Source organism: Thamnophis elegans, chromosome 2 (genome assembly GCF_009769535.1).
Source record: "Thamnophis elegans isolate rThaEle1 chromosome 2, rThaEle1.pri, whole genome shotgun sequence".
NCBI classification, from domain to species: Eukaryota; Metazoa; Chordata; class Lepidosauria; order Squamata; family Colubridae; genus Thamnophis; species Thamnophis elegans.
This window is the reverse complement of record NC_045542.1, coordinates 66340589-66408379: the sequence shown is the minus strand read 5'-3', so window position 1 is coordinate 66408379 and position 67791 is coordinate 66340589. Positions and strand designations below refer to the sequence as shown.

The 67791-nt window shown below is 39.4% G+C and overlaps 1 protein-coding gene across 1 annotated transcript; it reads right to left on the bottom strand.

Moving 5' to 3' along the window:
* Window positions 1-26067: 26067 nt before the first annotated feature.
* Window positions 26068-65756, bottom strand: MAP2K7 (mitogen-activated protein kinase kinase 7). The gene is given in 16 exon segments (XM_032209507.1): window positions 26068-32981; window positions 33458-33503; window positions 34344-34395; window positions 34398-34485; window positions 35059-35123; window positions 35126-35138; window positions 35530-35709; window positions 36454-36507; window positions 36509-36562; window positions 36661-36780; window positions 37098-37211; window positions 37664-37730; window positions 38937-39084; window positions 58487-58534; window positions 65582-65645; window positions 65647-65756. Coding segments are annotated over 16 exon segments (1311 nt in total). The 5' UTR covers window positions 65707-65756; the 3' UTR covers window positions 26068-32843.
* Between the last annotated feature and the right edge of the window lie 2035 nt (window positions 65757-67791).

Below are 67791 nucleotides of genomic sequence, written 5' to 3'. Positions count from 1 at the left end.
GGAGCCGCTCCAGCCATATCGCAGGGAAATGGGCGGCCGTGCCTGCGGGTGGCAGCTGCTGCTCCCGGCTCTGCTGCTCCTCGGCGGCACCCAGGGTCAGCTCCGAGGTTAGCGCTCCATTCCGACGAGGGTACGGGGAATCCCGAAGGGTTGAACCCCGGGCCTCTGCCCAACCGCCGTGTCCAGAGTGGCGCCGGTCGAGCCCTTTGCCCTGGTCGCCTAATCCGTGAGGATGGGTCCGCGTCTTGAGGACTGCAGTCTGGGAATTCCTCTCCTCGATCCCCCCTCCCGGGCCCTTAAGTCAGAGACTCGCATGCCTGGTTCATCCGGACGTGCAAGGCGAGGGTGCAGGGAAACGGAGCTAAAGGGGAGGGAGGTCAGCAGGCCCGGGTCAGCGGGGTGCGATGCTCCGGCGGCGGAGGAGAAACACCTTCGATTTCTTCGTGTGGTTTCCCCCCCCAGCTGAGTCGGGGAAGGTGGAAAAGCTCCCCGGAGTCCTTGCTCCGCCGGTAGCACATGTAGGGTTGCAATTGTGGATTTCCACGCGTCTTTCTCCGTAGAAAGTCAGACACTGACTTTCAGTGGCCCGAGTCTTTTGGAAAGTCCTGCGGCAGGGACGGAGGAGGCTGGGGGGGGCAAGGCAGCAGAGTGCAGCAGCAGCGAGAAGCAACACCCCCGCCACTGTGTCCGACAGGCGTCTCGCGTTTATGTCCGCCATAAACGCGAGACGTCTGTCGGACACAGCGGCGGGGACGTTGCTTCTCACCGCTGCTGCACTCTTGCCTCACCAACGGTAACCCTCACCGCACGTCACTGTCTTTCTCTATCTCTTTCTGGTCATCTCGGTGCTGTAAGATAGAGTTGCACCAGTCTTTTTGCAGAAAGAATTAAAAACAGAATGCAGAAGCTATTGCAAGATGAATTTCCAGAATAGAAGTCTAACAATGCCCCTGTCCCTCATGACCACTGCTGATATGTTTCCAAACTATTTGGTGAATGAGGGGCCCTTCGTGCTCTCTGACCTTGCTTGTTTTCTTGCAGAAGTTTCATTACCCAAATAAAGGTAACATCAACAGTGCTAGTAAGGAGTGCAATTTGCTGTGCCGCACTCCTTAGTAGCACTGATGGTGTTACCTAGTTTGGATAATGAAACGTCCGCAAGAAAACAGGCAAGCTCAGAGAGCACCAAGGACCCCTCATTATAATCCTGGGCTTCAAATATTCCCCTTTATTGGTCTTTGGTAAGTACTTTTTCCACCTCAGCCCTTTCAACAACTACCTACCATTCAGTCCAACAATCAGAAGAAACCTGTTCACCCGCTCAGCTTCGGTGTAAGAGGTGAATGCCGGTAGCTTCTGCTCTGCTACATATTGTAAAGGATCTCTAGCATTAGCCAGCTCAGGAGATGTCTGCTGAATCACAGTGAGAGGCTCCTTCTTTTCTGGGTTGCTGATGGTGACTTTGTGTGAAGCCTGGAATGAAAACAGGCCAGATGGATACATTGAGAACATTGAAGAGCAACAGCCAACTCAAAGGGGAGGCGGGCCAGGGAAATCAAACAGAACACTGGTGCTTAGAAAGGCTCCTAGATAGAAAAGCATCTTCTCCCTTTCACCAATAAGGAATAACGTGGAGTGACATCCAGCCAAAGAAATAATGCTTGATGTCAGGGAGAACAATGGTACAGACCAGCATACAGAAAAAGATGGGTGAGACTGCCTAATTCTGCAAATATTTGTATTTCCATTTGCAGATGAGGAGACAGGTACCGTATCTACCAATAGCATTTTTTGCTGAGAAGAGAGCACCAAGAAGCCCAAAGTGTGCCATACGAGATCCTGCCCGTACCAGTACATGTAGCTGTCCAGTGAAACAGTGGATACGAACTATCCATTGGGCAGCTCCTTCACTCTTCAGGATCAAGAGGAGGCCCTGGAGTGGAGATCTTCCAACCGCATGAAGCTCCACAGTCAGATGGGCCAGGCTGGGCCTAGAAGAAAGCAGACTGCCACCTCCACCTTTAGTATCAGCCCATTAAGATAAAAATTATGGAATCAGGTCTGTGCTTTCACAAATTGCTAGGATTCCTTGAATATCACACACACACACACACACACACACACACCATTTTCACAACATCCAAAGTGAATTACATTTGCAAGCCAGTTCCCAATATTTGTGCTTTTTATTTCATTTTTAGGTACTTTGAGATAAGGTATTTTGATGCAGTTTATCATAGGCCTGTTTATTCCGCATCCTTTTCCATTCCCCATCCAACTCCAAAGAACAACGTCAGCTTTCCATAAGAGTCCAGCCTCTTCTAAATATAAATGGCTTTGCTGCGTTATTTCCAGACACCCATCAATGTTAGACCCTCTGGGCAAGGTGCGAGTGTGTACCTGGGGGCAACACCTTTGGAAAGGACAATGTGAACTTCAAGATCTTGAGGAGGGTCAGGATTCTGGCAGATTCTTAGGGGCTGCAGCCGGCGCTCAGAGGCAAAGTGCTTGGGCGTTAGGAAGTTCCTACGCAATTTGCAAGTTGCCTGGGCAGTCCCACCTATTGAGGGGTGAAGCAAGAAGAGAATTAAGAATGCGTATAACCACCGAGATAGGGTCTTACTAAGGAAAAAACATTTGGCTGTTTCCACTGATTTAACATCAAAGACCCTTTCAGTCAACTCTTTTAGTTGGCAATGGGTTTTCACTTGACATTGTTGAATTCACAAGGTCCCTGACTTTATTTCACTGACATTCAATCTTGTATAGGCCTGATAGGATCCACCTAAATACAAACCAAATTCTAACCCGTATATTTTTAGCATAATTATTCATTTAATAATAATTTAATTTAATAATAGATTATTCTTTTAACACAATTATGGATTCATACTTGTATTTGATTCAGGTTAGAAGCCTGATTTTCCTCCTTCCTGAAGCCCTTCTTTTTAGCTCTAAACTCAAAGGCTCCTTTCTACCTCCCCCTCTGTACACACACAACATACTCACACCCGTTTCACTGCTACTCTTATTACACTGCTAAACCCCACAATTTCTACCGCCTGCATTAAGGCCTTCCAGAATGCATCCCATCCACCCATAGAAAGAGCAGGTAATTCTGAAGCCAGCTCGGCTTCCGTGTGGCCCATACCAGACCCCAGGCGTGTGTAGATTGTATTAACTCCACGATACTCAGCCAATGAAGTGACCCCTCCATGTTTCCTACGTGCCCACTTAAGCAGGCCTTTCGCAGTATTTGGAAAGTTGGTCTCTGCAGATGCCACCAACTGAGAGGCTGAGAGGCTGGAGCCCAGAGAGACCTGGAGACAAGGGAAAGATAAGGCAAAAGATTTTTGGTCTTAAATTACTTTGATTCCATCAAGCATATGTCAGATTTATTTTAATCTGGAAGAGAGTGACAAGAACTACACCTCAGCCATAGACTTACAGGCCCACTCAAACCTAGAGTATCTGAACAGGCAAAGGAGGGTACAGACAATTGGAAAGGACAAAAGGGGGACACACTCTTCAATTTTTTTGACATTTGTGACAAATTTTACAGTGAAAAATCACAAAAGAAAAAGAAAAAAATGTACCCAGGTCTACAAGCATATGAAATTATTTTTTCCAGCTTCAGAAAGAATTCTGATTTTTCAGCTGCAGGAATGTGCTAAAGGTGGTTGGGAGGGTCAAGAAGTATCTTGTAGATCAGGCATGTCCAGCCTGTAGCCAACAGGCCCCTCAAAAAGCTGGACTATATTTGAATTTAAAGCTATGTCTGCCTGCCAAATGGAAGATAGCAGGACAGGTCCTCCTGTTGCTACATGTCTGAAAGTTCTATTGAAACCTCACTAACTCAATTCTCCCATATACTGTATATGGTGAAACAATAAAAAAAGTTGTACTTTCTGTGAAGAATGATTTCCAGAGCTTGGGGTATGAACTTAGTAGTGTAGGTTGTCGGCTTATCTTTTCAAAGATTTTATCAGTAAATAAGGAACAAAAAGGGAAGGGCCAGCGTTTAGCAGAGTTTAATGTGTGGATTAAGGAGTGGTGTAAAAAGGAAGGCTTTGGTTTTATTAGTCATGATGTCTGCAGCTGGTCCAATGAAAAACTGTACAAAAGAGATGGTTTGCACCCATCCAAGAAATGGACTGAGTTACTTGGCATTAAATTCACAGATTTTCTGGATAAACATTTAAACTGAACAGTGGGGACAGAGAATTAATTGATACAGAACATTTCTGTCCCCAGCAATCTAAAACTCATAGGGTTATCAGTGCATGTAACATAGATGTTTGTGTGGGTAAGATTATCACGCCTGCTGTCAAGCAAAACCAAGCATTTAATAGTGAGACCATACCATGTGCATGAATCATGCAAGTGGCAAGAAAATAGGGGCAGTCAGGCATAACACAGGTTATGTAGACAGTAAACACAGGGTCAATTAAAATTGACTCAAATGTCTATACACCAATGCACAGAGTATGAGGAATAAACAGGGTGAATTAGAAATTCAAGTAAATGAGGGCGGATACGATATTGTTGCCATTACAGAAACTTGGTGGGATGAAACCCACAAATGGAACATATAGCTAGAAGGATTTAAATTATTTAAAAGAAATAGACCAAATAAAAAAGGAGGTGGAGTTGCAGTATATATAAGAAATAACTACATCTCTACAGAAATAGAGCACAACAATGATGAGAACTATCTTGAATGTATTTGGGTCAATATTAAAGGTTTGGGGGGAAATGACATTGCCATAGGTCTATACTACAGGCCACCCAACCAAGCAGAGGAAGTAGATGAACTTTTTGCTAGTCAGTTAACTAAGGTATGTAGGAAGCACACCACAATAGTAATGGGGGATTTTAACTACTCTGACATCAACTGGGAAACAAACTCTGCACCAAGTGAAAGATCCAACAGGTTCCTAATGAACCTAGCAGACAACTTTGTTTTCCAAAAATTAGAGAAGGGAACAAGGGGGTCAGCCATATTAGACTTAATTCTCACTAACAGAGAGGAAATGATAGAAGGTGTTGAAGCCACAGGAACCCTGGGAGCAAGTGACCATGCAATATTGGAATTCAACATTATGCAAACCCAAGTAGTAGAACAAAGTCAAACTAGAGTCTTGGATTTTAAGAGAGCTAATTTTAATAAACTTAGAGAGAGCTTGGGAAGAATTGCATGGATGAGAATCCTCAAGGGGAAAACAACTCAAGAAGCTTGGGAAATTTTGAAAAATGAGATTACAAAAGCTCAGTCTAGCACAATACCAATGAAGAAGAAAAATAACAGCTCCCAAAAGAAACTAACATGACTGCATAAAGAATTCTGACAAATTGAAAGACAAAAAAGTTAAGTATAAAAAGTGGAAAGAGGGGGACATAACTAATGCAGAATATCAGCAAATAGCCCAAGCCTGCAAAGATGAAGTAAGGAAAGCTAAGGCTCACAATGAAGAAAGGCTTGCCACAAAAGTAAAAAATAACAAAAAAAAGCTTCTTCCAACATGTTAAAAACAAGAAAAGGGTTAAGGAAACAATTGGTCCATTGCTGGGAGAAAGTGGCAAGAAGGTGACAAGCAACAGGGAGCAAGCAGAACTATTTAACTCATTTTTTGCATCTGTCTTTACACAAAGGGATAAAACAGTCCAACCTATCAAAAACAGCACCCCAAAATCAGTTTAGGAACGCAAATTGAAATAGGGAAGAAAATGGTAAGTGAACCCCTGTCTACACTAGACGAGTTCAAATCATAAGGACCGGACAGATTACAGCCCAGGGTTCTGAAGAAACTGTCAGATGAGATCTCAGAACCACTGAACTATATCTTTCAGAGATCCTGGAGCACCGGGGAACTGCCAGAGGACTGGAAAAGAGCTGATGTGGTTCCCATCTTCAAAAAAGAAAAAAAAATAGATCCAGGAAACTATAGACCTATCAGCCTGACCTCAATACCAGGAAAGATTCTGGAAAAGATAATCAAGCAATGAATTAGTGAGCACCTAGAAGTAAACAAAGTAATAGCCAAAAGCCAACATGGGTTTGTCAAAAACAGATCATGCCAGACAAATCTTATTGCATTCTTTGACAAAGTGACAAAATTAGTGGACCAGAGGAATGCCGTGGATATAGTTTACTTGAACTTTAATAAGGCATTTGATTAAGGTAGACCATAACCTACTACTAGATAAAGTAGAAGAATGTGGGTTGGACAGCATCATCACCAGATGGATTTGTAACTGGCTGACCAACCGCACTCAATGTGTAGTCCTCAATGGAACTGCATCTTCATGGAGGGAAGTATGCAATGGACTACCCCAAGGTTCTGTTTTGGGCCCAGTACTCTTCAACATCTTCATCAATGATTTGGATGAGGGAATAAATGGGGAACTCATAAAATTTGCAGATGACACCAAGCTGGCAGGAATAGCCAACACTCCAGAAGATAGGCTTAAGATACAGAAGGATCTTGACAAACTTGAACATTGAGCACCATTTAATAAAATGAAATTCAATGGTGAAAACAGTAAGGTTCTACATTTAGGCAAGAAAAACAAAATGCACAGGTACAGTATAGGTGGTACCTTGCTCAATAGTAGTAACTGTGAGAGGGATCTTGGAGTCCTAGTGGACAACCATTTAAATACGAGCCAGCACTGTGCAGCAGCTGCCAAAAAAGCCAACACAGTTCTAGGCTACATAAACAGAGGGATAGACTCAAGATTACTTGAAGTGTTAATACCACTTTATAATGCCTTGGTGAGGCCACACTTGGAATACTGCATTCAGTTTTGGTCGCCACAATGTAGAAAAGATGTGGAGACTCTAGAAAGAGTGCAGAGAAGAGCAACAAAAATGATTAGGGGACTGGAAACTAAAACATATGAAGAACGGTTGCAGGAACTGGGTATGTCTAGTTTAATGAAAAGAAGGACTAGGGGAGACATGATAGCAGTGTTCCAATATCTCAGGGGTTGCCACAAGAGGGAGTCAAACTATTCTCCAAGGCACCTAAGAGTAGAACAAGAATCAATGGGTAGAAACTAATCAAGGAGAGAAGCAACTTAGAACTGAGGAGAAATTTCCTGACAGAACAATTAATCAGTGGAATACCTTGCCTCCAGAAGTTGTGAATGCCCCAACACTGGAAGTCTTTAAGAAGATGTTGGATAGCGATTTGTCTGAAATGGTATAGGGTTTCCTGCCTAGGCAAAGGGTTGGATTAGAAGACCTCCAATGTCCCTTCCAACTCTGCTATTGTATTGTATTGTAATAATAAGTTATTATACTAGATGATCCTGACCTCAAACAAATATAGATGATCGTGACATGATTTAAAGCACTATTAAAAACTGATTTTCTACCAATCTATCCTTTATGCTAAGATTTTGTTCATCATCTTTATTTGCTCAGAGAAAAATCACCTCCCCTTCAGAGGTTCCAAATGTAATATTCCCCACCTTTGTCCTGTAGAATGTTTGGTCCAAATTCTGTTCTCACCTGGAAGGTCCAATTTTTCCCAGGAGAAGATGACAACATCCATTTCACTGGCTGCTGGGAATGCAATACAAAGATGGGGGCCTCGCTCAGAAGGTTCGGAGCCAACATAAGAGTTACCTGAAACAGGGTCAAACAGATAAAATCTCTTCGGCACAGATTGTCAGTTTAGATTATGTTCTGTATATATCGTTATAAAATGGTACTTAGAATACCTTCATCTGTTAAATTTATCTTCAATTTTGGCGAAATGAAGCAAAATCTACAAGAGATGGCCTAGAATTCTTGAGGATATCTGAAGTATGACAAGTGTGATTAAAATTACATTAATAGCTTGCCTTATGGAACATTATCTGGCCAGAAGCTCTTGCCCTGGTAGATGTTTGTAAGCCTCTAAAGACCTGGCTTTTCCTCCAGATACTTGGCCCTGGCAGTTAGGCGAGTTTTGTGGTGATGTTCTTTTCTTTTGGCAGTTACTGTTTAACCAGGACATAATTAGTTGATACTGTTATGATTGTTTTAATCTTGGTATGCTGCCCAGAATCACAGCTGTGAAATGGGAGGGGCATATAAATTATTTAACCAAACAAGCAAACAAATTTCAAAGCTGATCTATATTTGATGAGGTCTTCCTTTTTTTATTTCTTCATATCATTTTAAGCAAATAATGTATAAGCTACAAAATCATTTTTACTATTAGGATTGCCCTTCAAAAGTTTTACTGCATAAATTACCACATGATGAGAGGAGAAGAATTCATTTTCCAGACTTGCAGGACTGTAATTGAGCATTTATTGAGCTTTCTATTTTAAGTTGGAATTCAGTGAGCAATAGCAACAGCACCTAGACTTATATACTGCTTTACAGCTCTCTCTCAGCAGTTTACAGAGTCAGCATATTGCCTCCAACAATCTGGGTCCTCATTTTACCGACCTCGGAAGGATGGAAGGCCGAGTCAACCTTGAGCCAGTGAGATTTGAACTGCTTCTCCTCTGTGGAGAGGAGGGGAGGATGTTCTGAGGGCAGAGGCAGAGAAGGGCCTCTTCCTGGACCCACCAATTGAAATTCTTTAACTGAGGGATGCACAGCATAACTTCCCTGCATGCCCAGATTAGCTGCCCAGAGTCCCTAGGGAGTGGGAGGCATACAAATCTTATTAAAGTTGCAAAGTTGCAAAGGACAGGCTGATGTGATGGGGATAAGACAATTCCTCAGATCACCTGCCCCCTAACATGTAGGGCTTATCCAGGGGAGAAATTCAGCAGGTTCTGACAGGTTCTGGAGAACAGGTAGTGGAAATTTTGAATAGTTCAGAGAACCACCAAATACCACCTCTGACTGGCCCCAGAGTGGGTGGGAATGGGGATTTTGCAGTATTCTTTTTCCAGGAGTGGGGAGGGAATGGAGATTTTGCAGTATCCTTCCCCTGCCATGCCCACCAAGCCCACAGAACCATAGTACAAAAAATTGAATTTTACCACTGGGCTTATCTGAGTTCTTATCAGATTCCATGACAGAAGATTTTGTGGGAATCACACTCCTCTCAATACAAGCCAGTTTCAAGGAGGGGGCTGTGTCAGAAGCAGCCAGACCACGCAGAGCATTATCTAGTGTTGCTCCCTCAACCCAATTGCTCTGTACCTGAGCGTTGGCAGGCCCTCCCTTGCGTAGGCTGATGATGTGCACTTCTTGACCCGTGGAGGAGAGTCCCCGGCTGGTACATCCTTTGCCTCTTCGCAAGACCTCCCGAAAGCCCAGGATAGGATAGGAGGTGGTGGCAGACTCAGGCAGACAAGTGAGATGGTGCCAGGCAACTGCAGAGCAAAACAGAGATTGTGCCTCTGGTGCCAAAGCTGCCTTCACTCTGTTTCTCCTCATTCCCAAATACAGAATCTATGCCAAAACAGTCAGAAGTTTGAAGTTGGGATTTGTTTACTTCTTTATGACATCTATTCCATGCTCCCATGTGAAGAATCTGAAACATCTGACCATGAATGAGGACAGAGGGCAAGAAAAGCAAGGAGTGGAGCAAATGCTGGGGAGAAAGGGTCATCGGGGGCAGGGTTCACACGGGGTCTCTCAATTGTTCAAGTGCTGCTGATGATCTCTGAGGATTCGGCTACTGGATCATGCAAAAACACCTGGATTATCTCCCCCACCCTCTTCAGGGGATGCTGTTAATTATATCCAGCTCCAGACATTCAGTTAAATTGTTTGGCTCTGCAACCAAACAAGACAGACACAGACTTCAATGGCTGATTAGAACTGCAGGAAAAACAATTGCTACCAATCTGCCTTCCATTGAGGATCTGTATACTACACAAGTCAAAAAGAGGGCTGAAAAAGAGACATCTCAAATCCTGGACATGAATTGTTTCAACTTCTACCCTCAAAATGACCCTACAGGCACTGCACACCGGAAGAACTAGACGCAAGCTCAGTTTTTCCCCGAATGCCATCACTCTGCTAAACAACTTATCCCCACAACACTGCCAAATTATCTACTAAGACTGCATTGCTATTATTATTTTCTTTCTTCCTAGTACCTATCTCTTTCCACTTATGACTAACCATGTTACTTGTATCTTTAAAATTTATATTGCTTTGTTTCCTAGTATAATTTGATTGCTTATTAGTAACCTATGACTATCACTAAGTGTTGTATCTTATGATTCTTGATGAATGTATTCTATTTTATTTTTCTTTTATGTACACTGAGAGCATATGCACCAAAAACAAATTCCTTGTGTGTTCTATACTATTCTATACCCAGACCAGATATATGCTGAAGGGCTTCAAGCAAACTGGTATCCCTTTTTTTCCTAGATTCTCTTTCCTAATGGATCCTGGGCGTGCTCTGCCCTCATCAAGTATACTTGGGGTGGGAATGCCTCTCAAAAAGCTCCCTTATTTTGCCTTCTGCGATTATGTATGATTATGTTTTGTATGCTTTTTAAAAAAAAATCCAAAAAACATTTTGGAGAGAAAGAAAATTTGAACAAAATATTCTGGTTTTTTTTTTCCTACTGTTAACAATTTGGAAGCAGACTTAATCATTTAACTTGGTACATCTCAATTGATTGGCTCTATTGCTTTTCCCAGCCAAATGGAAAGAACACATATCATTCATCATTTCACTATCAATAGAGCAGTAACTAAGGTTTGAAATTGCTAGAGTGATGTCTTGATGACGCTGGGTGTGCAGCACTTCAGAGTGGAAAGGGAAATATTTTGGAACAAGTATTGCATTGCACCTCTTTGTGCCTCCTTAAAGAAGCTGTGTCTTTTCCTGGTCTTGAGTATATAATCATGTGACACTTTCAGCACATTTGTTTAGACTTTGACAGCCAACATCTGTTGGGCTTCAGGACTTAATGACTGCGGTCTAGACAGATATCCTGATGTTTCCCCAGCAACTATGGCTGACATCATTAGAAGGACCTTGAAACCCAACACTGGGCAAGCTTTCAGCAGGTTTATACCATTTATACAATATGTTTTCAGTATTTATACAGTTCTGGGAAATGTGAGGAAAATTACTTTTGCTGCCATTGAGATCACAGCCTCCTCCATCAGTCAGTCTCTCTCTCTCTCTCTCTCTCTCCCTCCCTCCCTCCCTCCCCTCCCTCCCTCCCTCCCTCTCTCTCTCTCTCTCTCTCTCTCTCTAGTTCAAAGATGTCTTGGGGACCATCATCCAAGGGTGGGTTTTCATGAGACAACCTTTGGCTCATCCCCAGTTCACGTCCAGGGCCCCTTAACTTAGTATCTCTGACATTGATGGAAAATTCCCAACATATGCCTTCCTCTATGCATGATTTCCTGCAGCTTTAGCATGACTGCAGTGACGACCCAGTTAGAGACTGGAAACTACTCAGCATCTATTGGCCACTTTAATCTGCTCCATCCACATCTATGCTTTTCAATCTTTTGCTTATAAAAAGCAAAAGAAAGGAACTCCCTTCACAAAACACCATAATGCCTTACTTCTGCAAATGTTCTGCCAGCCCATTGCATTTGGGCAAAGTAGATATAATCTGGGTCCCCTCACTCAAACATTACCATTTTATGGAACTTCTCTGTTGCTTGCCCAGCCCACTGCAATAGCATCCACCACCCCAAGATATATATGGCACTCACTTTCCTGGCCTTCGGGAAGACTCTTAAGACCAGACCTGATTAGGGTGTCAGTGAAATCTCTGAGCTTTTAAAAACTATTCTGGCTTTATTATTATTATTCTTTAATTTTTATCTGTTTCAATTATATATTTTGATGTGATCCACCCAGTGTCTTTTGAAATGAGCAGCTATAATACATCTTACTCTCCTTCTCCGTTATTCCACCAGAAGACTCACTATGACTAATTCCAGATTCAAATCTGGTGTAACAGAAATTGTCCAGTTCCCTTTTGCAAAGGGACACCAGCTTTTGATGGCTATTCTGCTAATGAGAGTGGTGGAGAAGACAAGTTACAATGTGAGGGCTGGCTGGCAGGAGGAGTGGAGACTTTACCTTCTAGCCCCCTTATTGTCACAATGCCCCATCAGGGATTAAAAAGGCGAATAAATGGTCAGAAAGAAGCAGAGAATATTGTGGTTGAGTGGGAGGGAGTTTTCCGGTAAAGCAGGAATCGGAGCATGCCAGATTTAAAAGGGACCTTGAAGATAATCCACAGCTGCAGATGCTGACAGATGGCCAGCCACCCAGCCTCTCTTGAAATATCTCTCCTGCTCCTCTACTCCACCTACGCAAGTTAGATGCAATCTCTAGGTTAATAGAGACTCTGCTCCCCAGAAAAGCAAAATAACAGATTTCTGGGAGAGGGCTTAAGCATGGCTTAAGAGCAAAGTATAAGATCCATTCTTCACTTTCCTCAGCTTGTCCCAGGTTGATATTGTAAAAAGGGCCGCACTTGCTGACTTCACAATTTTGCCTTGCCTCATTGCCTGGAGGAAAGCACATTAAAGAAGCTGCCTGGGGAAGCCCATGACATCTAGGGGCCCACCTTCTCTTCAACAATTACCCTTGAAGTCTTAAATTGTGTTCCCCTGCTGGAGTCAGTGGTAATTAATGGCAATATTGTAGGACATCCTCCAGCAGGAAATGTCATCGAAGGCTCTTCAGCTGCATTACTTCCCAGACTCTTAGAAATCAGCATCCAAAGCCCACTCAGACTTGTTGAAAACTTGTGTTAATGTTAGAAAAACAGAAAATTATTAAACCAGCACAATGCAGTCATTTATAATGTACTGTAGGAAGTTATCACCCAGCCCTCTCCCAGAAAAATGAAATATCCTAGGAAATATTGAAAAGGCAGAATATTTCTCTGTATGTGAAAAGAAAGAAACATGTTTTAAAAGACAGTATAGCTGTCTGTAGCTTCCTGCCCATCCCCACTTTGTCAATGGGCCATTAAGAAGGCCAAGCTAGTCCACTTTACATAATAAAGACTTCTCCACTTCAGCTCCAGGGGGATGGGATTAAAGCATGATAATATTGGCCTGAACTGATCACATGGCATCTGAGAACTCAACCAAACCTGGATTCAAAACACAGCCTAGAGAGTTGCCCCTGCATGGGCCCATCTGAGTCTGACAACCAATCAGAATACATTTCTTACACAGGAACAGGAAACAGAGAGGTGGGACTGAACAGGTTATAAAAAGCCTAGCAAGCCCCTCCCTCAGCCCTTCTCTTCTTCTCCACCAACATTGAAGCATGTGATCACCTTTTCTGTTCAGGGCTCAAGCCATGTGGTCCTGTCCACAATAAACCATCTTTCCAAGCAGCCTCCATGTCTCCAGTGTCTTTTTCCCCACTTGGAGCCGAACCCAGAATGACATTTCTTTCATCAGTACTATTTCATATTTTGGGTGGAAAAGAGACCTTCTGTACATATTTATTTTTAAAATGGATATGCCACCCTTCAGAACAAAGTTTCTAGCTCAGCTTTCAAATGCTGAAATCATGAGTTAGAACAGCATTCAAAATACCTAACATAAAATCAGTAAAACAGCAGAAAGGTAATAATGATGCTGCAATTTAAATTAAATTACTAAATTTAATAAAATAAACATTAAGATATTAAGAGACCAACAAAATGTCCTTTTTTAATACTGGAAAAGGACATTCCTATCACTGAGCAAAGAATTGGATTTAAGGAAGGGTCCCTAGACCTTTTCCCCTTTAAATCGACAGTCTGTGCTTGACTAATCTGAGAACCTGACAAGTACCTTAGAAGATGCAGAGGCTTTCCACTGGCATTACTTTAAAAAACAAAGTGAAAATTAGCAGCCTGGCATATATTTTCAGAAATCTATTATAGTAAAGTTTGAAGAACAAGTCAAAGGATTGGAACAATGAGCGGCAAGACTTCAGTTGAGGAGAAAACACCATTCCTTTAAAAGGAACCTAAATAGTAGAAAGGGGGGAAGCATTGGGCTGGCAGGGGTGGGCTGCTACAGGTTCACCTGTGTTTGAGAAAACCCGTAGCTAACATTATGGCCGGTTCAGAGAACCTCCAAATCGTATCCCTCCCACCTATCCTCCCAGGAGTCTCCATACAGCTTGTTTTGGACGGGAGGTAAGTGCAGGGCCCATATGGAGCTCAGGGAGGGGAAACAACAGGCCTCCTGGAAGTTACGGAGGGTCGGAAACAGGCCCATTTCTGACCTCCGAAAGGCCTCCGGAGCTTGGGAGAAGCAGTTTTTGCCCTCCCAGAGGCCTCAGGAAAGCCTCCGGAGCCTGGGGAAGGAGAAAACGCCACCCTGCCCCCATGGTGCAGGAGGCCAACTAGGCCATGCCCACCATGGCTACGTCCACCCAGCAACCAGACAGAAGCAGTTGCTGAAATTTTTGAAGCCCACCCCTGGCTGATTGCTAAAAGTATCCATACCTCCCAAGAAATCTATAAGAGTGAACTCGGGGATATTGTAGAGAGCATCTAGGTTAAAATAAGTGGAGGAATTAATGTGCGCAGTGCTACTATTGGGGCCCACTTTCATCTGCCCAGATAAAAAGGAAAGATGGACGTTGCTTTTTAAAAGCAAACTCCAAATCTATCAAAGAGGCACGATGTATCGTAATAAAAAACTTCAATCACCCTAACAAGATTGTAGGAGACAAAAATCTGTCAATTATTTTCAGGAAGTCCTTAACATTTGTCCCTGATGTTTCTCTATCAAGAAGAGGAACCAGAAGAACCACTATTTTAATCATCTCTATTGATTAAGTTCAAATTAATGCAGTGGAACTTCTTGTTAATTTAAACTTAATCAGTAGAGAAGATGTAACTGAGGAAATGGAAGTAAGAGGAACTTTAAAGATCAATACTAACAAAATATTGAATTCTTGATGTCAGAATTCTATTTTATTTGTTAGATTTATATACTAATTAAAGGTGGATGTTAGTGAAACACAGTTGCAAAGCATTCCAAAGAGAGCCATGTTTCTGTACAGAAAAATCTTAAGGAAAAAGTCAAAACAGCAGTGATGATAGCAATAAAAAGAAGGTAGAAAATGTCACTATTAAAAAAATGCAGTCAGTACTTATCAATACATTTGTGTCACTATACAAGTAGCCAGGAAGGGTGAAAACAGTGACAAAAATCCTTAACTGAGTTGAGATTGGCAGAGGATTCTACGAACAATAAGGCTCCTTTAAATTCATTTAAAATAAAACATTCAACGGAAAACCAATTACCAATTGCAAAATGACAAGATGTTAATAACCAAGAAAAGGCAGAAATGTGCACTTTTATTTTAATTTTTTTCCTCACAAGAGGGTGTGGCATTGCTGAATTGGCCACACCGGGAATAATGCCATACTTTGAATGCAGTTCCATTACAAGACTAGATAAATTAAATCTTAGGGTACTGAAAGAGTTTGGTGACAATAGACACATTTTTTGAATTGTTTTTGAGAAATCTTGTAGCATTGATGAAGAGCCGAATGATTGGAGAAGATAAAATAGTGTTCCTCTGAAAAGAAAATAATTAACCTGACATGGGGTCCCAAATATAATAATAATCAGAAATCAGCATGAATCTGACAAAAAGTCTTAACAAACTATTTCACTTTTTAAAAAATCACTTTTATAAATCTTGTTTAGTTTTTTTTAATCAGGTAGTTTTCTTAATAGATTGTAAGAATCATGGAGTTACAATATATCATGATTTCAGCAAAGCTAGCTCAAAAATAATATCCCAAATGCTCATCAATGATTCTTTGTCAAATTGGAGAGGTTCTAAATAAGTTCTGGGCCTCACATCTTCCATATTTTATCAACACTTTGGTAGAGAAAATGTCAATTCAATTTTCAGATCATGCAACAATTCAGAAGACAAAAATAATGAATATATAAATAAAAATTCAAAATTATCTTGATAGGTTAAAGAAATTGACTGAAAGTAATGGAATTAAATTTAGCAGGGACAAAGGCAAGTTCTTCATTTATTAAACAGACATTGAATGCACAAGCATAGGATGCGACATATCTGATTTGGTATATAGTGCTTGTAAAGAGGGATGAGCCATTGATTGCAAAATGAATTTGAGTCAATGGCTTCCAAAAACAGAAGCGTACTTTTAGGTTGCAACTGTGTGAAAAGTACACTTCCCAAATCATGGGAGTAACAACTCCCATCAGTCTTCATTGATCAGATCTCATCTTTAGTATTGTGTTAGGTTCTGAGCATAAGAATGATTTAGAAAAATTAATATAAGTTCAGAATAAAGCCATGCAGATGGTCACTGAATTGGAAATGAAGTCCCATAAAGAATGCTTGAAAGCTCCGAGAATGTTTGGCTTTAAGAAGAGGAGACTAAAAGAGCATTTGGAAATCATCTTCAGGGACAGAAGAATAAAACCCAGAGATAATCTGGAATGCTCCAGTGGGCAGAACATGAAGTAATTAATATAAGTTCCAAGTAGATGGATACTTAACAATGAAAGCAGTTCAAAAGTGGAACCCTTTACCCAAAGAGATGGTGGCTCTGTCCAGTTGGTGTGTTTAAGCAGAAACCAGGCAGCCATTCATTGGGGATAATTTCTGCCTTTAATGCTTGATGTCCCAATATCTCTTTCAACCCTATATGAACAGTTGGAAGGGAATACTTGGGAAAAAGAACTCTCTCAGCTATTTTGAACATGAATCTTGAATAAGTGTTTTGCAGCATAACCACAGCCTCCCAATTTCAGTTCGCGCTGTTATTAGCTTAAATTGTAACAGGTGAAAATTTGAGAATAACTCCATATATACGGTACCTTGTTGAAGAAATTATGGCAAATAAATATGCAATATTTTGATTATGCATGCATATACAAATACTTCAGTGTTCTGTACTTAAGAGTTTGAAAGGTTTTATGCCTCCTGCATGCCTAGCTGCTACTACATGGTCCATTTAGTTTTTAATAACTGTGGTCAGAAATGGTTTGAGCTCACAAGCTCACAAGCTGCTCGGGGATTCAAGTGAGTCAAAAATCACATGATAGACATGATTGGGAAAAGAAGAATTGCATTGAATTGAATACTTTGGCCAGGTGTGATCAGACACACAACAAATGTGTCCCTTGTGCAGAAGCTCTCATTGTACATGCAAAGTAACAGAATAATGATAATCATCATCATAATACTGATAAGAGATGAGAGTAAAGAGAGTAATAAGAAGGATAAATAATACTACGGCCATACTACATTGGTAAATACATGGGATATTACACTCCCCACCTCTACTCCCCTTTTGGATAGAGTGCATCAGCTCTAACAAATCACTCATTGTGGATTAAAAGTTGGGACAGTTGGATTTTAGCAACCTCATTTTTACCTGTTCCAGAGCAAATCCAAAGGACAAACAATAAGCACCATCTCCATCGACAACTGGCTGGTTGGTAACTGCCACACATCATTTGCACTTGTAGATTTTTACTAGTCACAACCTATGTAGGAAAACAAGATCAAAGAAAGCATGAGGGCCAAAGGAAAATATGTTTCATAACCTCCAAGCTTTTCAAAATTCCTAATTTCACGGTCGGCTTTGAAGCCAGGACACCAAGCACTTACCTTTCTACTTCTCTTACCACTACCTGAGATAAAATGTATAAATAACTAGAAACACACACTGTCAAAAGCTCTTCATTTACTCCATACAATCCTCTTACCAGCCTGTTGCATGCAGGATATCCATAAACCAAGTTCATCTTTTTATTGTGTGCATCCAGCATATTTATTGATCTCTGAACCTTAAGTCCTGGCCAAGGCCTTGGCTAGCTCAAATACCAGGATTAACTTGCAGACGTCCCCCCACCACTGGCCTTGATCTTCCTGTGTAGCCATATCAACACGCCTCTGTTCCACGTCTCCATGGAGGAGAAGGTTATATTACCACCACCACCACCACCTGGAGAAAAAGTCTCCTCTGCCTTTAGTTTCCTGGATGCATGCAAAAGCTCTACCACTAATAAGGGGCCAAGGCCAGGCATTATGGGAGAAAAGAGTCCCAGGTTAAATATCCTCTACCTGGCTCCCAACAACCTGCTATTTCTTAGATAGGTCTATGGGTTGAGTTCAGAATACACTACCCCAAATTGTCCTTAAAACTTCAGTCTAAACAGTCTCAAATGGAAGTCACTTACAGGTACTCCTCGACTCACAACAGTTCATTTTGCGACCTTTAAAAGTTACAACAGCACTGAAAGCGACTTAGGACCATTTTTCACACTTATGACCATTGCAACATCCTCATGTCACGTGATCAAAATTCAGATGCTTGGCAACTGACTCATGACAGTTGCAGTGTCCCTGGGATATGTGATCACTTTTTGCAACTTTCCGATGAGCAAACTCAATGGGGAAGCCAGATTTACTCAACAACCGCGTTACTAACTTACCAGCTGCAGTGATTCACTTAACAACTGTGGCAAGAAAGGTTGTAAAATGGGGCAGAATTCACTGAACTATCTGACCTACCAACATAAATTTTGGGCTCCATTGTAGTCGTAAGTCGAGGACTACCTGTAGTTCCTAACCTTAAGCCTACTCCCTAGATGCTGTAGCCACACCAAACCTGAATGTACTGAGTGTCTTACTAAAGACAAAATAGATTCTAGGCTCACTTATTTTTTTAGGGCTTTATATAAGAAATGTGTGTTTGGATTACACTTCTCCATACAACATCCCACAAATCATGACTCTTTGAGGAGCAAAAGCTGGCTCCTTTCAACAGCTCACTGGTCCATTTAATCTTTAGTATCCCCTCCAGCTGATTTCCCAGGGCTCCATCTTGAGCAGGTGCTTTGCAAGGGCTCATGATGCGAGGGGACATTTCACATGCCCCAAATGTGCCCCCACCTTTTCTCCCACCTTTGGTCAAAATCTTCTTCCTTTTGACACTATCTCCTCCAAACTCTTTCACTTACCACTCCCGCCTTTCAAAGCTGCTTTGGGAGCAAAGCAGAAGACGGGCTGCTGCGCTTTGGAGTAAAGTTGCCTCAAGATTGCACGCTTGGGGATTCCAGGAGAAAAGGGAGGTTCTACGCTCTCCAGATGGCAAAGCAAGTAAGACCCTGGAAAGACCCCCCCCACCCCTCCAAAAAACCCCTCTTACCTTCCTCAGCAGTGCAGCCTCAGGGTCCTTGGAGCCAGGTGATGTTTAGGAAAGCTGAAGAAGGGCAATTGCCACCTGAACTGAAGAGGAGGAAAGACGTGGGAGGGTGCCACCTGCTTCAGGAGATGCAGAAATCATGGATACGTCCTTGCCTCTTCTCCCTAGGACGGCATGATTTAACAATAATGAAAATTATGTGGTCAATGTAAAGTTAAAAATAACTGTAGGGCTCTGGGAGGGTCAAATTACAACTGAGGAGGGGAGGGTGCATGGAGAGGGTGGCAGCTGTTCATTTGTAAAGGAATTCAGCGGTGGAGGAAAGGTGCTCCCGAGACAAGGAGTGGGCACTGCCAACCGAAGCATCCAGATTCCCGTTTCCCTCTCTCCCACTTTGTCCCTCTTTGCACTGGCTCCTCCACAGAAGGGCACAAGCAGCATCTGAGAGATACTAAATCAGCAAGCTTCCCCTGATGATGCCTCACAAAATAAGGAGCATAAAAGCTAAGCTCTAAGTGGGCATTACTAAAGAGATAGCTGGATTTAAGATTAACGCAGGCATGCAAAGGAAGAAACTTCCTGAGCATCATTCACAAGTTTCTTGATCCCCCCTGAAGTGATGCACTCTGGGTCAGTCTCACATGTTGCCACCCACCCACCCCCCCACACACTTGTAAGATTGGGCTTGGAAGGAGACGTTGCAGGTAATCAAGTTGCTTCAGTCTGCGAGATGGGAGGCAAATAAATTTGATAAAAATAATTAATAATAATAATTGATCTGGCTTCAGAAGATCACTAGTTGGAGTCAAAGAGCATCAAGGAATTTTTGAGAAGCAGCAAAGAGACGAGGCTCTGAGTGTGTTTGTGGGTGGGTTTGGGGGGGGTGTCAGACAGAAACTAAGTAAATAATCTGGCGTTTTCCACTATATTATATATTTTTGAAGCCTCAGGGGCAGAATCCAAGGTCACTCGAAAGATCAATCTACAAGGCAATTGATCCATGACCACACAGCAAGGTGCAACTCACAGCACCTGCAAGCAAGGTGGGGAATACAATATTGCTGCACTACAATTTCTATTATACCTAGTCATTGGCCAGACTGGGAACGTCCAATGAGAAAGGGAGTCTTACAACATCAGGACAGTAGCACAAATTCTCTAGTCCTGTGATGGCGAACCTATGGCATGCATGCTGGAAGTGGCACGCAGAACCATCTCTCCAGGCACGCCAGCCCGTTGCTCTTCTGGGTTCCAGTGTGCACATGCGTGCTGGTCAGCTTGTCTTCACGGACGCGGGGGTGCTGGAAACTGGAAGAGCAGGTCCCTGGTGTACATGCGCGCACCTGGAAGCTGAGCTTCCAGTTTCTGGTTCGTGCATGTGCGCTAGCCAGCTTGTCTTTGTGCATGCATGTGTTCCAGAAACCGGAAGACCAGGTTACCAGTGTGCATGCACAAACTGGAAGCTCAGCTTTCCGTTTCCAGTGCTCCCCTGTGCACGCTTGCTCCCATTTCGGCACTCAGTGCCAAAGGTTTCGCCAATGCTGCTCTATTCCTATCATTGGTTATATCATAGAATGGTGTATATTTAAGAAACCTGCAGATGTAGATTTAATGGTTACATTGTTAGGCTCCACAACACTGGCTAAGGAAATGGGAATATTACTCAGCTGTATCCCCACTATAGATAGTCCATTTGCAGCTCAGTTTCTGGCCATCCCATATTTAAACACAGCACCAATGTGCTTTTCCTCCTTCACCTGTGTTTCTAGTTTTGTTTCCACTGGACTTTAATAATATTCAACTTTCTCTCCAGGAAAATATCCCAGGTGATTGTTCTCTGAATGCAGAATCTTCAAAGTCGTGAAAGAATTTGGAAATGGGGAAGAAGCGCCATAACTATATGTATGCATTTCCAGTATTTCTATTACTTGTCTCTCCTATCTTTCATAAATTTTTACGAACTGAACTTATATCAAACGCATTTTATTATTGAATGGAGTAGACTACAATATTCTTGGAGAATGTTACTAGGTAGGCCAAGGTTTCTCCTGCTGTAATAAACTATCCCTGAACATTTTATTTAGTACAATAAAAGTCCCAGCACATTTTATTTTGCAGCATGCAGTGATTAGCCATTTACTCCCTCTAGCTAATCCTTTCTGGAAAACACTCTGCCCCAAATTCAGTTTTTGATTTGGACACTGATGGGGTACTTCAATGACCTTGAAATGTTTTAGCCAATGAGCAGATTTTGCCATTTCTCCCCTCCCTTATCATCACAAAATGAATGTGAAATGTACTTAGGTCTTTTCCAGTTCCCTAATCCCGTGATGGCGAACCTATGGCACACAGCACCCTCTCTGTGGGCACATGAGCCATTGCCCCAGTTCAGCTCCGCTGCGCTTGCACACTCCTACCAGCCAGCTGATCTTTGGGTCCCTACCACACATGCACGGAGTGCAGGGAGCATGTGGGGTGCATGCATCACTGCAATTGGGGGGTTCTGGGAACACGCACATTCACACTCAAACACGCGCACTTTGGGCACTCGGTCTGGAAAAACCATCACTGCCCTAACCTCTCATTTGTATGGAAGAAATACAAATGTCATGTTATATGGTTGGGTTATAACAATGATTAATTCATGGTTATTCCTGCACCACTTAAGCTTTGGTTTGCCCCCTCCTCAAGAAGCCATTGCTGGATCCCACATTGGACAATTTGCTTCCCGTATCTAATCTCCTTTTCTTAAGAAAGGTCATGGCAAAAGTAGTTACGCAGCAGCTTCAGCAGATCCTAGGTGAAGAGGATTATTTGAACCCATTTCAGTTAGGATTCAGGCCTGGGAAAGGGACAGAAACAGCATTGGGTGATCCCCAGCAGGAGCAAAGCAGGGATAATACATCAGTCTTTTGTCTCGACCTTTCGACAGCCTTTAATGGCATCACCAATGGCATCCTTCTGGTCTAGCTCTGTGGGTTGGAAGCGGGCATTGTTTTAATTGTAAGCCGCAGAGTACACCACCGAGAGTCACATTCAGTGAGATGGGTGGCCATATAAATTTGTTGAATAAACACTTGAGTTTTAAAAAAAAACTTTAATGGAAAGGAAGATGATGACACAGCTCAAGCACTCTCAAAAGCATTGCAAGTTCAACTCCTGCTTTTACAGGATTGTTGTTCTTAGCAAACATTCTTTGCCATTTTCTTTTTCAGACATTTTCCATGGGGTTCCAGAACTGGAAGGGGGCATACAACCCCCAGTTCTGTACAACTCCAATTACATCAGCCAAGAAAGATTGCTGTCTAATTTGTGCTTGTACATATTCAGTAAAGGGAAGTCCACTATCTGTCTGAATGAGTGGTTTTTCTGTCAAACCATTTATTTGAACATTAAATTAAAATCTGCCTTTCTATAATTTCCCACTGTGTCTGATGTCCCTGGTATTTTATAGTGGTCTTCCATCTTAGTACTGATGTAGTCTGATCTTCACTTTCTGAATGCAGAGAAGACTACCCAGGGTCTACTATCTGCTAAAGCATCAAGTACCTTAATGGGCACTAAAGAAGACTGGCATTATAATATACACGGAAGGCATATGGATTAGGGAACATCATCCATACTGTACCTAAATCTGGCCACAAATTAAATGGTAATGGGCATTAAAGGGCAGTGTTGCAAAGTAAATCTCAAAATTGATCATCTTTGTGGAGGATAAAATGCTAAGAATAAGGCACAGATACTGCAGAATTACAAGCTGTCCAATAATTATTGGACAGCTTTATAGGTAATCCCCTTCAAGGGCACTCCTGCCTTGCAGCTGCCAGCCCAAGTGGAAAAACTCTGTGATCTTGATATCTGATCATCTGTTGCCAGGACAAAAGCCATCTTCCTGGTGTTGCTTGACGATGATGTGGGCGACTTGGATACTGAACACAGGAACACTGTTTAGGTTGCCTGAAAACATGCATTATGGAATACAGACCGTATGTAGGAACTTTGAACTTGTTTTGCACTCCAACACATGGAAGATCTAATGCTGCTTGCATCTCTTGTGTTTTAAGGGAAGTATAGAGACTGCCCCACTGTGTTCCTATTAAAACTAAAAGCTAAATATGAAGCATTAATGAAGTATCCAAGTTCCAAGCAGCTCCACTTGAAAAGATGTTGAGAGATCTTCTGTAGTTGCTTCATGAATGACACTTAAGAGACACACTCAAAAGTAATACAGAAAACAGGGTCAGAAGCCAGTTTCTTGTGATCAAAGCTCATGGCACATCATGGAGGCAGGTATCCCCACCTCAAGAGATACGTGGGATGCAATCTTTGCTAGGCTTTCTCCACGACAGGCTGCATTCTGTGGAACATTCTCCCACAGATGGTCCCTAACTATTGACATTTTGAAACTAGTACAGCAATGCAATTTTAGCAGATATTTAAGCCATGAGATTAATTATTTGGGACCACTTTGTTCTATCCAGAGTCCTTGCTGAATAGTGTAAATGCCATTAATGTGTAAATGAATAGTTGTTGTTTTTTTCAATCCCAAGAACAACATGTTCTACTGCTTGCAGTACACTATCTTAATCCAGTATCTTCTAGATGTTATTACTATAAATCTCGTTTCCCAGGCACTATGGCAAATTATTAGGTTGACCAGGAATTAAGAGTCAGGGATTGAAGTCCACTTCATGTGGTGAGCCTCAGATTCAAGTGGCTGACAGAAATATGATTTGGGGAATAACATCTTTGGAAACAAGAGATGAAACTTGTAAAATGAACACAGACTTTTAGGGAAAGAACATTTTATTTTGTTTTTAAGCTTCTATGAGGGTTTGTACAAACAGTAAAAAAAAGCTTTTCAAAAGTAATGAAGAATGTTCTTTACACTATTGTTGATGTATTTTTAAATCCCAAAGTTCCACTCAAATGGACCAGACTGACCTCACTACCTGGAGGCAGACAATACTTCAGGCAAATTTGTTTGGACTACTGTATAGATAGAACAAGGATGATGACTACTGTGTAAGAAAATTCTTGTTCTAAGACTTTGCACATGCCAAGTAATAAGACAATGGGATTCAGGACAGTGAGCCCAACCTGAGAAATGTCTTAACAAACAAATAAGATGGAATAGGTCAGTGTTTCTCAACCTTGGCAACTTGAAGATGTCCAGACTTCAACTCCCAGAATTCCCCAGCCAGCAAATGCAAATGCTGGCTGGGGAATTCTGGGAGTTGAAATCTGGACATCTTCAAGTTGCCAAGGTTGAGAAACACTGGAATAGGTGATCAGAACTGCCATACATAGCTTTACTGAACCTACAGGATGGTTCACTTATAACAGAGGGACACAAATGGTGTTTTATCTGAAACTCCTCTTCAACAATCTTTTAAAATCTAAGACACAATTATTACTTAAATGAAAAACCAGTTTTCTGATATTTTTTTCAGTCTGTAGGAAAACCCATAAGCTGAACTAACCACACAAGCTGTTCAGTGGGCCCAAGGTCATGTGTGTGTTATCCAAGCCTTAGAAGAGCAAACCATAATTCAAGACTTCCTGTTTTTGCAGGTGAATTGTAATGTTCACTCTAAGAAGACTACATGCTTATTGCCCTGTGGAAATACTCTACATTTGATTGCTGCAGCCATCAGCCTTTTCAGGGCAAGCACCAATGTGGATTTTTGTGCAATACTACAACAGGTAGCAATGTTTTTGAATGCCCAAACCACATGAATTATTATGCAAGCACACCGATTTTGTAGAATTTATTTATCTCATGAGATTTTTAACAGTTTGCAACTGAAACAAAAATTCAAATCAATGGGTACCATTTAGGGAAGTTGTTGTCAATCCCACCATATTATAAAACATCAAATTGTACAGTTGGCACTTGAGTTTTCATGTTTGTAATAATGCCCCTAGAAATATAGATTGCCTAATGGGAAATTTCTTCAGCAAAGTCAAGAAGGCATATATGCAAAATTCATGAAACATTAGATGGGAGTGAAGACTGCTGGCATAGTCAAGTGGCATAGTTGGGATAAGTCATAGATTCATGTGATTTAAGGAAATATTGTTGACTTTTGGAAATGGTTTTCAGCCTTCATCACAGCCCAAATAAATAACTCTAGTACTTTCGTACAAGCACTGTTACCTTACTTTAAAAAAATGGTTTGTTCAACACCAATATGGAACTAGAATCAAACCATTAAAAAAGAAAAGAAAAATAAAACATGAATGGAAAAATATATACTGTGGTGTTTGGTTTTGTTTAAAAAAAAAAAGCTCAAGAAGGATCGGTGGAAAAGGTGCTTCTTCAAAGTGATTTTAAGGTTTGAGAGGAAATAGTTTCTCCAAACTTCTCTGAAGAATAACACAGAATCTACAACTAAGTAGGTATTGTCAGAATAATAATGGAAAACATCATTCCTAAAATAAAGACATGGGGAAATACTCTGCATCTCTGCCCCAATAAGTTTAGCTTCCATAACATTTAAAGAATGTTTACCCTATAATATTTTAATGATTATTCTTTCATCTTTCTTAATCACCTTACCTTACCCATTAGCTTACAGTTATCACACATGTCTTTCTCTCTCCCACAAAACTATACAGATTTCTGTTTTCTTTGTAATTTTTTGAGCTAGGCTTTTGGGAGATCATCTGTACTAGGAATATATATATATATATATTCTTAAAAGCTTGTTGGTAACAATACACTGTATTTATTCTATTCTAGAAGTCTAAAAGCAAGTAGGCAAATATATTCAACATCAGCTTAAATTATGGGTGCAAAACAACATCCCCTGATTCAATATAGTTTGGTAATTCTACATAATTATGAGCATCCAATTTCCAATCTCCCAATACTGCCTATAAATAATTTCATCAATCTGTCAGCCAATCTTTTAAAAAGGTTTCTACTTCCCTATCCTTTTGCTGAGGATCTGCTTTCTTTTGGATCCCTTCAAGCAGAGAGAAGATGGGACCGTGAACCCTAGGGGTTTCAAGTTACATGATTCCAGAACCTGTCATGTCCGAGTACAGTTCAAATACTACAGTCTGTTGAAAAAGGATCAGTGCTGGGATTTATCAGAGCAAATTCTAAAACTGCAGTATATGTCCATATTTCCACTTTGACAGTTAATTATTTAGTGAATGCTATCAATAAAAAATACATTTTCTGTACGAAGTGAAAGAAAGGGAAGTTTTAAAAATAATTAAAACAACCACAGTTCCCTGTGGGCAATAAATAAATGTGTACAAATGTAGCCTTAATTATTGGAAGTAACAACATAGCAAACGGTTGAACAAACAAGCCAAACTGAAATCTTTTGACCTTCCTAAGAGTATAACATTGAGCAGGTGCCTTCAGTGGCGAAGTGTCCTCCAATACTTTTGTCATGTAGGTTCCAGCAGAAAAGGCTAGCAAAGAAGAAACACATACTCTCTGGGGAAATGTCCATTGACCATAATTTTTTGTGCGGCTGCACACTCAAGTTGCTCTGCTCTCAACACGTTCTATGAAACTTTGGATAAATCATGCCCTTTTAATGAAACGGTGGTAAAATGAAGACTTAGTGCTACCAAAAACAAAACGAACAAAATCAACAGAAGGTGTTCAGACAATCCTGAATCAAGACAGGTGACCAAATTTACAAGGAATCCAAGTTAAAAATTGCTTGCTGTATAGGATAGATTACTTCTATTTACTTTAACATGCAAATTTATAATATATGATATATAGAGAATATAGTGAACTGCTAATGCCTAGAATATAACCATCTATCCAGCTAATCTCTGCCTTAACTTTGGCATGATTTTTTTTACAGTTTTGTTTTAAAATCCCCATTTGAATTGCATGCATCACACGCTGCACACAGGTGCCCCTCCCAACCCCAATGTCCCCACACACTTTAAGAGCAGATGTCAGGCAGGCGATTGTAAACATTGAGCCACCCAGATTTAAAAATAACATTAACAAAGATTTGTTCTAAATCAATACATTAAAAAAATAATTCTAAAAATGCAATAAAACTGCATTTTCTCTTTTCTTCTTCGTGTTTAAAATCATCCCATATTTTGAACAATTGAAAAAAGCCTTTAACACTTCCTAAACCTACTACTGCCCCAAGTCCTTCCCACCAAAGAATCTATATTTAACTGCTTTGAGATGGAAGAAAGGATCCTTCCCTGCTTGAAAGCTAGACAAACTCCTTGTAAGAGACTATTCTTGCTTTCTCTTGAAACCAAAAGGAGGAAGAAATATGCTTTATTAGAGGCCAACATTTTTAGGATAATCCATGATAGCTTGAAATTTCAAATCCAAAAGGGAACAGACCAATAAACCCATCCTAATTTCTTATGAGGAATAAAAAACAGCACCTTTCTTGTACAAAGATTTCTAATAAACTCCTTAAAACTTATTACAGTAAAACTACCTTGAATTCTTGATAATATGCCTTTAAGAACTGAATCAATTCATTTCCCCACAATTCTCTATACTTCTTCCTTATATCTGAAAAAGGATATAGTTTTAATTTAAGAAAACTTTTCTTGTGTAAAAACTTTAATCCTAATTGATGTTGCCTTTCATAACAGAAGAACTATTCTGTTCTAGAATTGTACAAAACAGCAACACCATCTTTCATCTATTATGCACTTACAAATACTTCAGTCCCATCTTGGGAAGGGAGTCTAATAAAGCCTCTGCAATGACCATTTTTTTGCTGTGGAAAAGGAAGGATGACAAAATCATGAGATTGACTGTACCCTTTTCTTTCTCTGCTTCCGTTCACATAATAAAAGAATCTCACTAGATACATTTTTAATCATTTTGGCTAATTATGACTTTCTAGAAGCAGTTGTTCTAGGCCTTGGAAGACTTGTGGCACTCAGTAGGAGTTGGAATCTGCGACCCTCTCAACTACAAATTCTACAGACCCCTCTGGTCAAAGAGATGAAAACAGATGTAGCCCCCAAACATCTGGAAAGCTTCAGAGCGTTCATGTGGATTTTAAAGCCGAAGGATAGAGACTACAAACTCCCAGTAGAAAAGGTAAGCTGAACATAGTCAATGCTCTTAAAACTACTGATTGTTTTAAGCATTTTGCAAAAAAAAAATATGGATCTTTTTTCTTAGCAATTCTATTCTATTAGCAATCACAAAAAGTGATGTAAGAAACAATCATCAGTAACTTAAATACTGTTACTTTAAAAAATGCAAATGACAGTATTTTTGGCAGGGAGGAAATAGAAGGCACTTATTCATAGGAATCAATAGGCCCCCATTTGTCCCAAGAAGCAGCAAATAAATACTATAAAATTCTTAAAAGAATTTGAAAGAAACATAAAAGTTTTTTTTTTACAAAACCTAGTTCAAGAGCACAAACTCCGATTCATGATTAGACCTACTTTTGATCAAGAAGATGATCCAGTTATTTAACAACATCATTGCCCCGTAATTCATTCTTTGAGTAAGATTTCCAGGAGACTGGTTCAGCTTTAACCAATTCATGCTGGGAACTGCTTTTAAAACAGTTAAAAAGATCTGGAGTTTTAAAAACTTTGAAAGATTCTCTGTGGTCAGAATGCAGATTCACTGTTAGCTTCAGGGTGAAGATCCCCCGGAGGGGTGAAAATGCCAGCTGTCATATTATATATCACTTGTGCTCTACCAACTACTATGATTACTTTGCTTAAGTATAAATAATCTAGCAAGATGGAAAACAAGCAACAAAGCCAGAATGAGGTTACATGAAGCTGTTAGGACAAGGCTATTCAACTGCTTATATGACAATACTTCTGTTAACCATCCAGAGCCTTTCTGCTTAACTTTCTATATTCCTTTATTCCAGCACACAGTTCTGTACATTCTTCTTTTTTCTATGTAGCCAGTGCCACTGTCCACTTGCAATGCTGTTCTTCAACCTAGAATTGGAAACCCACTTTTCACTCCTATATATCTCTATGCTCTGAACCTTCTCCAACATTCTTAATCCAGTGTATCATATGCCCAAGCTTTAGTAGCTTTCCAATCTGCCATTTATTTTTCAAGATCAATTCCTCTAGTAAATGAGCAAAAATGCTGCACAACAGTAGCAGAAAAATCAGTGCTTGTCACTAAGATAAAAACTAAGTTTGATCTAAACACATGACATGAGAATTCTACTGCAACTGTCCTGATGCAGTTTCATTAATCAATTATCATGATTTTTACACTATACCTTTTAGCCAATAGACCTGGTGGAAACAGATGTCTAAGGGCTGTTTGTGTTCTGCACCTGTTTTATTCTTGCTTTTAAGCATTTCAGGCTTTGCTTGATTCTCAAATTTTGCCATAAAAATTACAAACTTTTATCATTACTTTCCAAAGTGGTTTTAGAAAACACACTTTATTCTTCTCCAACCTTCTTTATTAAGTTTATATGCCACCCTATCTTTTAATTCTTGGCAATTCACAATTAAAATACAGTAAAATGACATTTTTCTAATATCCTGACAAATGTTCGTGTTTATATTTGTATCTTCATAGAATTAATAAATTTGAATCTGAAGACCTAAATGATTCCCAAGTGAAGCTTATTTATGTTTCCCACATTAACTGGGCCTCAAAGAAAATGGATGTTAATATTTGGTTGATAGTCATATAGAACATACTATGCATATTACTGAAACATGGAAAACCAAAATTAACTGTGACCAACAAATCTTGAAAACCAAAGACAATTTTATAAATCAAGAATAAATACTGGGTCTAAATGTCCTCACTTATTTCACTGGTAGGCCAATTTAATTTATCTTAGCTTTCTATCCCTATTAGGTTTGATCTAGAGGGATTTTTAAAAAAAAGAATGATGTTTTTCTAATCAGGAGCCAATATTTGTTTCTGGATCTCCTGACTGATTTAACAGGATATATTTTGCCAAAATTATTATGACCCAATTTGGACATAGGATACATTTCCAAATTGGTTCAAGGTATCTTTCATAGAATGTTTTTGAATTGAAAGAGATTTTCAGAAGTTACCTTAGTGAGTAAAATAAAAAATTCACCACTGAAATGAATCTAAATAAACTTGTTAAAGGAATTCATCTTGAAAGCTAAGCATCTTTAAGTATCCCTAATGAACTATTCCTCATTTCTTTTCACACACCCTTCTTCTGGTTTCACCTACTGCATTTCTATAAAACCTTCTAATAAACATTCCTTATTGCCAACTTGTTCTTAAGCCATAAATTCTCTTTCAGCTCACTGCCTTATTCTTGCTAGCTCTTCACCTCTCCCTTCCTTCCTTCTTCCTATCTTCTCTCATATGTTTCCATATAACACATCCAAAACAGTATTCTTCCTTGCATAAATCCTATGCCTTGTAAGGTGTGTAAGTCAAATTGACTTTTTTCAATTTCTGAAAAATACCTTAATAGTCATAATTAAAGCTGGTGGAATATTAGTGTGCTATACAATGCAGTAACCATAAGCCAGTCATCTGAACAGAGGATCTACATCTTGTACAAACAATTCTCTTTCCTGAATGAAGACAAATATATGTGTCCTAGAGGCTCCAGCACTAGTCCAAAAGCTCTGAAGACAAAACCTCTGGTCCCGATGACTGATCCAAATTCGATCCTGCAATTCTGTTTTCCCTCCCACTTCTTTGACACTTTGCAAATGGTCAGGATTTATTTTGAAAAGCACTGCATTTGTATAACATGCATATTATGCATATATTTTCCAGCAAGCTTTGTATGTTCATTTTCACTGAGAAAACCTCAGCAAGGCCCATCTGATTTCATTTTAACCTGTCTCTAACAACCAAGACCTCCACACGCCAAATTTGAACATATGGCTCTACTAAAGCTTCTTCTTCCTCCACTGGTTCTGCCCCTGGCTCCTTCAGTCCTTCCAATGCAATGGCTTCTTTCACAAAATGGTCAGGATGTAATGAATGTGGAACATATTATCTCAGGGTGATACCAGGCTGGATATATCTGAAATAGCATAATTAGCAATGCACTTTCTTTCCAGCCCTACACAACTAAAGCCTCCTGATGAGGATAAAACTGTGTGGGGCCTTTTCTGGCCTCTCCTTTGCCACAATATCCAAGCTTTTGCTAGTAGGAGAAAGCAGGAAGAAGTCATCTTCTGGACAACATTTAGAGGTTCAAGTTGCATATCAGCCCCAGAACCTTGGAAAAGATACAAATTGGAACTGCCTGAAAATAACTTCCTGACTCACTTTCAAAACACTCGGGCCAACTTTTCATTTCCAAAGTTTCCGATGGCTCCGACTGCCTGCTAATTACAGAACAACATTAGTGACTGAGACACCTTGGTTCCTCTGGCATGCCTCCATCCACTTGTTAGTGTTGGCCCGTTTAAAAGGTGCCTTTGGATTTTAAACCACTGGAATCCTGTCTCTCCTTTCTTTTATCCTGTGGAAAGCGTTACAAAAGCAGCTCAATTCTGAAATAAAAGGGAATGGTACTTCCTCCGTTTACTGCACCTCCTTGTTTAGGACCACATCTATGCTTGCAGATTGAGCATCCATACAGATGCTGCTGTTCAAAGTCTGTGATCTCACAGAGCAAACTGAGTTGCTCCTCAACTCAGTTGCTACTAATTGAGAGGCTAAACCAATCCGTCCCCAACAGATCAGAGGCATAAATTAGTGGCTGTCAAATTTTGTGGTTTTTTTTTTTTTTTTTAAGAATCTCTTATGTTAGAGATAATTTGGGATGACTCTATTTTTAATGGCTTTATTGATGCCAGGATTATCTTTAAGTTCTGCTTTTCCTTTTCTTAAATACTGGAAGAAAATGAAGAAGCATTTATCCTAGCACCAAACATGCACTTTGGTAATAAAACACCAATGACAAAACTTTGTTCACACTCAAAAGAGGAACCCTGAGATCAAAAAGAACCAAAGAGGGAGAATTTTTTTTACTTTAACTGAGTAACTCTTGGGCAAGAATCTAGCACACATTTCCTTTCCAGGGAAGAAACCCCACCCGCAAGCCCTAAGAACAAACAAAACCAAGACGACTGCAACTGCTAAGCTCAGCATTTAAAGCAGCAGCCAATTACTCTATCCCCGCCCCCATTTTTCTTTAGCAAATACAAATCCAAAAACACAGAGGAAAAAAAAATCAAACAAATAAAGGACATGTAATAACGCAGAGACTGGTGAACCGGGGCAGCAGGCAGCCCACAGCACCAGAAGTTCAAACTTAATAAATAACTTGTAAAAAAAATATCTTTTCTATTTTCCTTTTTGTGTTTTGTGTCTGTTCACAGTGCGTGAGCAAGCGTCACTGTTGCATATCCTCAAGTCTCTGGTCAGAGTAGAGAGAGACTAGCAGGGAGCAACGCTGTCACTGGTGGCAACCCCAATGGCGGATGCTCAAATCCCAGAAACATACAAGCACAGGCTGAAGAAGTACTTTCTCATCCAAAGCGTTGTACATCTGGGCTGTCTGGTGCGGTGCCTGGAATGCCAAAGGCCCTGAAACTTAACCACATTCCAGGAAGACCAGACTAGGACCCATCTCTTCCTGGCAATACTGAAGAAGACAAAATGGTCACAGGTGACTGAGCAGGTGAAGCAAATAATGCATGCCACTGGAGAGTTGTTCTAGTGAAGGCTGGTGCTTGTTGTGGTGCTCCCTCTTTTAAGATCTGGCAGCCAAGGACCCCTTCTCTGATACAGCAGCCACACTACATGGCTACCTGGTGAAGAAGGGCAGGTGATGCTGGCTGAGGATGCTGCTCGTGCGGGGTGACTCTGTCTTAGCCATGACATCTTTGAACCAGGATGCCACATCCACTTCCAGTGTCTCGTAACGCTTGATGAAGTTGTGTTCCTGTAAACAAGGAAACAGAATGTAGTTTTTCCCCTTCTGTTCCTAAAAGCCTGGGAGAGCAACTCTAAATGGGACTTTGAGGGGGCGGGGAACCACCTTGGTACCATGTCCAAGAATTTTACAAGATACATCAACAAATTGCAGCTTCCTGCAATAACACCAGCAGAACTGCAAAAAACTGCACTATTCGGAACATCGTATATTTTAAGAAGGTACTTGGTTGATACCTAGAATGCTGGTAGCAAACCATATCAACCATTAGCACCAGTCACTGGTATTTGTGATGCATTTTTGAATGTTCAGTTGACTGAGTTTCATTTAATGAATAAAGTATATAATAATAACAATGATACACATCCACACACACATAATTCTGCAACAAGTTCAAATTGTTTTAAGATTAAAGTTGACAGAGTGCCCACCCACCCCAGCTATTATATAACCATTCATATTCACACAAAGTGTTGTATACTCACAAGTAGCTTGTTGTACTTTGGTCTCTTTCTGTGATCTTTAGTAAGGCTAGAATAATAAAAACACACATTCAAACCACATTTTCCAACTGAATTTTGCTTAACAATAGTTAAAGAGCACCAATATTTCTTATTTATGTAAGTTATTCCCCTCTAAATTTGCTACTTAAGATAATTAAATCCATCATTATCCTGGCACAACTGAAGCCCAATTTCCACATCTACCCTCTAGTAGTTGTTTTCAGCTCAATGAAGGAGTCCCTTCTTATTCTGCAATTAGCCAAGACCCTGGCCAAGGGAAAAAAAGAGCAGGAGCCATGAACAGGTTGAGAAAGAGAGCAGAAACTTGTGGAAAGGCCCAAAATTTGTGCAAAATGAGCTGGAAGGCTGGGATGAGATTTAATTTTATGAAACAATGATAAAGATGCTTGAGTTCACCTTTTCACAAAAGCAAATCACCAGACTGACCAAATAAAACCGTGTCAGTGATTTATTGATTTATTATATATTAAGTTTGCCCTATTCCAAACAATTCTTGGTGATGTACAACAAGCAAGAAACAATAAAAATTAACATAGATGTCCAGAAGAGAAAAACATGCATAATGACAAAAAACAATCTACAGGGGCTCAAACACCACCCAACCACATGGCCTGGGAGCAGAACCAGGTCTCAAGGACTTTTAGAATATCACCAGGATGGGAATCATTCAGATCTCTGTGGGTTACTATTCCAAAGGACAGTGCTATGACAGAGAATTTAAACTTCCTGGGTCATGATAGGGCTGGAGTGGGCCCATTTTCTACATATTATTAATTCTAATCGTTGCCTCCAGAAATTATTGACTACTCACAGTAAGTTGTTTAAGTTTTTGAGACAATCTACTCACCAGTCTTTTACAAAGGACTGGAAATCCACGGAAAATCCCGTGTTATTTGGAGAAGAGGAGGATCTTCCTGCAAAACCTTGGTGAGGACCTCAAAATCTGTTTTGCAGTTCTTGTAGGGAAACTGCCCTGTAGCTAACTCAACCTGAATTGGAATGTGATGTGAAAAGAAATGCCAAGTATTAAAAGTTAAAACAAATTAGCAAAAAATATCACCCTCTCTTGCAGTTTCATTTAATAGAATCAGTTTTAGTACACTATGTCATAAGGTATTTAAAAAAAAATATCATTTGCTGTTTCACTGGGATATCGTATATCATCTTCACATGACGACTAAGGCCTCTCCTCTATCCAACTGGCTGAAATCCCACAATATCACTGAATCTCATAATACTATCACAACCATCCTAAGTCACAAAAGTGTTATGTAATGTTAGTCTTAAGTTCAGCTTTCTTCTAAGATATTTTTAACTTCGCTTTTGCATTCTTTATTTTAGAAAGAGAAAATAAAGCACTCTAAAAACTGCTACCATCTACTAAATAATAATAACTGTGCACGTCAAAAATTATTTAAGTATGTTGAGAATCTAGCAAGGCTTAATTAAAGCTTTGGCATCTAAATGGGCTACAGAGAAGATCTTTGAGGAATGTGGGCAGCCTGCAAGCTATCGATTGCCCATTTGCCATATCAAAAAACAGTCAAGAGTGTTCAACTTACCAGGGAAATGCCCAGGCTCCACACATCTGCACGGATATCATAATCGGGTTTTGAGGGATCAGGAGATCTATTCTTTCAGGCTAAGAACAATAAAAAAGCCATTAAAACAACTGATTGCATATTTCTTACCTGCACTTAGGAAATAACCCTCAATTATAGAAACAAAATAAACACTGAAACTACAATTGCATAATAGTACAGTACATTTTCAAAATCTTAGGCCATATTCTAATGGCAACTCTATATAGATGTCCTGTGAATCACACACCAGATGTGTGATTCTGATTCCAAAGGGACATCCTCAGGCAGAGATATACTGATATAATCTAAATGGGCCTGGCCCAGAATACTGTTGAAAAAAAAGCCCATTAAGGAATTGATATGGCAAACAAATTGGGCACATTGTATTAAGATTACAAAATTACAGCAAGATCCCTGAAGATATTTCCTAAACACTTCTCTAATTCTTACCGCCATATATGCTGCACAACCAGCACTCCGGGTTTTGGCTTTTGAATCTACCAGCCTCCCACTGATCCCAAAGTCACACAACTTGATTTGCCCCCTGTCATCCAACAAAATATTGGAAGGCTTCACATCTCTATGAATGACACCATGCTTCTCTTTCAAATAATAGAGGGCTTTCACAATCTAGGGAGAAGAAAAAGAATCAAAATCAGTGCCGAAGAAATGACTCACTGTAAAAAAAGTAATGTTTGCATTTGTTTAGGATTAGCAAAACTCAATATCTATGAAGATATTGCTATTTGGAAAGCAAAGGTTAGTCACTCACTTGGAAGATTATGTCATTATGTAGAATACTGTGTTTCCCTTACATAACTTAATACACTGAAATTTATTATAGCATAATCTTTTATCCAGATACATCACAAAACAAATGTCAAAGTTATTATTAAAAAAGGTGTGATACATATGTGAAACTGTACCTTTAGTATTTCTCCTTGGTAGGAGAGATGAACAATCTCCGTACACTGATTTTATTCAGTTTTATTCTGATTAAATAATCTCATTCAAATTGACAACTGTAGCCTAAACATTGAAGCAGACTTAATTGTCGTAAACCAGTTTTTTCCCCCTCAATGTTAGGTTGACTTTTTAAGTTGTCAACTTCCATATTGCCACTCATTAATTGGCACTTCCTCTAAGCTGCTCATACAGCCTTCATGGGTGCGTGGGTGCCCCCGCACATGCACACATGCACCAAGGAATATTTTAAATTCCAAAGGAAAATGTATCAGGATCATTAGGAGGCACAAAACAGTTTTAACAATATTAAATCTAGAGACCTGTAAATATTTTTTCCCCAAACCCCTGCACTTACGTTTACAAGCAGCATACATTTTAATTTTTTTACCAGAGGTTATCGACACTCACCGCCACAGTCATCTTTCCCAAGATCCTCTCAGGGATGGGTCCTTGAATGCGTTTTCTTCAGCTTCTCTGCACATGTGCCCATTAGCTCCATGGCTATAAAAACATCCGTCTAGGGACAAAAAAGGGGAGAAATGAAGGGAGATATTGATCAAGTTAATCATATTGCATTTTTAAAATGGAGTAGACGGAAGCACTGGGTTCACTTACATTTGTGATGAAAGTCCCAAAGCACTGAACAATATAGGGACAGTCATGACTCTTCAGCACCACATCCAGATCCATTAGGATACGTTTGTTCTCTTCTTTGTTACCAGAACGACGCATTTGCTAAGGAGAGGAAAAAAGGATGGGCACACCTGAGCAAGGAGGGTAGATAAAACTTTAAAAAAAAAATGTACTGTAAACGCCATCCCTCATGGTGAGCGCTTCTGTTATTTATCCAATGATCATCACTATTTTCTATCTAAAAACGATGTTTATTGTAAATCTCTTCAACCTATCTCTCCTTTCTCAAAAATAACAAATCATACAAGCTATATTCAAAGTGAGTAAATTCCTGCCATTTCAATCCTGACTTCTTATTCTTTTAAGAGTTTTGTGTTCCAAGAGTTTTGAGTTTCCAAACTCAAGTGTATCTACCTCACCTTCACAGCTATAATGTGTCCTGTCTTCTTGAAGCGCATTTTCCACACTTGTCCACACGTCCCACTACCAATCTCACCAAGGTTTTCTAGGTCATGGATTTCAGCTTGATATCTCTGTGAGAAATGAGGACATGTAACTTAGACGCAAGCAAGTATTAATATAGGGAAGATTGAAAAAGGAAAGACTGTTTTATGGCAACTTTTAGTGCAGTCAACTGTTATGTTGTCCAGGCACAAAGTATTTTAATCTACTGTGTATCTCTTATCTCTTCCTATAAAATATCCTTTATAAGCCACATTAATTTGCCGATCTAAAGTGGAAATTCACAGCAGAACTTTGAAATGCCTGTCTGAAAGCTAAAATTAACTTGATAAATATATTGCATGAAAACAAAAAGAATAAGATGGACAGCCACAAATCCTATATCCAAGAATGCAGGTTGTGTCACATAAGATCAGACTATGAAGTTCCTTATCACGATTTTCCAACCCCAAATGTGATCAGCTTTAATCAGTTACTGGGCTGGAATACTTTGTCTAGAGCAGGGTAGATGAATTCAACCTACCTGACCTCCAATGGTCAAATAACCGGTTTGCTTCATGATCTCCTGCAGTTTTTGATCAATCTCTATGCTAGGAAGGGAAAGAAAGAAAAGCTAAAGAGCTTATGGCAGCTTGTATCCTTGACATGGGACTTATCAACACACACTCTCTGCGGAACAAATACTACAAAGAAGTATACAAAGTCCTAATATGAAGCTCCCATGCTCAGCAACAGTATCTGAATAATTATGTAAAGAAGGAAAATTCTATAAAAATCAGAAGTAGTTTTGCATTCAACCCTCTTGACAAAATCAGCCAGTTCTACAACAAGCACTCTAAATCATTCCCAGCTGTAAGAAGAATGCAGATGGTCATGAATGTTTACTTAATAAGCAGCAGGCCCAGTTAATAAACTGACACACCCTTTCAGGGACAGATGCTTTTAAACATCTTGGGGCCTAATGCAAATATTACACCAAATACAATAAGCTGCATTTCAATGCATAGGAAAAATACTTTACTGAAAACATCTTAAGATGAATTTGAAAGATCTGCTTTTTACATTCTGTCAAACGTAAGTCCTTACAGTACACATTGCCCACTATGATGGCATTCTGACTATGGCAAAAATTACGTTTTGTAATGACTTGTTTGGTTCTAATCTCATTTATGAGTGGTGAATATGTAAGACACAGGGAGTCAGCAATGGCTGCAGCAACATATAAAATAAATTACTTTCAACCCTAGGAAGAGGACAACAAAAAATATTTACCAAAGAAACATGGATTTGTCCACATACAATAGTTACCAGGAGTCAAGAGTGACTCAGGGGCAATCAAATCAAATCATCAGCAATCAAGCAATAAGCAACAATGCTGAAATATATGAATGGTCAGCCCCCACTCCAATATGCTGTTACTGAACATCATAATAGCACATGATTGCAAATTCTTCTGATATGGTATAGTTAGACCATCTGCATACTGCCATACTTGTTACATACATTTCCATTTCATTAAACATTAAAGCAATATAAAAGCTGTGCTGTTTCAAAAAAAAAAAACGTGTGTGTGTGTGTGTGTGTGTGTGTGTGTGTGTGTGTATGTATGTATGTATGTATGTATGTATAAACCTGTGCTATAAACAGCTTCCCCACCCCCATCCCTTCTTAGTAAATTGCCCTCCTCTAGTTTGAATATAAGCCTAGAAACTGTGTGGCAAAAGTTCTTAAAAACATGGAAAAAATTAAGTGAGTGTTCTACTACCATTTGGCTACTTTACTCCAACTGTGCTTACCTCTCCATGCTCCTGTGCATGAGGAATGGCGGCTGAGGAGAAAGGCCCAGGATATTTCGAGGGCGTGATGGATGTGTGTGATGTTGGGGTGAGTTTTCCAAAGAGGGGGAACGGCTGCTACCATCGTTGGCTAAGGGAAGCTGCAATGCTGAGAAAGAAGAAGAAAGTTAGACAAAGAGTTAGTAGCTCACTAGGAATTCCTAGGCTGGATCATTTTGCCATGTTAAGATGCAATGGGTGTGAATTCCTAGAAGTGTATTATTATCTTGACTTCTCACTTATCAGGTTAACATTGTCATTTCTAAATATCAAATGCTATTGCTCCTTCTGCCCAGTAAAACCCATGTGTGCAAGCTGGACATTTCAACTACATCATCGTGAAAAGGGCTCTATCTTAGTCAAGATTTTCTTCTATGCTGCTGCACAAATCAGGCAGACCAAATATTAATTGCAAATAATTGTAAACAATGAATGCATTCGTTATATTATCTGCTTCCAGATTTTGTTTTTCCTTTGAAGCAAACGGATGATTGTTCAAAATTTAATTCTAAAAACTTCTACTTAAGTCTCTGCATATTGGGATTTTGTAGTGGTTTGAGGGAGGGGCATTTTCTTTTCCATACTGTATGCTGTACCAGGTCTCACTAGTTTAATAATAACAATAGCCTCGGTGGCGCAGTGGTTAGAGTGCAGTACTGCAGGCTACGTCAGCTGCAGTTCGGAAGTTCAAATCTCAGTAGCTCAAGGTTGACTCAGTCTTTCATCCTTCCACGGTGGGTAAAATGTGGACCCAGATTGTTGGGGGCAATAGGCAGACTCTGTAAACTGCTGAGAGAGCTGTAAAGCACGGTAAAGCGGTATATAAGTCTAAGTGCTATTGCTTTTAGATATGGTAAGGGTAGATATTGTAAGGGTTTAATGATATGTTTTTAGACACACCACGCACACGCAGTATTTGTTATGTCTATAAAGCTGTCCATTCAATATTCTGGGAGGAGAGAAAAAAAACAACAACCATATATGTAACCAGCAGCCATGGTCATCTGAACCATTCACATAACCATTCAACAGACTCTGTCCCAAATTCTGACTCCATGTGCAGTGGCATAATCTGGTCTTCAGATCTGTATAAAAAACACCAGGTTTGGGACTAATCTAATCCCCAGGAAATGATGTTACAAAAAGTGAGTACAATGACAGAAAAAGGTCTCTTCTGAATTCCACCTAATGACATTCTTTAATAATGTCTTGCTGGATCTGATGGGCTGGACAGACACAATCAGGGAGAGAAAATCCCTTGAATTACTCAAACTAATCACATTCAGGGCTTATAAGTAATTACCATCACCCAAAATGAACTCAGAGGGACACTCATAACTAATGCATTGAGTAGAGATGATAAGCATCAATCAAGAAGCTGACATAATGAGCTCACATGACCTGCCTTGTGGAAAGATGGACAAACAAATGTAACTAGACCAGGGGTATCAAACTGGTGGCCTATGGACCATCTACATCACACCCAGGCCACAGCTATCCCAGCTTATGAAAGGAAAAAACATTACAAAACATCACGTGACAGCAATGTGCAGTCGCGAGTTTGACACCCATGGCCTAGACCAGTGGTTCTCAACCTTCCTAATGCCACCCCTTTAATATAATTCCTCATGTTGTGGTGACCACCAACCATAATTTTTTTTCGTTGCTACTCTATAACTATACTTTTGCTACTGTTATGATTGTAATGTAAATATCTGATATGCAGGATGTATTTTTATTGCTATAAATTGAACATAATTAAAGCATAGTGATTAATCACAAAAACAATATGTAATTATATATTGTGAAATATTTATTTCTAATTACAAATAAATGAAATTTTGTCTTGAAGCATGGTGTAGCATAGGTAACAGTCTTAATATAACAACAGTAAACTACATTGCTACATTTTGCGACAGTATGCATAAAAAGCCAACGCTCAGTGCAAAGGTTGAGATTGCTTTTTTCTCACTAGGTCAGAAATTCTCGGGGCAGTCTTTGCAAGAGCACAACGAAGATCATCTTCCACAACAAGTCTACTTCTATATTTAGACTTGGTAACCAACTGGAAAACCCTGTTTCACAAAGCTATGTTGTTGGAAATGGAAGAAGGAGGCGTAACACAATCTCAGAAAGAACAGGATATGACTGCAAACACTTGATCCAGAATTTTGTAACTGGCATTGTAGAGAAATCAGAAATCAGTTCTCGCTGCATCACTGTTAATAAGGTCAATTAACTCCTCTTGTGCTATCTCAGGAATATCTTCAACCTTGACTGTGAATGGGCTTCTGGCAAGTGCAAATGGGGTATTAGGTAGATTTGGAAAGTACAATGAAATTTTGTCCGCAAGGATGTGCAAGTGTTCTTTCACAGAAATTATCATCGTAATCCTTTTGTCTGGTTCAATGTCATGTTCCTCAAAGAAAGCAGATAGGGCAGGCAACATGTAAATTTTTATTTTCATCCCATTTTTTTTTTGGCCAAAACTGAAGTTTCATTTGGAATGATTGAATCTTTTCAGACAAATTGAGGCATGTTCATTTGGTCCTTGCAGTGATAAATTTAACTCATTCAAGATGGCAAAGATGTCAACCAAGTAAGCTATTTTCTGCAGTTCACTTTTATCACTGAAAAGTGCTTCGAACTGCGGTCTTGCTTTTGATCAAAAAACATTTTGAGTTTATCACGAAGCTCGACAACCATCTCAAGTAAGCTATTTTCTGCAGTTCACTTTTATCACTGAAAAGTGCTTCGAACTGCGGTCTTGCTTTTGATCAAAAAACATTTTGAGTTTATCACGAAGCTCGACAACCATCTCACTTCAGTGTGAAATAGCAGAGCATTTTTGGCGCATCCAACTCGTTGCACAGCTGTGAAAACAGTTGACTGTTTAAACTGCTCGCCTTTACAAAATTGACACAACTTATGTTTTTCATTACTTCTTGTAACTCTTGTGGCAGCGTCTTCGTTGCTAATATTTGTCAATGAATCATACAGTGAGTTCCGATGACTTTTGGTGACTCATTCAATACCAAACGTTGAAATCCAGATCGACATCCTAGCATAGCTGGAGCACCATCTATGCAAACACCACAAACCTTTTCTCAAGAGATCTTATGCTCTTTTAGAAATGAACCAACTGTGTCAAACACATCACGTGCAGTAGTTGTTGTTTCAAGAGGTTTGCAAAAAAGAAACTCATCTTTAAAGTCGCCATCATTAATATACCTCACGTAAACCAGTAACTGTGAACAGTTTGCAACGTCTGTAGATTCATCAAGCTGGATACTAAATATTAGAAGTGGAGCAGATTTAATTTCCTGGATTACCTGATCAAGAATATCAGCAGACATGTAATCTATTCTTCTGTGGACAGTGTCGTTAGATAAGGAAATTGCACTCAATTTTGTAACAAATTTGTCTCCGATCATAACTCAAACAATGTCTTTGGCCACTGGCAACAGCAAATCCTCAGCAATGGTGTGAGGTTTCATAGCTCTGGCGATTCTTTGTGCCACCAAATATGAAGCTTCAACAGCTGCTACATTTTGTTTATGGTGCTTGCCACCAGTGTCAGTCTGGCTTTCTTGAGTCCATCAGCTTTGCTTCCAAAATAGTTGGTATCCTTGCTGGCAAAGCTCGGATGCTTGCTATCAAAATGGCATTTTCATTTGTTCGGCTTCATAGATTCGGCTGATAGAACTTCACAACAAATAACACATTGCGGTTTCTCAATTGTATTTATTGAGGTAAAACCATACTGTAAAAATCCTCACTACATTTTCTTTTCCTAACGTTTTTCTCTACACACGATCCACTGTCATGGGATGGTTTGCTAATGAAAATAATATAACAATAGCTTAAATAATACAAAAGATGATACATGGCATAGTTCAGTCAATACAGTTCATTAAAGTTTCCTATGATTTACCATTCTCTGTGTTGTTGTTTTTTACATACCTGTTGCTATCACAAGGGGGCAGTATTCACATCAATCATAGCTGAATATAAAAAGACCAAATATAAAAAGACTGACCCTCAACTTTGCCAGTCAGTCGTCCCCCGTTACTTAAGGCAGGACTCCCTCTGGGAAGTTTAAGAGCAGGCTTCTGGTTCTAAGTGGAAAGAGTGTCTTTCTTTTAAAAAGAAAAAAGGAAAGAAAAAAACGAAACAGCCGCCAATTTTTCCTTTCTCTTTCTCTCTTTCCCTCTCTCTCGCTCTCTGTCTCTCCCTCCCTCCCCCATCTCTCTCACTCTGTGTGTCTGTGTGTCTGTCTGTCTCTCACTCACTCACTCACTCACTCACTTAATCATTCACTTTGGTATAGAGTGGTGTTAGTACCTCCCTTCGTCTTGATTATCCCTCTGTTAATGCAGTTTAGGATTGCATTGGCTTTTTTGGCTGCCACTGCACATTGCTGGTTTGACCCAGTCTATATTTTTACTTTTGTTTTTTTCTTGCCTAAATGTTAACACTTCAAAGTAATCTTTATCTATTAAACTCTCTACTCTCATTTTTCCCCTGGTCTTCTTTGGGGCAGCCTCTCAGATATTGGAAGACTGCTATCATATCACCCTTAAGTCCTTCTTTTCATTCAACCCATACCCAGTTCATGCAACTGTTCTTCATATGTTTGAGCTTCCAGTCCCCTAATCATCTTGGTTACTCTTCTTTGCACTTTTTCTAGACTAGAGTCTCCACATCTTTTTTAGAGGCAGCTCGTAAATTTTGGGTCTGAAAAGAATCACATCCTGGAGGCTGGACAACCTCGGCTGCTATACAACCATACACACACATACACAGAGACACACAGTGGCTTTATTCCCACAGCCTCCTTAACTAAGTTGCCTGCAGCTGCATTCACAAACTTGCTTACCCTCCTGGATGGATCTTCAACCTGGTTTGGGGTGTTTGCAGGAGTGCTCTTAACCTTGGTGGTGGTGGTAAGCTTAACCTTAATTTATTGGGCAAACCTCATGCATTGTTTATTTTTAATTTTTTTAAAAAGTTTTTTTTTCTTTCAAGTTTATTCACAAATATACACTCTTATAATTACCATTAATTATATCATTATCATTAATCATTTATCATTATTTCCTTACAATATATAGAATACAATTTGGGTCACTTTCTTGCCACTCCATTTTATTTTGCAACAACCTTGCTCCTTCCATCTTCTCTACCTCCCTTCTCTGCCTTCTTCTTCCCCTCTTTCCTCTCCTCCTCCTCCTTCTTACCCTCTCTCCTACTCTTACTTCCCCTCCTTTGCTTCCTCTGCTTTACCCTTTCTTTTCCCTCCTCCTCCTCCTTCCTCCCTTCTTCTTCCCCTCTTTCCTTCCCTCCTCCTCTCTTCTCCCTCTTACCCTCTCTCCTACTCTTTTTTTAATATAATTTTTTTTATTTTTGAATAAACACAGACAAACAAAACCAAAAAACACCACAAAACCATCTTCCATTACAAATTGTAGAAAGTGTGTCAAATTGGTTACAAAAAACTTTCGTGCATCCCTTCCACAGTTCACCTATAATTCATATCAAGTTATATATTTGAAATCAAATATTATATATATATTACTACATCATACTTCATTTGACTATAACTATTTTAACATCCTTTTATATAAAATATTTCAAAATTTAAAGAAAACCACATAATGGCATTCCGTTAACTGTTTCCATTATCATCTGGTAACATTACATCTTTATGACATGTTCTAAATAAAAAAATGATTATATTAATAACAAAGTTTCTAGACCTCCTTTTTTAATCATTGTTTACAATTTATATCCAATTTCCTTTTATCAAACCAGTACATAATACACATTATTTTTAACTAAAATTGACTTTTTTATTATAAGCTTTCATACATAACAGAATTTCTAAACTTCCTAGTAGTAGTCACTACTAGTAGTCACCATTTGCAATTTATATCCAATTTCCTCTTATCAAACCAATACATATGTATACATTGTTATCATTATCAATTACCTAACTATATCCATTATCACTTCATTTATCTAACTATATCCATTATCACTTCATTTTTTACAAAATGCTCTAAATTTAACTAAATTTGACTAATTTTTATTATATGCTTTCTATATCAAGCTGTGTCTTTCCAGTAATAATGCAATCTTATGTCTTTTGCCATTGGGAATAGTCTTCTGGATGTTTCCTTAATAATTTGTATGGACTTCTCTTGGCAACTTGTTGCTTGTCGCATATCTTATATAATCTTGAAACCCTCCATTTGCTTCCTTAATCAGCTTATCTTTGGTTATCAATAGTGCTTCTGACAAAATTTCTTTCCTTAGATCCATCAATTCTTCTCTTTTTTCTTACCTTGAAATCTGGGGTAGAGCTCCTGTCCATCTATCTCCCCTTTCCGTATTCCACTCTTTCCATTTCCAACCACGCTCAGTTCACTGTTGGTATCAACAATTATCTTGTCTCTTGTTCATTTTTCCCTTCAGTTTTTAGGACTCTAGCCTCCACTTTTTCCTTTGATGAACATCTTCTATTTTTCCATCAATTTTTAGTGTTTTACAATCTATGTTTTCCAATCGCTTCTCAATTTCCTCTCTTCTAATAATTTTTGAATTTTAAACATAATCTTTTGCAATGTTAAGGTTTCTTTTTGATGTTGTGCCATTCTTCCAACTGGTAAACACTGCCACTCTAGCATTCAAAAACTTTTTATTAGATGTGATGCAAATTCATTTATAATCTTTCAAAACAAGGCTTTGTTTTCACGTCTCTCCAGCTGCCAATGAAGCTCCCAAAGTGCACCTGTATAAACAACCCATGCTCTTCTCCTTATAAACAAGCTGAAGAACCTTGAAGTGCAAAGTCAAAATGATCAAAGTGGGGGAAAAAAGGGCAATGTTTCCAGGACTCAAGCCTCCAGCCTCCAGCCTCCAAGTGGCAGTGTTACTTCCTTTCCCTCTGATATTACAACCCTCTTTGTATTTCTTTTATATCTTCTTTATATTCCAGGCTTAAAAGAAACAAATTCTTAAGTGAAGCAAAATAGAAAAAAAACCATCCAAACCAGTATTATAAAGAGAAGGATTTTAATCCATAGGTAAAAAAAGAGGTAGAAGAAAAACTAAACCATTCACTTTAAAAAAATAGGAAATATTTGCAAAAATTCCATCCATAAAAGAAAATTAAAAAGGATAACACACTGTCCAATGTAGCTTAATTTTGCCGCTTATTTTCTTCTGTTTCCAAATTTAATTTAGCTTTAATTATTTTGGGCAGTCTCTTTTATAACAATAAGATTTCCTCACCAAATGGACACACTTTCTCTTTCCGCTTTCCTCCCATTCCGGAGCTGTCCCAACTTCAGCAGCTTCTGTCGCCGGCAAGAAGAGATTCTCTTGGTTCAATCAGGGACTTTGTGATGTCCCTGAGACTAGCAAGACATACTCTTCTCTGTCACCATCTCTTTGGGACGGTTTAGGTCCAAAAGGACCGTCCAGCGGAGCTCCAAGATCGCACATCATGTCATTGCAACGTCACCTCCTGTCCCCCCTCTCTCCTACTCTTAATTCCCCTTCCTTATTTCCTCTGCTTTTACCCTTTCTTCCTTTCCCTCCTCCTTCTTCCCCTCTCTTTCCTCCCCTCCTCCTCTATTTTCCTCCTTCTTACCCTCTCTCCTACTCTTGATTCCCCTCCTTTACTCCCTCTGCTTTACCCTTTATTCCTTTTCCTCCTCATCTTTCCTTCTTTCCATTGTTGCCCTTGCTTATTTACTTTCTCTGATGGGTTCCCAGGGTGGCATTTCAGGAAACCCAACTTTATATTTTCATACATATCATTTTCTCTGTTACATTTTATTTCTAATAATAATTCTTTTTGTATCATTTTTCAAATTGTTTACTTGCATTGCATTTTTTTTTGCTCTTTTCCTTAGTGCATGGTTTATGGTACTTTTAGCAAACAGGTTTTCATTGTGTGAATGGGACCAATTCGGGCTCCTGAGCTTGGCTCTTGATGACAGGTCTAGTTGTGGATTTAGATATAGTTAAAAGTACCTGGCAGCGGCGTGGAAAACATAGCCGCACACATTCTCCACACAATTACAGCCCAGAGCAGGACCTAAGCCCCTTCCACCCTCACAGGAACACTTTCCCTCCATTGAAGTCTCTGAGGCTAATTGTACGTGTGCGTGCGCACTTATGTTTTTTACGGTGTGGAGCCGTGGTGACACTCTGCGCGGCCACGCCAGAGCCCATCCACGGGGATTTCAAGGAATGCGAGGTGGAGTCTAAACTTTTGAGTGCATAAGTGTTTAAAAAGCTAATAAATTAGGACAAAATAACTGAGGAATTATCATTCAATTTCAATTAACTCCAGAAAGAAATCTTCCCTGGCTAAAATGGCTAAAACATTTAGAGCAGGACTGTCAAACTCCCAGCCCACAGGCTGGATACGCCACGCCCTGGCCACGCCCACGCTCAGGTTAGCAAAGGGGGGGAAAGTCCTGATACATCACGTGATGCCACTGTGACGATGTGAGTATGACTTTAGAGAAAGTTCCTTATATCTAGAAAACAAATAAATACATCTACGCTCAATATTACCACCAGTTTGATATAGAAATTAACACGTTGTCGTAGAAACCAGGAGACTGTGAGTTCTAGTCCTGACTTAGGCACAAAGCCAGTTGGGAGACCAGTCACGTCCTCTCAGCCGTAGGAAGAAAGCAATCTTGTAAAAAAAAACCTGCAGGAACTTGTCCATTGGCTCAATATGTACATACAAAAACTCTTAACAGACCTAAATGTATCTCTATCAATGAAGAGAAGGAATTAATTCAACCTGAAATTTAAAAAGTCTATATAAAGGAAATAAACGAATGGAACAGAATGCTACTAAAATTCAAGGGACAACTTTTATTTTAACATCAGAAAAATAAAAATGAAAAGATAAATGCCAAAGGATAAGCATATTAAAATCTTGCTCTTGGCATGCCCCTTTCTGACCTTAGCTACCTAGTTAGCTACCTTTTTTACTTGCCATCTGCTTATTACTTAAATTTCCACTTTCTTCATGTGAACATTCAAAGTCCTATTCATATTCAATGAAAATACTGCCAATGTAGTGTTAGTCCAGTGGTGGGTTTCAAATCCCGTTCCAACTGGTACGGTTGGAATGGGCCCGGCGGCGTCCTCATAGACGCGTGCAGCGCATGTACATTCATCTTATTATCTCAGCAATGCTCCAGCTGCTCTGCGGAGCATCACACAGGAGCTGTATGTGCCATGCACATGTGCGGAAACCCAGAAGCCTTAAAACACAGGTAAGGGCTTGGGCCCTCCAGAGCACCGTACCAGAACGGTATCCAGTGCTCCGGGCTGGCTCCGGTATGCTTGTCCCAGGGCGTACCACTTGCAACCAACCACTGTGTTAGTCCAATATGACTTTAAAATGTGAGCACATTGGAAGTTCCAGTCACCACACCTCAAAAAGAACAGAGTTGAGAAAAATCAGAAAAGAAGACCCCAATCAGGACATTGTAGAGACATTGATTTTTTTTTTAGCTCTAAAGAAAGATAAGTATCTATAGCCATGATGGCAAACCTATGGCAGGCGTGCCAGAGGTGGCACGCAGAACCCACTCTGTGAGCATGTGTGCTATTGCCAGGTGCTCTTCTGGTTTCTGGCACATGCATGCATGCTGGTCAGCTAGTCTTCGCGCATGCTGGAGCACCAGAAACTGGAAAACCAGGTGGCAAGCATGCACCAGCCACCTGGTCTTCAGGTTCCCGGTGCACATGAAGACCAGCAGGCCAGTGAGCATGCGCACACCAGAACCAAAAGATCAGGTGTGTGGCAGCACTTGCACACCAGCCATCTGGTCTTCAGGTTTCTGTTGCTCCAGGCACGCACACATGCGCAGATGCGCGGGTTCCAGTTTGGTCACTCGGTGCCGAAATTGTTCACTATCACTGACCTATAGCCTCTATATTATTGAACTATAAACCACAGCACATAAAATTTTACAGAGATTATTTTTGTTTTCTTTTTTGTAATCTATGTCTTGTGGGGTTTATTGAAAGAAATTGAAAAATCCTGTTGAAAACCTATAAAAGAATGTAGTGGAGACAATATTCCCCACCCTGCCCACTCAAAAAGATCAATGCTTTGGAAAGTCATCTCTTCCTTGATTCCCTTTCACATATTTTCAATAACATAAGGAATTGTCAACTTAGCTGGTGCCTATAATTAAGAAGCAACAATTTCCTTCTTAAGCAATTATTTGTTGTCCATGAATGTCTAACATGGGGGTAAAACCAATTAGATGGTGTTAACTACACTAAAAATGAAATTATAGTAGAAATGTAACTGACCTTCACTACTTCTATCTTTTTAACATAAAAAAATGGCTCATAGAACCAAGATCAGACCTTGAAATGGAAAAGAATATAAGTAACAATTTCTAATTTAGCCTCTCCATTCAAAAGACAATTAAATGTTGCTATAAGTTCAAGATATATGTAATAAAGTGTGGGTTTTTTTTCAAAGTGTTTTTTTCTTACATGCCTTATTTTGAAACAATATTTTTAGGTTCACATAGCACAAGAGTCACAATCTTAGCCCAGCATATAATGTGAATCCAGTTCATAAAGTTATTATTCAATGCACAATATCAATCCAGAAAACTATGTTGAATAAACCTGAGATAATCATGACTAAGCCTATCTAGCAAATACAATCCATATGAGGAAGTTTCAACTGAATTATCTTGACTGAAACCCTCTGGGACGCAACAGGTTTGCCTCTTGTCCTGTTCATCAGATAGCACGCTCATAGTAAAAGCAAAAGGCTGTTAAGCATAACGTACAGATCACGGGGAGGAAATATAATTAGACCCTCACTGAAGATATTCTGAACGTTAATTCATAAAATCTAGAAATTTTTAATGTCTGTGGAAACGTAATCAAACAAATCTAACTGGTATTTTCCATGTCGTTCTATTATTATTCACTTCCTTTTGCATTCAGGTAAACATTATAAAGGTCCGAAAACTACAAACCCTTTCTTATACCACACTACACTCACAGTCTCAATCCAAGAAGCATGCTGTTCAAAGTTTGATCATGCAAACAGATCTGTCAAAACAAAATCCACGGCAAAGGAGAAAAACATGCTGAAGAAAAGGTCATTCATTCACTGCAGTATATTTCAAGAAAAGATTACCAATGGTGAGGGAGGATAGAAAACAACATAAACAAACAAACAAATGCAAAAAGAGAAGGGAAGTTACATTGATGGGCATAAGCAGATATAATACGGAGAGTGGAAGCACAGCAAAGCAAACATCCAAGCAAGCACTGGGGACTCAGATACAGGGCATGCATCAAAAACATTTTAATTGGCATAGCTAGTCATGTGACACAATTCGAATGGCCTTTTTAGACCTGCCCTACTTTGAATTATCATGGTCAATCACATACAACGACGGCAGATGTACTGCCCATTTCGCATTTTTCACAAATCAGTTAAGATTATTGTCATCATAGTTGACTTTCTGTAAACAAAGAAGGGGCTACTGAGATTTTAAATAAGTGTTAGCTCAAAAAATGACAATGCCAAAACTAGCCAGGAAAGGAAAATTAAATCCATGCCATTCCCAGATGACAGATTAAAAGCCAGTTTTTCTGTCCGATGAAACATCTATGTCACAAAAATAATCACATTGTTAGAATAAAATGTCTTTCAAAAGTAGAAGCAGGTAATAAAATAGAAACCTGTGAGGTTCAACTTCTTGCAAATGTGATTCTCTATATATCTATCCAAAGGTAATACTGATAAATTCAGGAAGAATACATTAGTAAGTATGCTTAGGATTGCAACAATACAAGTCACAGAAATCCAAGGCCATGATTACTATTTGCCAAAAGAATTTAAGTCTCAACATGCCTATTCCATTCATGTCATTTGCCCTAATTTGCCATTCTTTGTGCGACTATTGAGAGGCAACAAACAGAAATTGCTCATCCCTGTGCTGAGTAGATTTGTTTTTAAAAAACACATAAAAATAATTTGCTATATTTGAAAGGGTAAATTTCAACATTAGAAATTAAGACATACCATTAGGATAATGGGGCATAGCTACTTTAAGTTAACTTAATATAAAAATATGACAAAATATAAAGGCTTTGAGTCATATGGAAACAGATCACTCCAAAGCCATTGTGGGGAATTTTGGTGGTGGCAGTGATCAGCGCACTCCCCCGTGGCTCACGCTTTTCAGCGGGAAATGGCAAACCGCCTCATGAAGTATTCCCCAACCAGTATAGGTAGGGACTACGAAGCCGGAGGGCTAAGCCCGGTAGTTCAGGGTGGTGGCAGTCGTTCCAGCAGACTGGGGGGACCAGAGCACTCACCTGTGGCTAAAATCTCGAGGAGCCCTCAAGGAATTGGAGCCTAGCTCCCTTGAAATCCATGTCGAAGACAAGTTCCTTGCTGTTCGCGAGCCCACTGAGAGTGACCAATGGAAGAATCCAAGTCTGGAAGAACTTCTGGCCCGTTAAGAACCAGAGGCAAAGTTTTTCATCTCTTTAGGGCAAGACTGAGTTGAAAAACTGGACCTCGGACAAGCAGAGGAGTCATGGCTAAAACTTTTCAACACAGTCTCTGGGCAGAAAGGTAGAAATCAACCGATACTTGGATTCTTCAGTTGGCACTCTGGAGAACAGGTATTTCTGAAATACCATATAAGGTCACATTAAAGGTATCCTGAGTGACATGTATGCACCCAAAGGGGGGGGAATCAATATTAACATTGAGATTAGTTAACAAAATTAATTTGAGTGAGAAATCTATGGGTTTTCAATGTTTTGCAATACAGTAACATAGTTCCTATATCATTTTTACCATATCATCTTCATCATCTCATCATCATTATTAAAACTATTATTCATCACTCATGGGATAAATGCTCTTGAAGTTTTTTAATATTTCTGAAGATGATGCTTTAAGACATTGTCTTAAAGTTAGGGGCTCACTTAAAATTATATTTATGCCTGAGACTGATCGCCATCAGATTACCTAAATAAACTTGCAATGACCAACTACCACTGGCATACTTGGCATCCATAGTACTTCTGAACATTTAGAATTAAATAAAAATAAGCTCCACAAACTGTGCCTATTGCTACATTTAGAGACAAAGATTTTCACCTGGTCTTTCCTGGTACTTAAGATTTGTTTGGTGGTTGGTTGGTTTATAAAATTTATTGGCCACCCATCTTACCTTAAGGTAACTCTGGGCAGCTTACAATCATAGTGTTTCATTGCAGAACCAAGCTCTGACTACAAAATTAAATGCTCTAAAAAAGCACATCTGATGAAGAGAGAAGACTAATCACTTGCATAAGAGAATATAAATTGATAACTTTTCAAAATGAGATGAAGGCTGCGGAATTATCTGCCTTCCTAGAGTTTGTAGGAATTCCTATGTAGAGATAATTATTCTTATCATAAGTTGAAAAATTCCTCTCCCTCTTGCCAGTTTGTTGCATAGTTCATTCCTACCATCAATATTTATTTAAAATAATATAAGGCTTCAGGAAATATTAAGCATAGGCTTAATTTTATTCTCACCTCTAGCCAAAATTGTGATCTGTTACTTCCCTCAACATTTGCATTTCAAGGACACTGTGATGGGATAATTTTTATAAGGACCAGCTGTTATCCTTTGTAGGAACAGTGAACTATAAATGTAGTGATAAAAATGAAGAAATTCTGAAAATCAGGACAATATAAATTAATTATTGTTGTATACTTTCCATTTCCTTGTTGGTTTCTGCAAAGATAAAACATTTTATTGTTCACTGAGTATTACAGGGAAAATAGGTTACTAGTAGAAAACAAGAAAAGCCGGGCCCTTCCATGAAAAATATGCTCTGAAGTGTATAATGTTGAATTCCTCAAGCAAATTGGTCAATAACTCATGACTGCACTGAATTTGCTCCTGTGACCCAGGGCATGCTTTCAGGTGGCACACTTTCTAATGCCATTTTATTATTGAAAATCTTGATAAAACATGACAAATTTTAAGATATCACTATACAAAAAAACAGAAATGGAAAACATCCAGTATCTTAGAACGATGTTGAACTTGGAATTTACTCTGCAATTACTTTTGTATGGATTTAAATGAGCTGAATTAGATAAATATTTTAATATATTTATCAAATATAATTTTGGAAACAGCTTATGACTCCGTTATAGATTATTTAAAATTATAGAATTAGTCAGTGTCATGATCTAAATGTCTCTCTAAGCAAAAATCAAATAGCATCTGAATAAAGGTGCAATATGAAAAGTAGCCCCGTATTTGAATGATAATGACTGTTAACAGCCAAAATTACAAAACAAAACAACTTTATAAATGTTTGTACCTCTACTACATCTTGTTTCTTCACTTTTATCCCAAAATTCCTAAAACACCGTACTTTTCCTGCTGTCTTCCCTATATGCGAATTCTGTCTGTTCTCCTAAAAGATGGGAACAAACTACTTACTGCAGATAACAAAAATGTGTACAGGTAGTCCTTGACTTACAACCATTTATTTAACAACTGTTCAAATTTACAAAACACTGAAAAAAGTTATGACTAATCCTTACACTTACAACTGTCACAACATCCCATAGTCACATGATCAAAGTTTGGGTACTTGCCAACCAGTAAGTGCTTAAGACAACTGCAGTGTCAAATGACATGATTGTCATTTTTTTAACCTTCCCAGGGATTTCCAACAAGCAAAGTCAATGGGGGAAGCCAGATTTGCTTAACCACCACATAATTCACTTAGCAACCATGCCAATTCACTTAACCACCATGGCAAAAATCTCCTAAAATCAGAACAAGTCATTTAAATGAACACATCACTTAGCAACAGAAGTTCTGTCTCAACTGTGGCCACAAGTCTAGGACTAGACTACAAATACGATCTTTCTGAAGAACATTACAGACAGAGGTCTAACAAACCTTCTATTTATGCCTCTTTACATTTCTAAAAAGCAATTTTGCTAAGCAAAAGTAGCCTTCCTTCCTTTACACTAATACCACAGTTTTCCTGCCCTATTCTTTTTTGGAATGCATGTATGGAATGCAATTAACAATCAGCAATTGCTATTTGATACAATAAATGAAAGTACCGGTAGTCACAGATAAAAAGATGTATGACAATTAATATTTTAATGTATCATTTTGTAGTTCAAAGAACAATAACTCTATATCAAAATGTTATATTTGTCTGCAGATAACTAAAATCCATACAGGTAATCCTTAACTTACATCCATTCATTTAACAACTGTTTGAAGTTACAACAGCACTGAAAAAGTTAACAACTGTTTGAAGTTACAACAGCACTGAAAAAGTTAACAACTGTTTGAAGTTACAACAGCACTGAAAAAGTGAATTATAATCAGTCCTCACATTTATGATCATCACAGCATCTCCATGGTCACTTGATCCTAATACAGGTGTGGCTGGTAACCAGGTTGCATTTACAGCAGTTGCAATGTCCCGTAATCAGGTGATCACCGGCTTCCAACAAGCAAAGTCATTGGAGAAGCCAGTAGAGAAGGTCACAAACTGTTGCAACTGTAGGTGGTATCTCAATTAACAAGCCTGATGATTTGCTTAACAACCATGGCAAAAAAAGATCGTAAAATTTGATGCAGTCACATGATACTTCACTTACCAACCACACTGTTTTAACAATGAACTTACCAATTCGAATTATGGTCATAAGTTAAGAACTATCTTTATTCCATTACTAATTTACAGCATTGGCAATACCATCAGAATATTGGCGGTACCACCAGAACAGCTTGGACCAAGATCTTATTTTAGACTTTTAAGAACCAGTATTTTAAAAAAATGACTACTGAAAAAAATGTCTGACATCAACTGATGTGTATCAGCAATAGAGAAAATGCACATTTTTAATCCACAAAAAATTGCTATTCATCATTGTACTTATTGATTCCTTTGGTATTCAGGTAACAATATTCTGCATAAATAAACTTAAAACCTTCTTTGAATGAAACTCAGCTCTTGGTGAGACTACACATTTCTCACAATATAGTTTTCTCGACAATAAAGTGCAGCAGCCTACTACCATTTCTCAATTATCTTCCATCTGAGTGCTAACTAGGTGTAATCCCGTTTAACTTTTCATAGTTGGCCAAATTTGCCCCAAATGAATTTCTATAAAAGTAGGCATAGAATAATAAAAGGATCCAAAGAAATGTTTTCTTGTACCTGTTTCATTACGATGTATTTATCCAAAGCAGAAGTAATCCAATCAAGCCTCAAAAACCTAATACCTTTATAAATAGGAAATACAGTTTGCTCTATTCAATCCTCTATTAAGAAAGGCTAATTTTTAGAACTATGCTATTTCAAGTATGATTTCCTATATATGATAGTCCAGGTTCAAATGTAAAGATAATGATTAGCAATATACTTGAGATAAAATGAATGTGACTCTGCCAGTTCCACCTAGTGGTATAAGCAAGATTTCCTTCCCTACCAATATGCTTGCAAATTAATTCACTGACAAGATACTCTTTGCCTTTACTTGGGGGGGGGGGGGGTGTAGAATAGGCCATTATATTTTCAAAAAATTTCTGCAATAACAAGTTGTTGTATTTTTTAATGAAGTCTCTCCACCCACCCATATTTAGGAAAAAATGGAAATCAAGTATTTCAATAAATAAAATATAATGATTAAATAAAAGGAGTTCAAAACCTGAAACTAACAAGGAATTTGGGTTTTACCTGACCTGGGGTGAAGCTTCAAGTTAGAAGAACCTACCTTGCTATAAGCTGCTCAACTAGTACAATTAGGCTTAGGCAGAACTTAATCGCCTGAGTACATCTATTTTAGATAACCACAATGTTTCTAAGCCAATCAAGTGCACATGTAAACTTATATATGTAGAGAGGGGGGTCAAAGGGTCAAAAGTGTTTGGTTCATGAACATACATTCATATCACATTTCTACGGCTTTAAAAATACAATTCAACAAAACCATCCTTTATGGACAGTGAACTTGTACAAGTAGGAAGAATTTGGATTCAACTAATTGTTGGAGATGGGGTGATTAAAAGATGCATTTCACACTCACATATATATTAATGGCTTTGAAATAAAAAGGATGATAAAAGAAATGAGCATGACATTTTTTTTTTGTAATGAAACAAAGTTGAAATTACAAAGTTTGAAAGCCACTCATTTTCTTTCAATGGTGTAGAGAACTCTAGAACCTCTCTTTTTACATTTGGGAAAGAATTTTACAACCAGGAATCCTGTTTGGAAACTAATCTGAACAAAGAAATTTGAACTATGCAAACTAATTTATATGTTTATTATTCCATTTTTTCCTACTGTTACATAATATTATTTAAATGTTAAAAATGTAATTGTACACCATGACATCAATATGTAAGGCTAGTTTTGTATTGTGTTTAAGAATATTACCTTTTTTCTTATTCTGCATTAATACTTTTTTAAAAATATACTCCTACAGAAAAATAGTTAATATATTATCTATTTTACAATTCAAAGAGTTTTTAAAATTTGCTGGATTATATCTGCAAAGAGCAGCTGGCAAAGCAAAAAAGAAAAGGCATAGTAAGAGCTTCTGAAAAGAAAGATTGAGACGGCCTGGATGATAATCTGTTTAAACACATTCCCAGCCTGATGGGCTTCCAAGCATTAGTAAGCAAGCTTCCCCAAGACAAAACATGCTAGTCTTTCTGTATTTTCAGCACTGCAAGACTGCTACATTTCAGGTAGGAAAAACTACAGTAATTAAGTCACAATTCATAGCTACAGTAACTCAAGGGAGACAATGAAGAAGTTCTTTTACATACACCAAAGAGAATATTTGGCAAGACTAGTTGAATCAAGATGAATAGCTGAACAATTACAATGTAATTTCCCAAAGCATGTCCTTTAGACATAAGAGAATGCAGGAACAAGTAAACTCAGGACTTTCAATAAAAGGTACCACAACTGTAACATTGTTAAAAGTACAATGTCAATCTGAAAACAAAACAAATAAGGGTTGTTCTTTGGTAGAACAGAGGTGTCAAATTTGCAGCATCACATTGTCGTCAAGTAACATATTGCGTCTTTCCCTTCGCTAAACTGGAGGTGGGCATGAACAGTGTGACACATGTGGCCCACAGGCCACGAGTTTGGCACCCCTGGTGTAGAACATTCTACCAACATACAAAACCACAGAAAGCCTATGAATAAAAACTGGATTTTAATTTCTGCTTCAGGACAACTACTAATTTCTGCTGTAGTTATGTAAGTACGGCATGAAATCTTCAGTTTCATTAACTCTTTTAAAAAGTTCTTTGCCAATAAAATAGTTTCATCTTTTGAAATTCTGAAATATTGTTTGTGCAGGTAGCATTACATGCATGCCTGATTTCTAGAGGTGTTGTTTTTGTTAAGCGAGGATCATTTCCACTTAAAACCTCCCATCCCAACTTCTATCTTTATCCAGATGTATTAGACTGCAAATTTCATAATTCTTAACCTGAGACTTGAATTCAGAACCACCTGGAAAGCATTGGACTGGGGAAGGCAAGTCCAAAGAGTGTTATCAAAATTCTTGGGTCTCTCAGAGCAAAATGTTTGGGATCAAGGAATATTTGGACAGGAATCAATCTGGGAAACTAGTAGTAGTTGTTGCCACAGGTTGTGAGAAAGAAAGTCCTTCAAAGATAATGCAAATGGCAATACCAAAAGCACAACTTATTCATATATTGCTATAGATGCTGCCTACTGTTCAGCTCAGATTTCTTCAACTTGTCCTAGAAATCTTAAAGCAATTTATATTCTGCCAAGTTCCAAGGTTGGCGTACTCTGCTCCGATTTTAAATCTTGGCTAGAGTTGTGGTTAATTAAAAATACAATCTTGATTTTCTGCCCTTAAGCAAACTCAGCAGCAATGGCAGTTTGCTACTATGTTCTCCCTTTGAGACAATTGCACTTACACTAGAAAAGTCTTACTTAGTTTTCCTAGAGGTAGTGGCTTTTTCTACCCCAAATATTAACATACACTGTATCTGTATTTCTGCTGTTTTCCATCAGAGACATTTGGCAAGGATTAAGAAAGAAGGTTGGTAAGACATATCCAAAATGCACATAATTTAAATATTACCTGTTTTCATAAATTGCTTTGACATAATCAGTAAAGGAAGGTGCTAAGCAACTAAATGCAGCTGTGGACAATCAAACACGTTTTCATGCATGGCTTGATGCATCACTTTGTCTAGCCAGTCAGGATGATGTTAGGGCTAGATAAAAGGTAGTAAAGGAAAAATACCACAGTGGGAAAGAAGCAGGATCAGACACACATTTGGAACAGAAGCAGAAAAGTGGCAATTCTATGCAGTTGAAAGAAGCATTAGATAAATGATGCAAGAAATCCAAGCTGCGATGATAAAAAGTTCTGGTACCTGCACGTTGGGATGGAGCGGGAGCAGGGCTTAGAGTGATCACAATAACTGGATTGGGAAAAGGAAGAAAAAAACACGATAAATCACAACAGAAACAGTCAAATCATCAAAATGAAAATAATTCATGTTCAAATCAATTTCAGGACAAGGAATTCAAGAAATTCAGGTAGGGAGAAATCAACAAAGGGGACAGAAAGATGAAAATGAGATGTATCAAACAAGGGAAGAATCTTGCCCTACAATTTAATCAAACACGTGCAGGATCAATTTCTTCATGGTATTTATGAATACTGTTCCATTAAGCTCTGTGGATTTTGGCTCCCTACACAGTAACACAGTAACATTCCTTTAATGGTCTTATTTCCTTCCCAGACAGAACCTATTTATTAGAACTTCATCAACAACATGTTCTACCACTTCACTAGGATATGAAAAAAATACTTATGCCCTTCTGGATTTTTGCACCTCTTTTCTTCAAAATATTACCTGGGCTTCTTATGCTCCTACTGCTATGTAAAGGAGGATGGAGTGAGCTACAAATAACACTAACATTTTGTTTTTGTTTCATAAATTTCACAAATCATGAATCAAACAATGAAAAAGTAATCACTTCCTTGGATTCAATGAAATGCTTCCTGTAATTAGTGATAAGCCTCTCACATTGCTGGTTCAAAAGTTTCTTTAATCATTCTCTTATAGATCTGTATATTCGAAATCATTCGGGTTTATTTTTGAGGAAACATGATTTCAGGGTGATCAGCCCAGATGGGAGCCCCCGCCCCCAGCGCCCCACAAGAGCTGGCAAGTGCACAGGGACTTCCGGTATCAGCAGCAGCAGCAGCCTGCCAGTTCCTTAGTCGGCGCAAAAATTGGAAGGCGTAGAGCAGAAGGCAAGCACTCCTGGTGCACAATGTGGGCTCCAGGCAAACTAAGAGACACGAAGATGAGCCTCCTGCAGCTGCCTGTCACTCCATCCCACCACCGCTCAGCTTTCCCATGGCCTATGTGTCCAGATCGCCTGCCTCCCTCCCATGCCTTTGCCTGCTACCAGTATCACTGTGCAAAATGATCCTCCCACGGCTGGCCGCTGCTCCGGCCCACTGCCACTTGGCTTTCCCAAGGCCTGAGTGGCTAGATGGCCTGCCTCCCACCCGCATCTCTGTATCTGCCTGCTGCCAGTGTTGCTGCTTGAAGATGAGCCTCCCATGGCTGCCTGATGCTCCAGCCCACTGCCATTTAGCTTTCCCACAGTGCATCTGGATCATCTGCCTCCCCCCAACCTGTCTCGGTCTGCAGCTGCTATTGCCATGCAAAGACGAGCTTCCCCAGCCAGCCACTGCTCCTGTCCACCACCTCTTGGCTTTCCTGCTGCCCGTGCAGTGCGTTCCAATTGCCTGCTTCCCCTCCACACACACCTCTGCCTGCTGCTTGCACAGGTACTCAACTCACCTGTGCTGCGCGGGCTGTGGCTGCTGTCAGACAGCGTTGGCCCACATGCACTGGCTGCCTCCTATGCTGGACACATCCAACTTACTTTTGCGGGAGGGCTTATATTAGGCACGTGCATATAAAACAGGCTGGTGCTTATTTTGGGGGTAGGTAATACCCTGTTTCACCAAAAATAAGACCACGCCAGATAATAAGCCCAATCGGGCTTTTGGGCGCATGCACACAAATAAGCCCTCCCCCGAAAATAAGCCCTCCCCAAAAATATTGCAATACAGCAGCAGCCATGAGGTGACCACACTGTCTCCTGAACCTCCTCAAAAATAATAAGAATAATAATGAGCCTCCCCAAAAATAATGTCAAGCGCTTATTTCGGGGGTCAAAAGAAAATAAGACCATCTTATTTTCGGGGAAACAGTTTTTTTCAGGAAAACACGATACAAGCAATTTATTACCAGATTTTAAAAGGAGTAGCAGTATCATCCACATTTACAAATACAGTGCGTGACTGACAACAAATAATAAACAAAATTCGGAATGCAACATTCTCTACTGAAAACTAAAGAATCAAGGAAAATGCATCAAGTAAATAATGGCTTCATTTTGCTTTTGCAGATCTAAACAAACAAGTCTGACAGAACTAAAACCAGAAGAAAGAAAATTCCCAACGAATCCAGTTTATTTTACATACTGAGAACCATTACTCCAAAGAAATTTCAAACTAGGATGTTCATATTTCTCTAACTATCTGTAGTTATTAGGGAAATGAATTACTTCAGACTGAAATTGAAAATGTGCTTCAAAGCATGTGAAGTAGATGCCATACGATACCATAAAATGATGTGGCAGAAATGCATACACAGTTCTAGTTAGTATCTTCAATATGAAACACCTCATAAATATTATTTGTCAATAAAGTCTGTTCTCACTTCAAAAGATAATGGAGTAGGGCTAAGGAAACCCAGGTTCCAGACCAATTTTAATAGTAAAAATTCCTTGGGTGACTTTCAGCCAATCATTCTCTCATAAATAACTCCTTCACAGATTTGTGGGGGTAAAATGAAATAAAATCCCTGTGTAAGTCAATGCAACCCTATGGAAATAATTCAAACTATAAATCTAATAAACAAACATAAGTAAGATACTTCTTGTCCTATTTTATTTGAGAAAACCTAGGTGCATCTATTATTGCTTATATTCTACAAGGCTTCTTCCATCTCTAGGTTTTCAGTGAATTAATTATATAGGCTGGATAATCCACATGTAATCTTCTGCACCCAGAGGCTGGGCCACTAGAATTTTGTTCAGAAATTTGACTTTTTTATGTTTTTGGGGGGTCTCTTGTCAAAAATAAGAAATATCTGAGCTGCTGGCCTTAAAAAATAACCTAAAATTTTGTCCTTGAATCTCAGTAGCTCCATTTTCAATCATTTTGGAAATATGAACTTTGGACTTTAAAAGTAGAAATGTGAGTTGTTCCCAGATATTTCCTGCTCCTATACCCATCCTTAAGCTGCCCAACCTAAGCAAAAAGTTTGTCCCATCCTTTTTTGTACACAATGCATTCAGAAAGTATTCAAACCCCTTTACTTTTGTCCATTTTGTTATGCTACAGCCTGATTCTACAGTTATTGAAATTCATTTTTTTCTCATTAATCTACACTCAGTATCCCATAATGACTGAGTGAAAACAGAATTTTAGAAATGTCTGTAAATTTATTAGAAAGAAAAAAAAACTGAAATATCACATTGGCATAAATATTCAGATCCTTCACTCAGTACTCTGTTGAAATACTGTTGACAGCAATTACAGCCTCAAGACTTTTTTGGGTATGACACAAAAATTTGCACACCTGGATTGGGAGATTTTCTGCCAGTCGTCCTTGCAAATCCTCTCAAGCTCAGCCAGGTCGGATGGCAACTGTCAATGGACAGCCATTTTGAGATCACTCCAGAGATGTTCAGTAAGGTTCAAGTCAGGGCTCTGGTTGGGCCACTCTAGGACATTCACAGAGTTGTCTCTAATCCACTCCTGTGTTATCTTGGCTGTGTGCTTAGGATCGTTGTCATGTTGGAAAGTGAACATTTGGCTCACTGAGGTCCTGAGTGTTGTGGAACAGGTTTTCATTGAGGATATCCCTGTACTTTGTTCTATTCAGCTTTTTCTCAACCCTGACCAATATCCCAGTCCCTGCTGCTGAAATACACTCCTATAGCATGATGCTACCACCATCATGCTTCACTGTTGGGATGGTATTGGGTAGGTGATGAATGGTGCCTGGTTTCCTCCAGACATGATGTTTAGAATTGAGGCCAAAAAGTTCAATCTTAGTTCATCATACCAGAGAAATCTTGTTCCTCACTGTCTGAGAATCCTTCACGTGTTTTTTTGCAAACACCAAGCAGACTTTCATGTGTTTTGCACTGAGGAGAGAGGCTACAGTCCAGCCACTCTGCCATAAAGCCCAGATCAGTGGAAGGCTGCAGTGGTGGCTGTCCTTCTGGAACTCTGTCCCATCTCCACACAGGAGCGCTGGAGCTCAGTCAAAATAACCACTGGGTTCTTGGTCACCTTCTTACTAAGGCCCTTCTCTCAATTGCTCAGTTTGACTGGGCGACCAGCTCTTGGAAGAGTCTTGGTTGTGCCAAACTTTATCCATTTAATAATTATGGATGCCATTGTGCTCTTAGGAACTTCAATGCAGCCAAAATTTTATTGTAGCTTTCTCCACAGCTGTGCCTTGCATAATCCTATCTCTTGAGTTTTGCAGGCAGTTCCTTTGACCTCATGGCTTTCTCTCTGCTAAAATATGCATTGTCAGCTGTGAGGCTTTCTATAGAGAGATGTGTGCCTTTCCAAATCATGCCCAATCAATTTACCACATATTGACTCCTATCAAGGTATAGAAACATATGAGCAATGATCAAGAGAAATGGGAGGCACCAAACTAAATTTCATGTGTTATTGCAAAGATCTGAATACTTACGTATACCAATGTGATATATCTGTTTATTTGTTTTTAATAAATGTATAAACATTTCTAAAATTATGTTTTCATTATTGGGTATTGAGTGTAGATTAATGAGGAACAAAATTAAATTCAACAAGTATAGAATCAGGCTGTAGCATAACAAAACTGACAAAAACGAAGGGGGTCTGAATACTTTTTGAACGCACTGTAATTGCCATCATTCCAATAATAACCCACAGAGCCCCTGCTGATCAGAATGATTTTGAAGCTCCATCTCAGGGAAACATGTTAAATATTAGTGCAGCAATGGGCAAAGAAGAAGATCACCTAATCTTTTAGCCTGGTAGGAGACCAAGCTATTCATAATACCATTAGCTATGTTACATTATATTACAATACAATTATAATACAACTCACAGTAGAAGAGGAGCCATAATTTGCTTCTCTGTTCCAATTTTGGAAGTATTATTAGGGCATTGTTGAAGACACCTATCAACACAAGCTATCACAAATGATAATCATACAAGATTCTAGAATGTCAGAAGCAAACCTAAACAGGAATAACTAAGCATTAGGTCAATCTGGAACTAAAATTGATATCTAAGAGCAAAATTCCTATTCCAAGATTCCTATGGGATTTGCTTAGGTATGTGGGATAGCCATGGATATATATTTCATGTAACTGCCATTCATATGGCAGTCACATATATAGATAGATTTTATTTGCACAACAAACTGTATGAACATAGTATCCTTCCACACAAGATTGGTCCAACCATCATCTTTCTCATAGGATCCTCAGTATGGCTAATGAAGAAAAACCTGTGATTTTAGTTTACCTACTGAATCAGTTTCACCACTTCTGCTCTCAGGATACTCAATTCCATCTCAGTTCTCTGTATACTCAATTCTCCTGTTCTCTCTGAACAGGTTTTAGGTGGATTTACCTCAAATGAGCCTCAAAACTGAACATGGCACTGTGTAATTTGCCATTGTTAAGCCATTTTGGCCCACTTCAAACATATTAGGGATTTGTAACCAATCTTATAAGATCTGAAGCTTTTCAAATCAGAAACAGAACATGATGGACATGTTTAAATGCAACATGAAAAAGTAGAAAAGCAATTTAGAGTTTATAGGCCTTTCTGTAGGCATCTGGGCTGGCTGGCCAAACACAAATACTGTAGAGCAGTCATGTAATTGTGTATAATTCTTCTAATATTCTGAGTCAGTTCTATCATTAGCAGGTGTGTGGATACTATATTTAACAGCATTGCCCACAAAGAATTAGGCAAGGAAAGGACAATATGTCAAAAAGAAATGGAGAATGTCCAGCCATTGGAAATGAATAAAAATACAGATAAATCTGAATGTATATGAAACAACCTTTCAGTTTTAACTTAAATGAACAAGCCCTGGATATCATACTTAATCTGATTACTGTCTGGATTCAATCAAAATGTTTATCCTACTTAATAAACTCATCTATTTTCTGTGATGCAACGAATCACCATTTCAACTCAGAACCAAACCAACATGAAATTTTGAGGAAAACAATATCCAAGGTTTGTGAGTACGCAGTATAAGAGCTAAGGCTTTAACTGACTTGTTACTTGTAAGCAAGTAATACAAAACATCCTATATTTAGCCTGGAACTTGGATATCACTCTTTTCAGACATACACAGGCACCAATCTTGCAGAGACACTCTAAATATTTTTAAGCACACAATTGAGCTTTGAAAGCATTCTCAGTCCAGTGCTTTCATTCCTCTACATTAAAAGACCGTTCAGCCTTAGTGTGATTCTTTCAAAGTCCTTTTTAAATCATCATCATCATCATCATCATCCATTCATCTGCACATCTCTAGGTTCTCCTTTGCCCCAACTGATGTTTTACAGATTGTGAACGCAGCCTGTATCCGTGTGTTCACCAACTATAGACAACCAATTAGACAACCATGTTGTTGTTAGTTGCGAAGCATGTCCAACCCATCACAACCACATGGACCCACGTTCCTCCATGTCTTCCTGTCCTCTAACCATCCTCTGGAGTCAATTTAAGCTCAGGCCCTACTGCTTCAGTGACTCCATGCAGCCACCTCATTCTTTGTCATCCCCCCTTCTTTTTGCCCTCAATCTTTCCCAGCATTAGCTCTTCTCCAGTGAGATAACCATAAACCACCCAAGGTGTCCCATTTAGCTTGTATATTGCAAATACGGCTTTGGCAACACCCACTAAACAACTTGGTGGATGTGTCCATGCTGATACCCCCTTCAGCCAGTCCTGTTACCTTATACCTCGTATTTAGGGTTACTGTGAACAACTCTGACATTGGGCTTCAAGGACCCCACTAATCCAGGACATGCCCACCTTAGGGGCTTCCACTCACCCTACGCATCTCTTCCTACCAACTCCTCCTTCCCCTTCCACTCTTTTCCTTATTTTCCTTCCCAACTCGAGGCGCAGTTCCTGGGCTTCCCTTTTCCCAGCTTCCTTCCTTCCTTCCTTCCTTCCAGGCTCAGGGAAACAGGCCTGGGGCTTCAGCTCTTCCCTTCTGTCCGTCCCTCCCGCACCCTCTTGGCGGCATCTCCTTCCCCACCCACCCCCCGCAACCCGTTCATTTCCAAGCTGGGCCGGCCATAGCCAAGCAGGGCCCCTCTTTCCCCTCCCTTACTAGGCCGAGCCCGGGCCGGACTGATCTCCAGGTTGAGGTCGATGTGCCGGCGGGCTTCCCGGTTCTTCCTGTTTCAGCTTGGCCTCCAAGCGGGACAGCTTCTGCTCCAACGAGGACGCTGCCATCTTCCCCCCCCCTCCCCCGGAGCCGCCGCCGCGCAGCCAGAATGCACAAACACCGCAACGCGCAGCCGCGGTGCGAACCAACCAGGCCACCGTAACTCCAACCTCCTCCTCCTTCCTCCTCCGGCCCCGGTTTGCCCTGCGCTTGTTTTGCCTCGCAGGAAGGACTCGCGCGCATGCGCAGGCTGAAACCGGCTTCCCTTTCCCTGTGCCTGTCCCGGCACCCACGGGAGTCTTGACAGCGTCTGGCGGGTGGCGCCCCTTGCTGATCTCGGTGAACTTTTGCCAAGCGATCCTGCCGAGAGCTTGATCGAACCGCCCATCTGTCTTCAGGATTCTTATCGCGGCCATCCGAGGCTTCAAAGCTGCGTTTTCATATTCGACTAAGCCAAATTGTGACTCGCTTATCCACTTGTATGTTGTGGCTCACGTATCAAGTTCATCTAGTTAATGGGGTTTCCTGTAATTATGGGGCTTGTTGTGGATGAGTGAACCATGGTTTAACACAGATGTCCAGGTCTTAAAGTTAATATGACAGGGAAGGTTATTAAAACACACGAATAGAGAATGATTATAAATATATTTAAATTAAATTCAAAGAAAAACCAAAATGCATCATTTGTGTGTCATATATCGCTCTTAACACCTTAAGATCCTGTATTGCCTATTTAAAGATTTTGCGCGTTGGATTAGCAATTTTGCCCAAGAAAATCATCTCCCAATTGATCCCTTTAGCGCTAAAAAATAAGTCAGAATGGTCACTATTTCTGAGCGTATAGGCAAAAGGAAGGGATAAATCAAAGAGCTTAGTGTAACTATGCATCCATCATTCCAAACAGGAATTGAACTGATTTATGTACTCTTAATCTGCTAATGAAAACCATCCCCGAGTTGCATTATAGAGCTGTAAGAGACATTAATATGTAATGATCCCTGACCATAGTTGGCTTGGGGTGCTGCTTTCGGTGAAGTCGTCCGCGTGTTCTAGCCAGAGACTTCTGCAAAATAGCCAGAACTTCCTACATCTTTTTTATTTAAAAATTAGAGATGGCAGGCACACAAAAAAGTTTCAAGTGATGATAGCTGGATGTTTGGGAAAGCATAATTTATGGAAACCATAGTATACTAAATCTGGAAGAAAGTAGTTTGGAAGAAATGTTACTCTTAAATTGGCAAGAACGATCACACCAAAGATTCACCTTGAATACTAATGTTCATTCAACAGCCCTGGAAGTTTACTTAAGGATACCCATGTGACTTTTAGGAGAATCAATTTTGTTTTAGTATGTAACTGGACGACTACCAGGGGAAGGTATAGTGGTAGATTCTTGCACTGAGCAGGAGATTGGATTAAATTATCTTAATGGTCTCTATCAACTTTTATATTCTATGATTCTACAGGATACTATTCTGTCTCCTTTAATTCATTAACAATTTGCAGGTCCACTGTAAACAGGCAGCAATTGGAAATATAGGCTGCGTAAGGGAGCTAGATTTCTCTTTGGAGAATACCCCATTACATGCAGTGCAAGTGGCACCAAATTAGGGCATCCGACATCACTTTATATATTTGCTACATTCTCCTGCTTGGAGAATTTCTTGATTTCCAGATTCCATTCTGGGTCTGGAAATCCTGAAGCACCTTTCTTCCAATTCTTTAGATGGCTATGATGGAAAGGAACGCCTTGTTTGAAACAACAAAGGACTGGAGCAAATTGCTTCAAGCCTACCAGAACTACTGGCCTATGTGAACATATTTTCTCCACCACTTGTACCATTTACAGGAACTGCAAAAGGTGCATGTTTTCTCATGAATAGCCAGTACCATCATCTGGCCTTAAGGAGAAGTCTAAAGTGGAAATGCATGGAAACAGTTATAATGCAGCAAATAGGGCCACAGATTTACTGTAATGAAATTTGGATTGTGCCATCTTAGGACTTAAATTCATAACTTCTAACAATCAGGAGACTGGAAAAGACCATAACAATACAAGAACTGGAAAAGGACCACTTTACAGTAATGCAGACTAAAGAAATATTGCTTAATTGTGAGCAGTATTTAGATTCAGTCACCTGCCAGCTAAAAGA